This window comes from Zingiber officinale, chromosome 6A, assembly GCF_018446385.1.
Source record: "Zingiber officinale cultivar Zhangliang chromosome 6A, Zo_v1.1, whole genome shotgun sequence".
NCBI lineage: Eukaryota > Viridiplantae > Streptophyta > Magnoliopsida > Zingiberales > Zingiberaceae > Zingiber > Zingiber officinale.
The window spans coordinates 76,840,998-76,913,086 of record NC_055997.1 but is presented as its reverse complement, the minus strand read 5'-3'; the positions used below and the strand labels follow the sequence as shown (position 1 = coordinate 76,913,086).

At 36.1% G+C, this 72,089-nt stretch overlaps 4 protein-coding genes across 4 annotated transcripts; 3 read left to right on the top strand and 1 right to left on the bottom strand.

Moving 5' to 3' along the window:
* Positions 1 to 30,396: 30,396 nt before the first annotated feature.
* On the top strand, positions 30,397 to 39,640 carry LOC121996642 (betaine aldehyde dehydrogenase 1, chloroplastic-like). The gene is made up of 15 exons (XM_042550669.1): positions 30,397 to 30,595; positions 30,674 to 30,816; positions 31,614 to 31,694; positions 31,773 to 31,921; positions 33,409 to 33,501; positions 33,577 to 33,700; positions 33,823 to 33,888; positions 34,145 to 34,211; positions 34,438 to 34,514; positions 36,507 to 36,620; positions 38,134 to 38,211; positions 38,291 to 38,442; positions 38,541 to 38,601; positions 39,182 to 39,288; positions 39,381 to 39,640. Exons 1-15 carry the CDS (start codon positions 30,484 to 30,486, stop codon positions 39,469 to 39,471), a joined length of 1,515 nt encoding a protein of 504 aa, XP_042406603.1. The 5' UTR covers positions 30,397 to 30,483; the 3' UTR covers positions 39,472 to 39,640.
* A 1,266-nt stretch (positions 39,641 to 40,906) lies between these two features.
* Positions 40,907 to 54,648, top strand: LOC121996641 (bifunctional purine biosynthesis protein PurH-like). The gene is made up of 12 exons (XM_042550668.1): positions 40,907 to 41,179; positions 41,278 to 41,389; positions 42,511 to 42,589; positions 47,660 to 47,756; positions 49,013 to 49,115; positions 49,266 to 49,399; positions 49,493 to 49,670; positions 49,761 to 49,918; positions 51,122 to 51,331; positions 51,470 to 51,817; positions 54,011 to 54,137; positions 54,282 to 54,648. The coding sequence occupies exons 1-12, from the start codon at positions 41,081 to 41,083 to the stop codon at positions 54,431 to 54,433; spliced, it is 1,797 nt and encodes a 598-aa protein (XP_042406602.1). The 5' UTR covers positions 40,907 to 41,080; the 3' UTR covers positions 54,434 to 54,648.
* A 1,607-nt stretch (positions 54,649 to 56,255) lies between these two features.
* LOC121994948 (paired amphipathic helix protein Sin3-like 1) lies at positions 56,256 to 66,330 on the bottom strand. The gene is made up of 19 exons (XM_042548822.1): positions 66,311 to 66,330; positions 66,045 to 66,188; positions 65,769 to 65,940; positions 65,594 to 65,692; positions 65,367 to 65,513; positions 65,117 to 65,282; positions 63,016 to 63,239; positions 62,778 to 62,932; positions 62,536 to 62,663; positions 62,183 to 62,437; positions 60,508 to 60,938; positions 57,825 to 58,308; positions 57,688 to 57,749; positions 57,503 to 57,603; positions 57,276 to 57,414; positions 57,053 to 57,196; positions 56,675 to 56,838; positions 56,520 to 56,601; positions 56,256 to 56,452 (listed from the first exon to the last, which is right to left on the bottom strand). Exons 1-19 carry the CDS (start codon positions 66,328 to 66,330, stop codon positions 56,327 to 56,329), a joined length of 3,243 nt encoding a protein of 1,080 aa, XP_042404756.1. The 3' UTR covers positions 56,256 to 56,326.
* A 1,539-nt stretch (positions 66,331 to 67,869) lies between these two features.
* LOC121994086 (probable calcium-binding protein CML14) lies at positions 67,870 to 68,658 on the top strand. Its single transcript, XM_042548250.1, has one exon. The coding sequence runs from the start codon at positions 68,007 to 68,009 to the stop codon at positions 68,496 to 68,498; it is 492 nt and encodes a 163-aa protein (XP_042404184.1). The 5' UTR covers positions 67,870 to 68,006; the 3' UTR covers positions 68,499 to 68,658.
* Positions 68,659 to 72,089: the final 3,431 nt, after the last annotated feature.

Sequence of the window (72,089 nt, the reverse complement as noted above, 5' to 3'; positions counted from 1 at the left end):
AATAAAATATTTTAATAATAAAATAAATTACCTTAATATATTCATCCCATATGGAATTCTCAACTGTAACAAGTTTTTTTCCTGAGTCCCAACCAAAACCGTTGCTACCAACTCCATACAACATGTCATACACAACATTGTAGAACTTCTGGAAAGTTCTTAACCTTGATTCAATGTGTAGTTTTGCCATAATTCCATGTCCAAGCAAGCAACCTCAAGCATTTGTTGTAGCTTTAGTCCATGTCCTGGCCTAAAACCTTTCTTATTCTTATTTATAAGATCTCCAGCATTATTTAGTTGCATGCTTCAATAAGTGTAGCATCTTCTATACTAGACCATTGATGTTTGTTTTTTCTTGGTCTTTTTGGGTTGTAAGATTCTTCTGAAGGATTAGAAGCCATGTTCACCTATAGCACAAAAAATAATAGCTCAAATAAAGAGAAATAGCAATCGGCCTTCTATTGAGAACAAATTACAAAAATAATTGATGATTTGCTTTCTACTAATGAATGGAAAATAGAAATAGTATTGGTACAACTTTTATATACATATGATCTCGTCCGGAAGCTGAGTCAGACGGACCGCCGGGAGAGGTGGATGGAATGTTGACGAAGTCGCGGCGTCCCGGAGGGGGTGTGCTGAGATGTCCTCAATGTTCACCGAGTCTTCGGAAGTTCTCTGGTCAACGCTACCTGCATCCAACGACCGGGTTGACCCGGCCCCTGGTACCCCGATACTCGAGGCAGATCCAACGAATATATGAGTACCTGACTAAGCCATAAAATAATGGAATACGTATAAAGAATATGAACAGAGAATGTACCCTGGCCCAGGGGGCAGGGGGCGCACTCGGATGGGACGCGACTCGAGTTGTCGCGACCTGGAAGAGTAGATGACTCCGATCAAGCTGAAGAGCTGGATCTGACGACGAGAAGCAGAACGCGGCACGGGCCCAGAAGACAAGCTGCAGGTCAGGAGATAACAGCGGCACGCAGGCCGGGGCACGAGATCGACACATACGTCGAGACCTGAAATCGGCACGCAGGCCAAGACAAGAGACCGACACGCAGACCGAGATAATCGACCGGTACGCAGACCGGGATAAGCGACCGGTACGTAGACCGGGATAAGCAACCGGTACGTAGACCGGGATAAGCGACCGGTATGCAGACCGGGATAAAGTATGGGCACGCAGGCAAGAATAGAACATAAACACACAAGTCGAAATACAACCACCGCCCGAAGGTCGGAATATACGATGGCTCGAAGGTCAGATCAGTGCCGAAAGCGCACAGCGGCGTGGATCGGATACCGAATTGACGTCAAAATGATACGGCGGCGTAAATCGAAGCATGGCCACAGCTGTGCAGTCAGCGGAATTCTTGGACCGGCTGACGGCGGCTACTGGTGTGCAATGGGGAATGGTAGAGGGCGGTGACCCGAGCCAACTACGAGTGCTCGGAACTGGCGGTCGCCATGTGAAGATTAAGGAGAAGGCCGCGGCTGCTGGCGTCGACAGTGTTCCTGATGGCGTCATCGCGGAGAAAGGGAAGAGGAGCTGTGGTTAGCGTCGCAAGGAGCAAGGAGGATGAGGAGGAACGGCGGCGAGTGAACCAGTGGTGGCGTCGCAAGGAGGAAAAGGGCAGTGGTCCGCCCACGACGGCGCAGCGAGGGAAAGGAGAAGGGCCATGTCCGGGCTGCCCGACGACGGCGGCGTGACGAGGAGAAGGGAGCGGCTGCCGGTGATGGGTGGAGAAATAGAAGGGCAGCGCTGCGAGGAGGCAGAAGAGGAGAATCGCAGTGGCGAATCTGTCCGACGGTGGCATAGCAAGGAGGAGGAAGGGGAGAAGCGCGGTGGTGCGGCTGCCGTTGCCCACTGTTACGAAGGAGGCACTTCGCTCACCGTAGCGACGAGGCAGACCCAGTGGTGGCGGCTGCGCAACAAAGGGGAGACGATTCCTCTTTGCTCCTGCTGTGTTCTAGGTACGAGTGAGAGATAGAGAGGAGGAGGGAGGAAGGCCAGCGGTCGACACCGGCTCCGGCGAGGAGCGTGAGGAAGAAGAAGGAGTTGGTGGCGTTCTTGAGGCGGCCCGGACTACTCCCACAAACTAGCTCCCCTTGGACTAGCCAAGCTCCCCCTCTCTTAAGCCCTAAACAGTGGTTTTCCCATCTTGCCCCTCTTTTTCCTCCTATTCTCTTCCCTGCCCCTAAACCCTCTCCGTATCACAAGCCTCCCCCTCAAGTCTCGTCAAAGGAGGCGCAAGTCTAACTGACTAGACCAATCCCAAAACAGAATTGTTACCGAACGCAGAATCAGATCACTGGCTCGTCTTATCACATCGAATGAGTAGCTGTGGCGATGCCGAGCAAGTGACTCAAATAATATCGAGCGAGCAACGAAAAATAGTGTCGAGTATATGTCAAGCACGCAATCGAGAAAACGAAGATCGAGCGACAGTAAATCATGACAGGAACATCGAATAATGCCGATCTAGATCAAAGTATGTTGACTTGTCACTCGAAAAATGTTGAGCGAGTCGCAAGACGATGGGCAAGCAGAGCCGTGACCGCGACCGAGAAAAGTACTGCCCGAGCCGTGAGCGCGATTGAGAAAAGTACTGACCGAGCGTCAATAGATCGTGGCCGAAGAAAATACTGACTGAGCGTCAATAAATCGCGACCGGGCAATAAAGAGACCAACGGACAAACAAAAGTCGTGCTTGTGATCGAGTGAGCGCCGAACAAGCGAGTGCCGACCGAGCGAGTGTCGACCGAGCGAGTGCCGACCGAGCGAGTGTCGACCGAGCGAGTGTCGACCGAGCGAGTGTCGACCGAGCTAGTGCCGACCGAGCGAGTGTCGACCGAGCTAGTGACGACCGAGCGACCGTAAATCACGATCTGGCCATAAAGAGAATGATGGACACGCCAAGTCGTGAGTGTGACCTAGCGAGTGCAGACCGAGCGGCAATAAGTCACGACCTAGAGAATAAATATCGACCGGGCGATAAAGTGACTGCCGAGCAGGTCGAAAGACGATGGGCGAGCAATGTAGAGTGCACAGCAGAGAAAGTCTTTAAGCGATAGGTCGATCAGCGTAAAGCGAGTATACGAGTGGTACCGATGAGTAGTCAAGTAAACGACCAAGCAACAGCGATGAGCGAAATACGAATGGCGAGCGTCGGGTAGGGCGATGAGCGGGGCGAGTATGTCAAGCAGAGCGACAAGTAAGCGATGAGTGCCAACCCAGCCACAGCGGTAAGCGAAGAGATAAGGAAGAGTGCCGAGCAGAGCGGCAAAGCGTGCACGATGAGTGCCGAGCAAAGCGACGAGTGAAGCGATGAATGCCGACCGAGCAACAGCAGTGAGCGGAACGTGGGAGCTGAGTGTCGGGCAAAGCGGCAAGTGAATCAAGTGTGATGCGGGTCAGGCGGAGCTGTAAGTGAGCGGTGAGCATGATGAGTACCGGGCATAGAGGCAAGTGAGTAGAGTGATGAGTGCCGACCGAAAGGTCGTTGGGCGTGAGAGCATGCTCACTTATAACTCGCACTGAGGCGAGAGTTTGGGATGACCGACCGGGAAGGTCGTTGGGCGTGAGAACCTTGCTCACTTATAACTCGCACTGGGGCGAGAGTCTGGGACAACCGACCGAGCAGCTCGATCGTTGGGCGTGAGAGCATTGCTCACTTATAACTCGCACTGGGGTGAGAGTCTGGGACAGCCGACCGAGCAGCTCGGTCGTTGGGCGTGAGAGCAGAGTTCACTTATAACTCACACTGGGCGAGAGTCTGGGACAGCCGACCGAGCAGCTCGGTCGTTGGGCGTGAGAGCAGAGCTCACTTATAACTCGCACTAGGGCGAGAGTCTGGGACAGCCGACCGAGCAGCTCGGTCGTTGGGCGTGAGAGCCTTGCTCACTTATAACTCACACTAGGGCGAGAGTCTGGGACAGCCGACCGAGCAGCTCGGTCGTTGGGCGTGAGAGCCTTGCTCACTTATAACTCGCACTGCGGCGAGAGTCTGGCATACTCTGGTCCGAGACCGGCGGCGATGGCGCTGGTCCGAGACCAGTAGTGATACTCCGGTCCGAGACCGGTGGCGATGGCGCTGGTCCGAGACCAGTAATGATACTCCGGTCCGAGACCGGTGGCGATGGCGCTGGTCCGAGACCAGTAATGATACTCCGGTCCGAGACCAATGGCGATGACTCGACCCCGAACGGGGGAGATAAGAAATCCAATAAGCTGGTCTGAGACCAGTGAAAACCGCTCAACCCCGAACGGGGGAGATATGAAATCCGATAAGTTGGTCCAAGACCAATGAAAATCGCTCAACCCCGAATGGGGGAGGATAAGAAATCCGATAAGCTGGTCCAAGACCAGTGAAAACCGCTCAACTCCGAACGGGGGAGGATAAGCCTTGAAGCCCATAGAAGCGAAGCCTGTAGCAATATAAGGGAATAAAGCATTTATCATACCTGATCATGGAGTGGTGTCACCTGACTGAGGATCTGTCTCGGTCCCTCAACTCCCGAATACCGGTGGAGTGAGGGCATAAGATAATATGTGCGTCGAGATCCTCCGGGATTGTGATAAAGGCAGAGAACCTCCCGACGTCGTCCATCTTCACGTTCCGGAACAGGTGCATGTGTTCCCACAGACGGTGCCAATTTGATCCCGTCCGGAAGCTGAGTCAGACGGACCGCCGGGTGAGGTGGATGGAATGTTGACGAAGTCGCGACGTCCCGGAGGGGGGTGTGCTAAGATGTCCTCTTTGTTGACCGAGTCTTCGGAAGTCCTCTGGTCAACGTTATCTGCATCCAACGACCGGGTTGACCCGGCCTCCGGTACCCCGATACTCGAGGCAGATCCAACGAATATATGAGTACCTGACTAAGCCATAAAATAATGGAATGCGTATAAAGAATATGAACGGAGAACGTCCCCTGGCCCAGGGGGGCACACTCGGATGGGACGCGGCTCGAGTTGTCGCGACCTGGAAGAGTAGATGACTCCGATCAAACTGAAGAGCAGGATCTGACGACGAGAAGCAGAACGCGGCACGGGCCCAGAAGACGAGCTACAGGTCGGGAGATAACAGCGGCACGCAGGCCGGGGCACGAGATCGACACATACGCCGAGACCTGAAATCGGCACGCATGCCAAGACAAGAGACCGGCACGTAGACCGAGATAATCGACCGGTACGTAGACCGGGATAAGCAATCGGTACGCAGACCGGGATAAGCGACCGGTATGCAGACCGGGATAAAGTATGGGCACGCAGGCAAGAATAGAACATAAACACACAAGTCGAAATACAACCACCGCCCGAAGGCCGGAATATACGATGGCTCGAAGGTCAGATCAGTGCCGAAAGCGCACAGCGGCGTGGATCGGATACCGAATTGATGTCGAAACGATACGGCAGCGTAAATCGAAGCATGGCCACAGCTGTGCAGTCAGCGGAAGTCTTGGACCGGCTGACGGCGGCTACTGGTGTGCAATGGGGAATGGTAGAGGGCGGTGACCCGAGCCAACTACGAGTGCTCGGAACTGGCGGTCGCCATGTGAAGATTAAGGAGAAGGCCGCGGCTGCGGGCGTCGACAGTGTTCCTGATGGCGTCATCGCGGAGAAAGGGAAGAGGAGCTGTGGTTAGCGTCGCAAGGAGCAAGGAGGAAGAGGAGGAGCGGCGGCGAGTGAACCAGTGGTGGCGTCGCAAGGAGGAAAAGGGCAGTGCTCCGCTCGGTGATGGCGCAGCGAGGGAAAGGAGAAGGGCCATGTCCGGGCTGCCCGACGACGGCAGCGTGACGAGGAGAAGGGAGCTGCTGCCGGTGATGGGTGGAGAAATAGAAGGGCAGCGCTGCGAGGAGGCAGAAGAGGAGAATCGCAGTGGCGAATCTGTCCGATGGTGGCGTAGCAAGGAGGAGGAAGGGGAGAAGCGCGGTGGTGCGGCTGCCGTTGCCGGCTGTTACGAAGGAGGCACTTCGCTCACCGCAGCGATGAGGTAGACCTAGTGGTGGCGGCTGTGCAACAAAGGGGATACGATTCCTCTTTGCTCCTGCTGTGGTCTGGGTACGAGTGAGAGATAGAGAGGAGGAGGGAGGAAGGCCGGCAGCGGGCACCGGCTCCGCGCGAGGAGCGTGAGGAAGATGGAGGAGTTGGTGGCGTTCCTGTGGTGGCCCGGACTACTCCCACGAACCAGCCCCCCTTGGACCAGCCAAGCTCCCCCTCTCTTAAGCCCTAAATAGTGGTTTTCCCATCTTGCCCCTCTTTTTCCTCCTATTCTCTTCCCTGCCCCTAAACCCTCTCCGTATCAACATACATATGAGAAAAGATTATAAAAGCAATGTATAGTTTGTCATTCGTCAAAGCTTTACATGATATGACCTTGCATGGATCATTTTAATTATTGAGGATCTTAAAAATAGATGACATAATAGTTCAGTGTTGATTCCTATTGTGTTTCTTAATGGGTTAGTCAGAAAATGTAAGCTTGAAATATTGTAATTCAACATACTCAAAATAAGCTAAACACAAAATTAAAAATCGTAAAACATGTCACATGTAAATTACAACGAAATAGAATAAGGATTATGGTCTTTGTCCATTTACAAAAAATCTAATAATTCATAAGAATTACACAAATGATCTCATCTAGATCTTTTCCATTTATTAAACATGTCATTGGCTAAATTATCTCGCCAATCGCTAAATTCACTCAAAATCTCAATGGTTAATACCATGTTTTCACAAATGTCATCAACTTCATCTGGTTGACTATCTAGCCTTCTCTCCAACCTTCTTTCTGTAAGATGCCTAGTCATTTCTCTCCTTATAAAATTGTGAAGAAGGCAACATGCCATAATAATTCGATTGTGAGTTTGTATCGGATAATAAACTGGACTTCTAAGTATTGCCCAACGTATTTTAAGTAGCTCAAAGCATTTCTCTATCACATTTCTAGCAGCCGAATGCTTCATATTGAAAAACTCTCGAAGGATTCTATGTACTCAACCTTCTTTCTACTCATTTAAATGATATATTTGGCCCCTATATGGTGCTAAAAAGCTTTCACAATTTGTGTAACCAACATCGACAAGGTAATAATATCCTATAACTTGAATAAATGTATTAAAATATATCACAAACTCAAAACACAATAAAGTATTTAGGATATTTTGAAAAATTAATTAGCAACACATGTGGGACTTTTAATCCATTTTTCCCTGTGATTGCACCTCATGGTACTCTACTATCTGCTGCTGAACCTTCCCATCCAGACAACACATATGTAAATTGCATATCTTGGGAACAAGCAGCAAACACATTAGTAGCAATTTCATCCTTTCTTGTCCGATATCTAGGTCTATCCTCTGCTGGTACTCTAACTTTAATATGTGTCCCATCTAAAGCTCCCAAACAATTTTAAAAGGAATAACAAGAAGAAAATGAGAAAAAAAATCATAAATCATTGCTTTAAAAACAAATATAATAATTACCTTAAATCATTTCCATCTCCAATCTATTGAGTCTACTGTGATTGGCTCCAGATTTTTGAAAAAAACACATTTTGTAGACAAATAACAACATTCAAAAATAGGAAAAAAAAATGCCTACTTATTATTTCACCAGATCCTTTAAATTGAAATTGTATAGTTCTATTCTTGACATGATGAGCTAGCAAATGTAATGACATTGCTACTTGCTCATCTACCTCCATATATCTTGTTCCTTTCAGGCCCCCTTCACTTTCGAGCATACAACATAACTTTGTAAAACTACTATTCATTCTTAACTGTGCTATGCAAGTAGTGTCACTTTCATATGTTAAATTATATAACATCCCTCTCCTAACAAAAACATCATTCACATATCGCTTTTTCAAGCAATATGATTTATTACGCCATTCCGCTAAAATACAACACATTTGAAAAAATCAATTCACTATATTCAAGATCTCCAACCAATGCATTAACACAACAACTAGTTTCCTTTTTCTCATTATATTCCTGGTCTTTAAAGTAAGATGAGTCATGGCTACAAAAGAAAAAGATAGGATATTTTAGAGGGAAAATAAAAGCATATTACTTTAAGAGGGAAAAATATATATGACTGGTTGATGCATAAAAGACCCACTCGATATAGATAATATACAAAACAGTAACCTAAAAACAGTGGGAGTAATGGTTGCAACTATTATTATATCTCTTGTACTAACAAAGTCCATTTCAGAGTATGGTATATACAGAAAATTATGAGAAAAGAATACAACATTCTATTTATACCTTGCAATGTTGTGTATAGATCATATATAGATGGCAGGATGTGGGATGATATAAGTTCAAACAGTACTCTAGAAGATGTTAGAAAATGTTCTCTTCATAGTCTGGTATATGAAATAAACTAGGTTTATGTTGTCTTTAAGCAAAATAGTGATCTATGAACTTACAGATGTAGATATTCCAATGCTGATGGAGGCAGCGGTGGATCAAAGCCTTGGCAAGACTTTAATGGGAAGCAGAGACAAGGGTGGTGTTGACACCAATGCTGGTGTTGGCGCCGATGCTGATGGAGGGGTTGGATAGAGGTGGTGTCGGCGCCGATGCTGATGGAGGCACTAAGATGAGTGCGTGAGGAGAGGGAGAGGTGGTGTCGACTGTTGGTTGCTACTTGGAAAACCTAGAGGTTCCACTGTACAAAAATTTTGTACAAAGGTCTGAACCTTTTCCTAGCTACCATGTGTTCTTTTAAATTAAATTTTGGATCGCCTGCGGAACTTAACACGTTTGATCCAAAACTTAATCTATTCGTTCTTTTAGGTTTTGACTTGGGTCTCCTGCGGAACTTAACACGTTCGACCCAAATCACCTTAAATTATTAATTCCATTAAATATTAATTTCCATAATTGGTTCCCAGTACTGACGTGGCGAGGCACATGACCTTCTTGGATATGGGAGCAACCACCACCGACTAGACAAAACCTTTTATGGAAAGCTAATATTTAATTTCCTAAAATAACTTTAGGTTAACCGAAAAGAACAATCAAATCACAAGGAAAAAAAAACAAAAGAACACAACATCGAAAAACATATTCGAAATACTAGAATCGCATGCCTCTTGTATTTGGTATTATTTTCAAAAATAACTAGTATGATGCGGAAAGAAAAATACTAGTTTACCTTTTAGAAAGACCTCTTAATCTTCTACCGTATTCCTCTTCTAACCTCAGACGTTGTGTGGACAACGATCTTCCGAGATGAGAACCACCAAGCACCTTCTTCTTCCTTGCAAGTTTCGACCATCAAAACTTCTTCTAGGATGAAGAGGTTCGGCCACCACCACCATGCTCCAAGGGATGCTAGAAAAGAGGCTTCTTTTCTCTCCTTCTTCTCCTTCTTAGATCCGGCCACCAAAGCTAACTCCACCATGAGAAAGTTTCGGCCACACAAAGGAGAGGAGAGAAAAGAAAGGGCCGGCCACACCCAAAGAAGAAAAGAGGGAGAAAAATAAAATAGAGACATTCACCTTGAAGCCTCCTCTACCCCCTCTTTTATAATCCTTGGTCTTGGCAAATAAGGAAAATTTAATAAAAACTTCCTTAATTCTTTTGCCATTAAAAAGAAAAATTTATTTAATTAAAAATAATTTTTCTTTTCTATTTGTAATGGCCGGCCACCTTAATCCCTTTAATCAAGGAAATTTTAATTCACACAAGAATTAAAACTTCCTAATTTGCTTTCGGAAATTTATAAAAATTTCTCAAATAATTTTTCCCTTCATGGTGGTTAATAAAAAGGAAATTTAATAAATTAAAATCTTTCTTTTGAACATGTGGATAAAAAGAAAGTTATCTCTAAAAATTAAAATCTCTTAATCTACAAATAAGGAAAGATATCAAATCTTTTCTTAATCTTTTGTAGAAACTAATAAAAGAGAATTATTAATTTTTAAACTTTCTTTTAAATCATGAACATGGTTAAAAAGGAAAGTTTTCTTAAAATTTAAAATCCCCCTTTAATCAACAAATAAGGAAAGATTTCAAATTTTAAACTCTCTTTTAAACATGTAGATGATTTACAAATAAGGAAAGTTTTTACCAAAAATTAAAACCATCCTTTTAAACTACAAATAAGGAAAGAGATTAATCTCTTCTCTTAATCTTTTGTAGAAAGCTATAAAAGGAAATTTTTAATTTTTAAACTCTCTTTTAAAACCATGATATCCACATAAGAAATAATTTTAATAAAAATCCTTTTTAATATTCTAGTGGCCGGCCACCTAAGCTTGGAACCCATGCTTTGGCCGGCCACCTACATGGCTCATCCACTTGGTCTTGGCCGGCCCTAGCTTGGGTTCCAAGCTAGCTTGGCCGGCCCCATTGGATGGGTAAGAAGGTGGGTATGTGGTGGGTATAAATCTCTATATACTAGAGGCTACGATAGGGACCGAGAGGAGGAATTGGTTTTGGTCTCCCGATGAAATTAAGCATCCCGTGTTCGCCCCGAACACACAACTTAATTTCATCAATAATAATTCATTCCACTAAAGAACTAATATTGAACTACCGTACCAATCCCAAATTACATTTTGGGCTCCTTCTTATTATGAGTGTGTTAGTCTCCCTGTGTTTAAGATAACAAATATCCACTAATTAAGTAAGTTACTGACAACTCGCTTAATTAATATCTAGTTCCAAGAGTAGTACCACTCAACTTCATCGTCATGTCGGACTAAGTCCACCTGCAGGGTTTAACATGACAATCCTTATGAGCTCCTCTTGGGGATATTCTCAACCTAGATTACTAGGACACAGTTTCCTTCTATAATCAACAACACACACTATAAGTGGTTTGTTCCTTTCCATCTTGGTCGTGAGCTACTGTTTATAATTTATAAGGAACCGATAACATGATCTTCTGTATGTGACACCACACACCATGTTATCTACAATATAAATTAATTGAGTAACTACATTTATCATAAATGTAGATATTTAACCAATGTGATTCTTATTTCTAGATAAATGTTTATACCAAAAGCTAGGTTTTTAGTATACACTCTAACAGTCGACATCGTTGCTGATGGAGGCGTTGGGATGAGTGCACGAGGCAAGGGATGCGCGAGGCGAGGGAGAGGTGGTGTCAGTGTCGTTGCTGATAAAGGCGCTAGGATGAGTGCGCGTGGCGAGGGATGCACGAGGCAAGGGAGAGGTTCTGTCGATGCCATTACTGATGGAGGCACTGGGATGAGTGTGCGAGGCGAGGGAGAGTTGTGTCGACAATTTTGTTGAGGAATTGGTTTGATGAGATGAGATTAGGGTTAGATTTGTTATTAAAAAATTTTGGGTTGTAATGTAATTAGATTACATGTTGTTAGGTTTGTAATCTGGATTACAAAAGGTTATTACCTTTTGTAATCCAGATTATATTACATTACAAGTTTAGAATTGTATCAAATAAAATAATCAACATTGTAATGTAATCCTGATTACATTACAAGGAAAATTACGCCCTACCAAATGTAGCCTATATGGTTGGTGGGTGTTAATTAACTGGAATAAGTGTTGAGAAAATATTAGGTCTAATGGGATAATTTAGATAGGATGAAGACGGTGAGCTAAAGGGCTTGAGCAACCAAATAGTTCTAGTTTTCTTGATAGTCTTGGAAAGCTAGATCACACGTTAAGACATAGGTTATTTTATAGGAATCTTTAGTAGAACAGTGATAAGTTTTTTGGATAATAAAAAAATGATAAACCCAGTTAGCCTCATTAACTAGCTCTAGAGTGATCGACCCGACCCCACAGAATTATTTCACCGACCATTAGGATAAATTAGAAAACACGCACGGCAGGCAACCCAGAAGTCCAACATCCTTTGGTTGTATGTTCCATTTGGAGGAAAAATTTCTACAAATATGTCATAGTTGGGAATCAAACTGCATGTGCCTAGGCGACAACTTAAATTTCCTACCGTGGCACCATAGCCCAAAGGACAAGATTTTTGGATAGTAGGGTCTACCAAAGGAAGAGTGAAGTCATCTTCAGAAAGAGAAAGGGCTTTCTTGTGTGGAATTAGAGGTTGGACAATAGAAGGATAGTCAGAGACTATGGGAGACACTTTAGATGTATAGAACAAAATAACATAGTCTTTTGTGAGCAGAAAAGCACATTCAAGGACTAAAAGAAAATTAATACCTAAAATTAAGTGAATATTAGAATGAAGTAATGGTTTAACCCATAGTTTGGATAGTGATAAAGGTGTAATATAGGTACCACAATTATCATAAAATCGTAAATGCATGTTTGTAACAAATTTGGTATAAGATGTTGAAACCCCAAGGTGTTTTGATGTGATCAAACAAGTTAAGTTAGGTCCTGTTTTGTCTAACCCTTGTGTCTAAGTGTGCAGGAGCTTAGGATCACAGGAAGTCGAGCGGAAGACGCGGCTAATGAGAAGGACGACATGGGGAGAGAGCCGACGGGCTCGGTGCGTCCAAGGGATGAGGAGACCGCGGAAGAGTATACCGGTGGACGAGAAGAACGTGCGCAACATTCGAGGGACGAGAAACCGGGAAGGAAGGCTGCTTGAGGAGAAGACCGAAACTTGGGTTCGGATGAGCTCTATTCCGGATGGCCGAGATCACCTAAGCTAGCGGAGTCGGAACAGAAGACCCAGACCGAGACGAGCTGAACCAGAGCAGTGGAACCAGACCATAAAAAGTCAACTGGGTTGACTTAAGTGGTCCGGGCGTCCGGAAGTGGATTTTGACCAGATCAAGTTTTAACTCGATCTGAACGTTTGGGGATAAAATTTTATCCCCCCAGGGCGCCTGGATCCTTCAGTGCGCCCCGACCAGTGCTATAAATATAACACTGATTAACACAGATCATTGAACTCACTTGTAATCAGTTTCTTAGTGCTTTACGTTTCTGTATGTGCTCTCAACGCTGTAAAGAGGCTACTCCGCCCGAAGGAGATCGTCAAATAGTGCACCGTATTCATCTTGGATTAGCAATCTTCTGATTGCAAACCAAGTAAATCTCTTGTGTCTGATTTCTTTAATTAGTCTCTGTTTCTTTTATTACAAGTGTCTGTTATTAGTTGAAAATCCGAGAAAGGTTAGATTTTTATTTCAGGGAAATTCACCCCTCCCCTCTTGTCGACCTCCAAAGGGACCAACATAAGAAAGGTGTTGGTCATCAATTGAGTACTAACTAATGGTTGAGAAGAGGTTTAATCAGAGATTGTGGAAGTATAGAAAGAATGGTAGCTGTTGGTGCGGGTAGCACTAACGGTCTAACCCAGGTTTTGATGAATGACAAATAGGTTAAGTTAGTTATGTTGTTGTCTGACACTTTGATCAAGTGTGCAGGAAAAGTCCAGACAGGTCGACGGGCTGACCGGATGTCTGGCACGAAGTCCAACTAGGTCGACGGGCTGACCGGATAGTTGGCGAGAAGTCCAAGCGGGTCGACGGGCTGACCGGACGCTTGGCGAGAAGTCCAGCTAGGTCGACGGGCTGACCGGATAGCTGGCGAAAAGTCCAAGCGGGTCGACGGGCTGACCGGACGCTTGGCGAGAAGTCCAGACGGGTCGACGGGCTGACCGGACGTCTGGCAGGTAAGCAAGGTAAGTCACTGGAAGGGAGTGACTGTGAGGACGCGTTCCCGGGAAGGGAACATTAGGCGTCGATCCGGCTTAGATCCATTTCGGATATCTAAGTCGAGATCGTGACTAGATTCCGGTCTCGGAAAGACGGAATCTAAGTCATACTCTTTTTAATTATCTATTGAACCTTAACTGTGCTGACAATCTGTTTTACAGGATATACATTTGCCTCGGACTAACTTTGTTTTGCAGGAAAAGGGAGTTTTCTGGAACAAGGCGCCCGGAAGGCGAATTCTATCCAGCCGAGTCGTCGCCACGTGGAGCATCATGGTTTGTGCAGCTACGTCACATTCCAGGCGCCCGGAAGGGATCCAGGCGCCTGGAACAGCATATAAAAGAAGCCCCAGACAGGAGCTTCAGGATCAATCAATTAAACTGAGAACTCTTCTACTGCTGGTCTTGCTGCTCAACGTTCAGTGCGACGTCAACAAAGCTCTGACACTACGCTCCGTTCTTTTCCCTTTTGTCGGTATTTGTTTTCAGTTTTCATTAGCATCTTTTTGTACTTAAATTGTAATTATCCGAATTGCTAGTGAATTACCCAACGAAAGTACTCAAGGAGTACGGGCCTTCGAGTAGGAGTCGTCACAGGCTCCGAACGAAGTAAAACCATTGTGTCTATTTTACTTTTTCCGCTGCACTTATACTCTGTATTTTCGAATCGATATTCACCCCCCCTCTATCGAATCTAACGGTCCTACAAGTGGTATTAGAGCAGGTACCGCTCTGATTTGGTGCAACCACCAATCAGGCAAAGGGGGGACTTTTTGAAAGAAAAATTAGATTAGTATTGACAAATACATCGCCTTTCAGGCAAAGGGGGGTACGCCTTTCGTTTTTTTCCCTCCAAAACTATTTTTGAAAAATACATCGCCATCTCTTCACCATTGCTTAGTATTGACAAGATATTACATTTTCAAAAATTTGAAATAATATTTTTTTATTAATATTTTAATAATATTTTATTATTTTTTTTCGAAAATAGTGAAATATTATTTTTTTTGGCACTGCTAATCCAAGACCAAGTCTTGGGATCTTTTGTTTGTTTCTCTGTGTGCAAGAAATTATGACTCTTCTAGAAGGACGGAACCCTTGCGAACCATCACCATACGATCATGAAGACTTCAACTACTGGAAGCGATTAATGGAATGCTTCTTAGGAAGCGTAGACATCGATTATATGCTAATTTTGAGGAAACCTTCTCAAAACTCGGAACTGAACAAAAAGGTAAGTAACATTATTTGTAATGTTTTACCTAACAATATTTTATGCAGATTAGAAAAGTACAAGAATGCATATGAGCTGTGGACCCAGTTGATCAAGCTTCACGAATGCCGATGGAGCTAGAAGATCAAGTTAAAGTCAAATTCGGACTCGAGTCAGATCCAACGGAGAAGCCTGCTGAATTAGGGGTTGCGCTCAAGGTTAGTAATATTTACCAAAACACCCTTGCTAGTAGTAGTTTAAAATATGCGCCTGTTAATTTGGATATGTCTGAAAGTATATGTGAAAATAGTGTACATGACAATACTTGCAAAAATACCTCTAGGATATTTTCTGATAAAACAAATATAATTACTTTAGAAAATATAGAAAATCTGAAAATAATTAATAAATCAAAAAATTTGAATTTAAACCTAAACAAATTTGAAAATTCAAACAAAAAAGATGACAAGGTCAATATTGATCTAGATAAAATTAATAAATTATTTAATCTAGACAATATTAATCTAGAAAATGCTATCCAAAACCAAGATAATTTAATTAATAAGAAATTAAACTTTAAAGATAAAACTAATCTAATAAATTCAATTAACCATATCAATTTAAAAGGCAAAGAAAATATAAGGATAAAATCAAACACTTTGATAAAATCAAAACGGAATTTAACAAACTTAAAATTAAATGTTAAAGATAACATATTAAACAAAAATAATCTAGAAATTTCAAAATTAACAATTAATAAAAAGCTAAAAGATAAACCGTTAAGAAAATATAATTCAAACAGTTTAGTTAATTCAAATTTAAAAATAAATAAAAACTTAAACTTTAAAAATAAGCTATTAAAGAAAGATAATTCAATTAACCCAATAAAATTGAAATTGAAAGAACATTCAAATATTAAATACACTCTCTTAAAGAAAGATAATTTGACCAATTTAATTAATTCAAAATTAAAAACTTAAATTTAAATTACAAATTAAACATTACAACTTAACTAAAACCAACTCTAATTATACAAAAATCTTAAATTAAAGACCAATGATTTAGGGGGAGGCTCCAGAATAGCTGGCACCTCCAAAACTAACTTACCCGACAGGGTAACCCAAACAAACTAACCCGGCAGGGTAATTAGGATTAGTTAAAAAGAGACCAAGTTTAACTTGAATCATGGTACTGGTGAAGTTTTTGGATGATAGTACGTTAGGAAAGCTTGGGCATCGCATGTCTAGAAAGATATGGCTTCGATCTGGTGCATTTGGCCAAGTGGAACTGACCGAAGCTACCCTTAAATGGATCCTAACTAGTTAGACCAAGGTTTAATACTAAGCTCCGTGGATAGGACTATTCGGAAAACCTCGAAAGGTTGGCTACTTCTAATGACGTCCAAGTAACTCACCAAGCTTAGAAGTTTATCCGAAGAATGCCTATTTGTTGAGACCAAAGCTAAACCTGAATCTAACAAAAGTTAAACCAAACTCTGTAATTAAATCTAATTCATCTCACAAAATTATAGGATTCCCTGATTGATAATCTAGATCGAGTGAGATGAATAAGGATCAAATTAATTTTCAAAATAAATTAAAATTAATTAAAATTAAATTTTGAATTTCAAATTAAATTAAAATTAATTAAAATTACATTTTGAATTTCAAATTAAAATTAAATTTTAAATTAATTAAAAATTAAATTTCGAATTAAAACTAAATAAATTTTTTTTTAAAAAAATTAATATTAAATTAACTTTAAAAATTATTTTAAAAATTAAATTAACTTTTAAAAATTATTTTAAAACAAAACTTAACTTTAAAAAAATATTTTTAAATTTAACTTAAAAAATTTTATATTTAACTTAAAAATTTTATTCTAAACTTAAAAATTATTTTAAAATTATTTCCAAATTTTTTAAAAATTATTTTAAAAAACTATTTTAAAAATCATTTTAAAAACTTTAAAAATTCTTTTAAAAATTATTTTAAAAACTCTTTTAAAAATCATTTTAAAAACATTAAAAAAAATTTTAAAAATTATTTTAAAAAACTCTTTTAAAAATCATTTTAAAAAACTTTTAAAAATTATTTTAAAAACTATTTTAAAAATCATTTTAAAAACATTAAAAAATTTCTTTTAAAAATTATTTTAAAAACTCTTTTAAAAATCATTTTAAAAACATTAAAAAATTCTTTTAAAAATTATTTTAAAAAACTCTTTTAAAAATCATTTTAAAAACTTTAAAAAATTCTTTTAAAAATTATTTTAAAAAACTCTTTTAAAAATCATTTTAAAAACTTTAAAAAATTCTTTTAAAAATTGTTTTAAAACATTTTAAAAATTATTTTAAAAACTATTTTAAAATCATTTTAAAAACTTTAAAAAATTATTTTAAAAATTTTTAAAAACTATTTTAAAAATGATTTTAAAAACTTTAAAAAATTCTTTTAAAAATTCTTTTAAAAATTCTTTTAAAACATTTTTAAAATTATTTTTAAAAACTCTTTTAAAAATCATTTTCAAAAACTTTAAAAATTCTTTTAAAACCTTTTAAAAATTATTGTTATTTTAAAAATTATTTTAACATAAAAATTATTTTAACTTAAAAATTATTTTAACTTAAAATTATTTTAATATAAAAATTATATTTTTAAATTATTTTAACTTAAAAATTATTTCAAAAATTATTTTAAAAACTTTTAAAAATCATTTAAAAACTATTTTAAAAATTTTGTCTCATTTTGAAAAATTCTTCTTATTTTTTCACTATAAGAAAATTCTTTTAACTTAAAAAAAAATAGTAATAATAATAAATTATTTCTATAGACTATTTTCACTTTAAAAATTATTATTTTGACTTTAAACTCATTTTTAATCTTAAATATCATTTTAACCTTAAAATTATTTTTTAATTTTACTTAACTGAAAATTAGATCTTAAATTAAAACTCATTAAAACTTAATTTAAACATTACTTTTCAACTTAATTTAACCTAACTGAAAATTAAAACTTAAAAATTTAACTTAAACTTAAAACTTAAAGCTAAATTAATCACTGATATTAATTTTAATCTAAAATCAAAACTGAATTGAACGTATATTAATTGTCATTAAATAATTATAAAAATCATTTTAAAATTCTGTTAGAAATCCCTTAAAAATAATTATTATTATAATTCTTTTAAATTCATTTAAAACTTAGACACCTAACTTAAAAACTTAAATTCCGTTAACTTTAACTTTAAACTTAATTATGTAATTAATAAGTAGAACTTAACTATTTAAGTTTAACTTTATTTGAGAACTAAGCTTGATTTGATCAGAACCTAGGTTTAACCTTAGTAAAAATATTAAAATTACTCTAAGTCATTTTTCTTAATCAACCTTTAAAATATTAATTATTTTTATTAAAACATAATTAAAGTTTGACTTAAATTGAACCTTACTTAACCTTGTTGAATAACGAGTTTAACTTCAAATTACCACCAACTTTAAACTAAGTCAATCCAACTTAAAAGGAAGTAAATGAAAAGTTAAATTATAACTAACACCTTCATCAATTAATACAAAATTTAGATTATAGCAAAATTTAATCAATAAATTATTAATATTGATCAATTATTGAATTAATAACAACTTATCTTACTTAACATTACACTAAAGGTTAATTTATTTCAACTTAATCTAACATTAATTACGGTTAGTCAAATTTAAATGAACAATTTTATAAAAATAATTATACAATCGTCTAAAATACTTAGGTACAAAAATATGTTACGGTTGTAAAATTTTATATTAAGGGGAAGTAATAAATTAAAGGAGTATCAAATTAAGGGGGAGGTTTATTTTTTAATTATCTCCTTAAGTGTTATTTTTTAATCTTCTCTTTAAAATCTCTCTAGAAAATTCTACCTCAATTTAAAAATATATATATATCTACTTTGAATATTTTTAGCAAATATTTTCAAATTTTAAGTGTCAAGTTCAGGGGGAGAAATTAATTAAAAAATTTTTTAATCTATTTTAAAACTAATTTATTCTTTGAACACTATTTTTCAAAAAAAGTTAAATTTATCTGAGTGTTTGCAAAATTGGAAGTTTAATCCCACCTAATTTTTAAACCTGATTTAAAAAGTTGACTATTGCAAATTTAAACTTATCCAGTTTTGTAACATATGCTTGAAAATTAAACTTAAACATTTATTTTGGCAAATTTAATCTTACTTGTTTAATTTTTGCTTTGTTTTGAAAAATTGAAGTTAAAAATTTACCTTTTTGAAAAGTAAATGTTACTTAAACTTGAAAAGAAAATTTGAAAAACCTGATTTAAAAATTTTACACGCTTGAAAAGTTAAACTTGATTAACTTTAAATTTATACTTTTCAAAATTCAACTTGTCTCCCCCAAGTCAACTTGATCTTTTTTTCCTTGGATTTAAAAATTGTACTTGAATTTTGAACCAAACTCAGATATTCTTTTCAAGATTAACTGTGATTATTTTTTACAATAACTCTACACTATGATTGTTTACCCTTGCTTATTTTTTTGATGAATGCCAAAGGGGGAGGGTTAGGTGGTTAAGTTAGATAAACCAAATTGAAAACATTAAAACTAACTTTAAAACCGATGTACCTATTTTTTTGCGTTCTTTCACTAACTTAACCAGGTTGTCATTCCATCAAAAAGGGGGAGATTGTTGGTGCGGGTAGCACTAACGGTCTAACCCAGGTTTTGATGAATGACAAATAGGTTAAGTTAGTTATGTTATTGTCTGACACTTTGATCAAGTGTGCAGGAAAAGTCCAGACAGGTCGACGGGCTGACCGGATGTCTGGCACGAAGTCCAGCTAGGTCGACGGGCTGACCGGATAGTTGGCGAGAAGTCCAAGCGGGTCGACGGGCTGACCGGACGCTTGGCGAGAAGTCCAGACGGGTCGACGGGCTGACCGGACGTCTGGCAGGTAAGCAAGGTAAGTCACTGGAAGGGAGTGACTGTGAGGACGCGTTCCCGGGAAGGGAACATTAGGCGTCGATCCGGCTTAGATCCATTTCGGATATCTAAGTCGAGATCGTGACTAGATTCCGGTCTCGGAAAGACGGAATCTAAGTCATACTCTTTTTAATTATCTATTGAACCTTAACTGTGCTGACAATCTGTTTTACAGGATATACATTTGCCTCGGACTAACTTTGTTTTGCAGGAAAAGAGAGTTTTCTGGAACAAGGTGGTCCGGGCGCCCGGAAGGCGAATTCTATCCAGTCGAGTCGTCGCCACGTGGAGCATCATGGTTTGTGCAGCTACGTCACATTCCAGGCGCCCGGAAGGGATCCAGGCGCCTGGAACAGCATATAAAAGAAGCCCCAGACAGGAGCTTCAGGATCAATCAATTAAACTGAGAACTCTTCTATTGCTGGTCTTGCTGCTCAACGTTCAGTGCGACGTCAACAAAGCTCCGACACTACGCTCCGTTCTTTTCCCTTTTGTCGGTATTTGTTTTCAGTTTTCATTAGCATCTTTTTGTACTTAAATTGTAATTATCCGAATTGCTAGTGAATTACCCAACGAAAGTACTCAAGGAGTACGGGCCTTCGAGTAGGAGTCGTCACAGGCTCCGAACGAAGTAAAACCATTGTGTCTATTTTACTTTTTCCGCTGCACTTATACTCTGTATTTTCGAATCGATATTCACCCCCCCCCTCTATCGAATCTAACAGTCCTACAGTAGCTTCATCGATAATAGAGTTTGTTGCTCCACTATCAAGAAAATCATGTAACATAAACTCATGAACGAAAATGTTAACAAGGCATTTAACTCAAATGTCTAAAGTTTTTCCAGTGGTGCAAATACTAGAAGTTTTGATAAAGACTAAGTCAGTATCAAATGGAAAATTTGTCATTTCGATATTTTTTCCCTTGTCTAGAGGTTTTAAAGGAGAAAGGAGAGTTGTAATTTTATTTTCCAGTAAATTGAGCTGAGTTTCTAACACAAATACCCTAGTTTCAAGTAGAAGATTATGAGAGTTTCCTTTGGCTGAGGGAATTATCAGAATGGTAATAGAGAATAATTATTAGAGGCAAAGATTACAAATCTACTTTTGACAGAGTTTGGGAGTGCCTCGTTTATCTATGGTTGGATAATAACTACATGTAAAAGAAGGAATGTTATCGTTTTCAATTTTTAAGAGCCATTCATGAGGACAATCTGGTCTTCCATTGAGAATTGGTTGTTGTGTAACTTGTGTTAACATGAGATCTGTATGTTGGACCCCGTGGTAGTTTTGATGTGATCAACCAAGTTAGTTAGGTCCTGCTGTGTTTGATCCCTGTGTCTGAGTGTGCAGGAGCTTAGGAACACAGGAAGTCGAGCGGAAGACGCAGCTAGCGAGAAGGACGGCACGGGAAGGGAGCCGACGGGCTCGGTGCGTCCGAAGGACGAGAGAGCTGCGAAAGAGTACTCCGGTGGGCGTGAAGAGCGTGCGCGACGTTCGAGGGACGTTAAGTCGGGACGGAAGGTTGCTCGAGGAAGGCCGGAAATTGGGTTCGGGTGAGCCCTATTTCGGTTGGCCACAATCACCCAAAAGATCGGAGCGTCGGAAGTCAAAGTGGAGCAAAGAAACAAGCTGGAATGTTGAGCTGCCAGCTTGGAGGCGCCTCCATCAGGCTTGGAGGTGCCTCCAGCTTGAAGGCGCCTCCAGCCTTGCTGAAGGCGCCTCCAAGGGCGCCTTCAGGCTTGATGAAGGCGCCTTCAACAGTCTGTTTTGACCGTTTGCGCTGCGGATAAAGTTTTATCCGCTGACCGAGCTGGAGGCGCCTTGAATCCTGTTGGAGGCGCCTTGGACTCTCGGGATAAGATTTCCAGGGCCTATATAAAGGCCCCTGGAGCTAGAAATTCAATAACAACTCAAGCAATCAATCTGTAAGCAATTCCTAGCAGTAGTTCTGAGCAATTAGAGTGTAAAAGGCTTCTCCGCCTTCAGAGAAGGAGAATTTTCTTAGTGCGCTTTTCACTGCCATGGATTAACAACCCTCTTGGTTGTAACCAGGTTAAATTTCTGTTTCTATTTTTACTTTCTGTCTTTATTATTTTACTACTGCATTTATTCTGAGTTGATATCCGAGGAGGGTATAGTTTATTTTGTGTTTACAGCAATTCACCCCCCCTCTTGCCGGTCTCCGCTGCACCAACACTGTATACTGGGAAAACCTAAGTCGTCCCATTAAAAAGTTTCATCCAAATCTTGTGGAGAATAGTCTTCAAAGTTAGGGTCTCTATCAGGAACATTTAAGAAGGAATTGATTAAGGTATAATCTGAAGGAAGAATTTCTTCCAGATCATCAACAAAGATGATGGAATAAATGGAGGAAGTATCAGAGATATCAAATTGTATTTTGACTAAGTCAAGATTGGTACAGATAACTAATTTTGTTTCCCTTGTATATAAATTTTTTTATTAGGCCAAGCTGAAGATAAGTGTCCAGGCTTATTACAGGCAAAACATGTAATAACATTCTCATAGGTTTTCTTTGGTTTATATCATCTAACATGTCTGTCTTTATTGAGATACGACTTCTTTTCTCAACTTTTTTTTGACATAATAAATCTTTCTTGGTTTATGTAGGATCGAAAAGAATTTAGATATCTCTACAATAACATGATATTGTCCACTTTGGGCCTAAGCCCTCATGATTTTGCTCTTGGGCTCTCCCCAAAAGGCCTCATGCCAATGGAGATATCTTTTCTCTTATAAACCCATGATCTTTCTCATGTGTTTCCAATATGGGACTATGTTTGCAACCTTGCAACCCCAACAATCCCCCCCTCAAACAAAGGACTATAGGCTTCCCACGTCCGATCCTCGACCCACCAGGTCTTCCTGCCCCTCGGTCCACCCGACCTACTAGGACTTCCTTGCCTAGTCGCAACTAGGACTTCCTGCCTGGTGTCTGGTCCTCTTGATCCGAACATAGGAGCCCCCACTTTCTTTGTTCGAGGTCAATATTGTACTCACATGGTTCAATCAGACCATAGCTCTTGTGCACAGTCGGTGGTTAAACCTTCTGACAGTCCGGGCTATGATACCAATTGTAGGATCGAAAAGAATTTAGATATCTTCACAATAACATGATATTGTCCACTTTGGGCCTAAGCCCTCATGGTTTTGCTCTTGGGCTCTCCCCAAAAGGCCTCATGCCAATGGAGATATCTTTTCTCTTATAAACCCATGATCTTTCTCATGTGTTTCCAATATGGGACTATGTTTGCAACCTTGCAACCCCAACAGTTTATGCATTTTTGGTGAAGATCTTCTTGGTGATCTTGTTTGTTGGTCTGGTCTAGGTTTGTGGTGATATTTTGTTTGAGCGAGACCATATTGTTGTGGTGTATAAATTTGATTACAGAACTCATACTGTTTATTTTTAAGTTATTTTTGTATGTGAATGTAGATGCATTTTTCCTTAAGTATAAAAATAATATGTTGGATATGTACTCCTATATTGTTATATTATAGTGCTACTTTCAAATCTATTCAAGTCTTATGTATTTCTTTTCCCAAGTCTCCTGATAGTTTACTGAACAATCTTTCTCCTAATTTAAGGTTGCAATAATTGCTAGAGACAGTAGTCAGGGCTAAAAAGTCATTACAAAAATACTTAATCAAATTTTAGCTAAATAATTGAAATTGTTCTAAGTCGCTCATGACTTCTCATTATCTTATATCTAAGCATGTGTTTGCATCTCTGGCTATAAGAGCCTATGTATAATATAACAAAAATTAAGAATGTTATTTCCTTGGGAGGCTATTCAAGCTATTTCCTTAGGGTAATTGGTTTTATAGGCTTCCTATGTTGCACAAGCAACATCTCTTAAGTAATTTTTGCTTACTCGTATCATGGTTTTACCAAATTTTATGTCAAGTTCATATCTAGTTTGGTAATCTCTTTCAACAGAGACAATCCATTATTCAAGGTAAGTGTCTACATTTAGGAATCATCACATTCACTAATATTTAATAAGACAGAATTTTACCAAAGTATGTGATTTTAGGTGGTCGGTGTTTGCCTAGGTGTCTTCATTTGGAAAACATCACATTCACTAATATTTAATAAGATAGAATTTTATAAAAGTATGTGATTTCCGGTGGTCGATGTTTGCTTGGTAATCTCTTTCAACAGAGGTAATCCGTTATTCGAGGTAGGCATCTACATTTGGGAATCATCACATTCACTAATATTTAATAAGAGAATTTTACCAAAGTATGTGATTTCAGGAGATCGATGTTTGCCTAGGGTTAGTAGTAAAAGATTAGTGTTAGTATATGATGTAATCCTTGGGGGGTGACCCTCACCATAATTCGTAGTTTGTATGGAACTTTCGAGATATCTTGCAATGGTTGTGGTCTCGAAGTACTAGTGCCACTAGATTCAGTAGGATTTATAAGATTGACATTAGCGTATGATTCATGCTTTGGAGCAATGATATCATCAAAATATAATGTCTTTTGGGCAATGATATTGTGATCCTCATCAAAATATAATGTCCAATTTAGTTCTAGCTTATGATAGGCTTTGTCAAAGACTTCTAATTCTATTAGATCTATAGGGGTTAAGTACCTAGCTATTTCAACTGATATGTATAAAAATTCATCCAGGTCATAAAAAATGTGTGTGTGTGGTTTTCTTGTGAAGGATGTAGGGTAGAAATATATTCAATATTCATTAAATTCACATCATCGTCGTCTTCATTATCTTCTCTTTGTGATGTAGAGGGCCTATAATTGTAGAATTGGACTATGGAGCTACCATGTCTATCATTATACATGATAGATTCAGTAGGTTGCAAAGTCTGCAGTTTAGCATTAAGGTCTAGATTAAGGGTCCAATCGAGTCTTGCTAAGACGTCAAAAGAAAAATCTTTAGGTTTGAGGAAGTAAATACCTTGTGTAGTGAGGACCTCAATAATACTGTGAATTTGTACATTAAAACTATTATTAATATTAATTATTATTTTTCCTAGGAAGATTATATCGATTTGTATATTATGCTTTGGAAATCTCCATATCCTTTTATTTGGATAGAGATTTTAATATGTTTAATAAAATCCATAACAGTTATATTGAAATTTGGACAGAAATAAGTAAATCCTAGATTGCTATTCATATCTACCTCAATTAATCCTATGACTATCACATAGGACTTAAAAAAAACTTTAGCTCCTATGCTTCATCTAGTAAGTCCTCTAAAGCCAAACACAATTAATTCTCGATGAATATAATTATGTTTTTTATATAAGAGTATTCTTGTAGACTCTTCGATCATAAGTGTTAATCATTCTTCACCTCCAACAGGTAGGTGAAGAGGTTGTGATAACAGTTGTTGAAAGAGATAAAAGTCCTTGGTTGTATAAATGTCTTGGATTTAGGGAATTCAATTGTTTATTTAAAAAGGTAACTAAATTTTGTTATATATCTATTAGTTCTTCTAACTGGTATGTTAAATATGTTGAAGTGTTATTTCTTCTTCTGGGTTTAATGTTTGTATGCCCTCGTAAAGTCCAAGAAGGTCCTCTAGAAGATTCAGTTTGAGTTCTTGTGTGACTCATTGGGTTCATTGGATTTTCCTTCAATATAGGTAAGAAACTTGAATCTGCATATCATCAACTAAGAATTCTTATACATTTGTATTGCATTGTAATTCCTCTTTAATTCGGTTATAATGTCCTTCCTCCTCACTCCAATTAGGCTCAAAATAATCACCAAGTGTTGTACAAGGATTCAGAACCTCATATTCTAGAATATTTGTTTCTTCATTTAGATCAAATGTCAAATTGTTGCTTATATTTCTATTTGTGATATGCACACGAATATACTCAAAAGATGATGGAATATTTGTTCTCGATAATTCTCCTACATTAGCCCTATGTGTTATGCAAGAATTTGTATCAAGTGTATTCCATATCTCAGAGAGAATTTCTGAGGTAATATGATCGTCTCTGATAAAAAAATTACAAACTAATTTACCAAAGTTATAACTACATAATCAAGTATTGTTGTACATACTAATTTAGCAAAGACCAAGTAATTACGATATATGTGTACATATTAGATTTTCATAATTTATCAGTAGTTGTGACACAATTCAATTGATATGGACCTAACGTTTGTAATTTTCCATAATTTCAAACACTAGAAAGGGTTGAGCAAGGAAATGATTTATATGGTGTAAAAGTAAGTTTTAAGCAAAAATCATGCAAGATCTGATATGATCTCACATCAGGCCCATGTTGAGCCTAATATGGGATAATATCAGGCTCATGTTAGACCTGATATGGGATAATATCAAGTCCAATATGGACCTAATATCATCCCATATCAAACCCTCATTAAAACATAAATTCTGGTAACGTTGAACCACCACTCAGAGCCCTGAATAAGTAATGGATAGCACAATTTACCTCCTTACAACACCAGGAAGTAACAACACATTCATTGGGTGTAATCAAACAAGTTTAGATCCTTAAGTGGGTTTTGGTCTAAATATATTTATGGACTTAGGGTAATTGGATTTATGCAAACTCCAATCACTATGAAGGGTTAAACGAGGAGAAGGTACATATAGTATCAAACCAAATTTTTGATCAATGAATATAATGGACCTGATATGATTGCATATTAGGCTCAATGTCCTGATACCTACCATATCAACCTAACATGCATTAGCAAGATCTAACTAAAATCTAGCATCACAGTGGAGCACCTTGTAGGTGTTGTTGAATATTTATTTCCCAGACATCGAATGAAACCATAAACACGATTTTTTTCATCACCTTTTGCTACCAAACTGTAATGTTTTTTTAACATGACAATCTTACAGTAGTAAATCTGTACATACATCACTAAATCTTTAACTGTCTTATTCTACTAATTTTCCTCTTGCTACAAATTTATTTTTCAACATTGCAATTCTTAACCGTTGTTGTCTTATAAACTCTTCTCTTGAAACTCTTGTTTTGCAATGCCGCCGAACATCACGAGAAGATATAACAAGCAGAGGAGGTTCATGATCGCTTCGTGTTTATAGGACTAGTAACCCTCTGTTTGGATGGGGTGAGGCAAGGTTCATTAATGGAAGGGGAAGGGAGGGGAAGGAAGGGAACGTAATATATTTATCTTACCCTTGTTTGGAAGGGAGGGAAAATTCATTTGAGAGGAAAGGGATGGAAATGAAGGTTAAATATACAAATTTACAAAAATATCCTCTTATTTTTTTAATAAATCTGCATGTGAAAAATAAATAAGGATAAAATTGGAATAATTTCTCATTCCTCTTCCTTACATCCCAAATTGGAGTGTAAGAAATTTCGTTGATTCCCGAGCATGCAAGGGGAAGCTTTACCCTTCTCTCCCCTTCCCCTTCATAACTCACTCTCTCCCAAACAAATGTAAAAATTCTTTTTATCCATGTTTACCCTTCCCTCCCCTTTACTCACCTCCTCCCAAACAGAGGGTAAGAGGGATAGAGGAGAGAGTGTCAGAGGACGTGCATCCAAACCATAAAATAATTTTATGTTAAAAATATAATTTGAATGTTTGGAAAATAATGATTGACAAGAGGAGTAAAAAGGGAATTTCACTTTTTGTTATGCGTCATTTGATATAAATAAAATTATAATACATCTTTTAATAAATATATAATTCCACCTACATCTTTTGATTAAATTAACGATATAAGTAACACTCTTGCCCACGATTTCCTAAATATCACTTTTAATGGACTTATTAGTTGATTTATAGTTTAAACAGTAATTTGATGAAATAAATTAAATAAAAATATTTTTGAAATAATCAGTAAAAGTACTCTCGCGTGGGTACAACAGTTTTAGAGCATCTCCAATAGGGATATTTGGAGAACATATTTCTCCAAATACCCCCCTTTCAAATATCCCTTATTGTGGGGGATATTTGAGGGATGATTGAAAATCACTGGATACAAATTTGTGTCCGATGATTTTCTCTTATGGGACCTATTAATATGGTGGGTTGTCACTGTTTTGAGTTTTTATTTTTTTTATTTAATTAAATATGGCGGGTCCCACAAAAAATGGTGGGCTGGAATTACTTTTAGATTTTTTTTTTATTTTTTTTAATTTAATTAAATTCAGAAAATTAAAAATAAATCAAACGTTAACGTTTGAAAAATCAACGTTCAGAAAATTAAACATTCGAAAACTTAAACGTTAGGTAATATTCAATTTCTCCCTATATATACATCATTTTTTTCATCTATTTTCATCATTTCCATATCCTTTGCCTATCAAAAAATTAGAGAAAAATAGATACAACTTTTGATCATTATTTTAGGTATTTGTTCAACTCTCCAAATATCGATGAAAATTCTAGTGAAGAAAGTTCTAAATTCGTCATAATATTCCTGAAGACACAATGAGCCCTGTAATATTAGATCCCGGTGAGGCGTTATTCATGATGGTAGTGTGCAATCAATTTAGAGTGGCTGAATTCGTGCAAGATTATCATAGGAGTACACAAAGAAGAAGAACAATTAACAGAGACCGTGTAGCTGAACACACTCAACTTGTCAATGATTATTTCTGTGTTGAGCCGGTGTATACCGATGATATGTTTCAAAGACGATTCTGAATGAGAAAAGAGTTATTTTTGCGCATAGTCACTGATTTGAAAAATCATCCTAGTGGATTTTTTAAATCGAGGGAAGATGCAGCAAGGAGAAAAGGTCTGTCGCTGCTTCAAAAATGCACGGCGGTTATCCGTCAATTGGCTTATGGAGGTTCCGCCGACCAATTTGATGAGTACTTGCGAATGGGTGAAACAACTGCCCTCGAATGCTTGTCCAACTTTTGCCAATGCGTGATACAAATATACGGAGGTGAGTACTTAAGAAAATCCAATGCAACTGACATCACTCGTTTGTTTGAAATGCATGAACAAAAGCATGGTTTCCCTGGGATGTTAGGAAGTCTTGATTGCATGCATTGAGCCTGGAAAAATTGTCCGGTTGCATGGAGGGCACAATACACACGAGGCGATCATGGCTATCCAGTAATTGTGCTTAAGGCAGCCGCATCTGTCGATTTGTGGATATGACATGTATTTTTTGGAGTTGCTGGATCTCGCAATGACATCAATATGCTTAATGAACCACCTATTTTCAATGACGTCTTGAAAGGAAATGCACCGGAAGTTAATTTTATTGTGAACGGTATACAATATACAAAAGGGTACTACCTAACAGATGGTATATATCCGAAATAGGTGACTTTCGTCAAGAGTTTTTCTTACCCTAAGGATCCGAAAAGAATGAAATTTAAGAAAAGACAAGAGGTTGCAAGAAAAGATGTCGAGCGGGCATTTGAGGTACTCCAAGCTCGTTGGGGAATTATAAGAGGTCCAGAGCGACATTGATTTATGGACAAATGCAAAGAAATCATGTATACGTGTATTATTTTACACAACATGATTGTGGAGGACGAAGACCATGCAATATCGATTTGGGATCGCGAAGAACAAGATACAATCACAGCGAATCATGACTCAACCAGTGAATTTGCTGAATACATTCAAAGACATTCCGAGTTACGTGATACTCAGGTGCATCATCAGCTTCGTCATGATTTGGTTGAACATATCTGGGAAACATGCCATCGTGATGAGTAAATAACTAATTTTTTATATATGAAATATTTAGTTATTCAATTCTGATTTTGTGAAATATTTGAACTATGTTGTCGTTTTTTTTAAAATGTATACGCCGGATGTTATATTATTTTCATTTTTTTAAAATGTATACGTCGGATGTTGTATTATTTTCATTTAAATAAAATATTAATATTAAAATATTTATATTGAATAATTGTCTAAAAAATATTTATGAATAAATGATAGACGAAATATATTAAAAATATATATTAATTTTATTTAAATATAAAATTATATGTAAGCTAATAAAATGGTCATGAGACCCATAAATATTTGATTGATGAGATATTTGATTGTGAAATTGAGGAGGACAGATCCTATGGACCGCTTTTTGTGGTTAGAGGATGATCCCTAAATATGTATTGGTGGAATAGTAAAAAGTGATCCAGAAGATCCGGGCTCGAAATTGAGGGTATTTGAGAATGAGATATTTGATTGATGAGATCTATAAATATTTTTATTTGATTGGTGAGATATTTTATTATGAAAATTGAGATATTTGAATGACAAAATATTTGAAAGATGATATACAAATGGAGAATAATAAATACTTGGGAGAAATATCCTATGCTAGTATTGATACTCTTATACCTCATGCCGGTGTCACACAAAATTTTATCTTTTGGTTACTGCCTGTCGTGTCACCAACAAATCACTTGCGTTACTCCTCTGTCCGCTACCACAGACGCACCCGCCTTCTGACACGATCAAAAAGCGGGACCCCTGAGACTCTAACTCGAAACGGTAGCTCATACGAGTTCATAGGGCTACTTAAAAGTTATTTTTTTTTTCTTCGGATCTGCATTCTACGGCTTTTTGGATCGGAGTAGCACGGTGATAGCGGTGGAGGAGTGTCATCGTCAGGAGAGATGGCGGCGGCGGCGATCTCCAACCGGCAGCTCTTTATCGACGGCGAATGGAGGAAGCCGATCTTAGGCAAGCGCATCCCCGTGATCAACCCCGCGACCGAGGAATCCATCGGTACGGCTGCCTCTTTTTCCCTTTACCATTTGGTGGTTTGATGCTGTTGACGCGGACCGGGATTGGCTTTGTGAACAGGAGACATTCCTGCAGCTACTGCGGAGGACGTGGAACTGGCGGTGGAGGCCGCCCGGCGAGCGCTCACCCGGAACAAGGGTAAGGACTGGAGCCGAGCTCCAGGCGCCGTACGTGCCAAGTACCTCCGCGCCATAGGTGCCAAGGTGTCCTTTTCTTCTTCGCGCTAATTGGATCTGCATGTATTTTTTTTTTTCTGCTTCCTTCCCTACTGGTTTTCAAGTTAAGGAATTCGATGAGGGCACTACTATTGAGTTTGGGTAATTAGTAGTTTTTTGTGCTAGCTTTTTTAGGATAAATTTGTTTGCTTTGTCCCTTGGTCTTCTCAATGATATCCTTCTCACAATCTATCAGTGAATTTTTGTTCTATGTAAACCTCATTGGAGAATAACATTCTTTTCCCAGTACGTGTATTCGATGTCCATGAGAATGGTGAATTGCACGTCATACAAACTTTGATGTGTCTAATTACATTTTTCTTTTCATATTGTTTTGTTGGACAACTTAAAGCTAACCTGAAAACCGTAGCAGGGAATGGTTCAAACTACAGATACAATGAATGTTTTGTTTAAAAGGGATTCAGAACCACTAAAACAGATCGCTTAAGAATTAAATAATGTTAATATTTGTTACTATATGTCCACTTCGATCTATCTAATTTTCTACTTTCCTTTTCCGTTCCTTCCTCATGACTTGATTTTTCTACATCCATAAGTATGCTGAAGCCACCTTAACGTCATCCAGTGGTATATTAGAATAGTTAGTAAAGCCTAGGGCATACATTTTTGCCTGTTACTACATAAGTTTGACAGACTCTTTTTTACTTTTTCGTCACAGGATTGCTTCATTGAATATTTTCAATAGCAGATTTAATTATAGTAAATTGGTCCTTTTTTCATCTTGTTGACTCACTTTTGAGCTCTTATGATCTAATGCAATTCAGATAACTGAGAAGAAATCTGATTTGGCTAAACTGGAGTCTCTTGATTGTGGAAAACCTTTGGATGAAGCAGCATGGGACATGGTATAATATTATTTGCTAAGATTAAAACATTGTTTTAGCTTCAATGAGTCTGACATACATTTCGTTTTCCTTCTCCAGGATGATGTTGCCGGTTGTTTTGAGTATTATGCAGATCTTGCTGAAGCCTTGGATGGAAAACAAAGATCTCAAGTTTCTCTGCCGATGGAAACTTTCAAGTGCCATATTCTGAGAGAACCTATAGGTGTTGTTGGACTGATTACTCCTTGGTATCTTTCTGAACTCCTGGATACCTTTTCCTTATTCTTTGACTCTCATGCATGGTTGATGACGTTGGGCATTGCAACGACTGTTGGAAATTTTTGTATGCTGATGTCGTTCTGGTTTACTGTTTGTTTTCTTATAAATTGAAGTTTGACACTGAAGTATTTATATGGACTTCATTTGTTTAAACCATGTGCATAGGTTTTGTGTGATAGAATTCTTCAGTCTTATTCCGAATTTAAATATATTATGATTCTGGATTGATCTTGTTTTCTTGCAAAGGAACGTAGACATGCTGGTTCTTTTACTTGACAGCTTATTTCCTTCACCAATTGAAACATAACACAAAAGGAATCCCTAGTCATTTCTCATGTATTATGTTATATTACTTGCATTTGAAACATACCACAAAAGGAATCCCTAGTCATTTCTAATGTATTAAGTTATTTTACTTGCATGGCTATTTATATTATGCACATATGTAACTTTCTCAGCCACCAAAAATAACTAAAATATTCATACGATCTTACAAAAATGCATAAGAAAGCATAATCTTAAAACTTTCTTGGTTTAACTCAAACTGAGTAGACTTATTTTTGGGTTTGGGTATTACTCTTGTCTGTTGTTGTGCTACTAAAAACTTTTGACTACGATAATAATTTTGATATAAGTATAATTTCACTGCACAGTATAGTGCACCTCTGCTAATGTGATGGACTTTTATTGGAAGTACTAGGTGGCTCTGACTTCATGCATCGACTCTGTTTGCTGTTATAGCTGCAGACTATTTTTTGTCCAGTTGCCTGTTACAGTTAGTTTAACTGGTACTATGAGATGACTAAAGTGGTAAGTTAGCTTGGTAATTGCCTAATAGTCAATACATTCTTTGGTTTCCAACTTCTATCTAAATTCAGGTATCCACAATTCTTCCCATTTTTAATGGGGTGTTGACCTCTTTTAGGTGGTTTTCATATGTTTTTTAGATTTAGTTTGGTCGGGTGATCATTCACATTGGATGTTATGAAAAGACCATATTGACTTTATTCTTCTTTGATGCCTTCAATATCATACTAACATGGACAATCAACCTAGCCAAGACATATACTTTCTCAACTTTAATTGAAATATATATTTTTCATCTATTGTTACTTACATAATTCTAATCTAACATCTCATTCCCCTGTACCATGCTAAGTTTGATTGGAAGATTACTTGCCCCAAAACTAGTTTTGGTAAAACATAAAAGACTCAGTCTCAAATTTTCTATTTCTTGATACTTAGTGTATTAGGAAGCTGATGTATTTTGTATCCATCTCTTTAAATTGCTTCTGCATTCTTTGATGGAATCATGGACATTTAGTCATAAACTTGGTGTTGCATGTGCTAATTGGTATGCCTATGGTTCACCCTTCACAGTAGCAGCTCGCTAAACATCATTAATAATTGTTAGCCTTAATCTACAAACTTTTTCATACTTGTCATTTCATTTCAGGAACTATCCTCTGTTAATGGCTGCATGGAAGGTTGCTCCTGCTCTAGCTGCTGGTTGCACTGCGATTCTCAAGCCTTCTGAGCTATCTTCCATGTAAGAAGTTGGCTATGGATATTTTATGAGTAAAATATAAATAGTTATTCTAGAATGCTTTTCTTTTATCATCAGGACCTGTCTGGAGCTTGCTGCAGTTTGCGAAGAAGTAGGAATTCCTGCTGGTGTTCTGAATGTTTTGACTGGCTTAGGTCCTGAAGCTGGTGCTCCGTTAGCATCTCATCCTCATGTTGATAAGGTCTAACTAGCTAGTTGCTAATTGAAGCTTTTAGAAAATATTTCACATCAATATTTCTCATGTGCCCAATAAAACTGATGTGTAATCATTTATCAATTTATCCTCCCTATTTTGTGTTGCAGATTGCATTTACTGGAAGCACTGACACTGGTAGAAAAATTATGACAGCTGCTGCCCAGGTGGTCAAGGTCTGTTAGGTTCCTTTCATTAGGTTTCTTTTCTAGTTATTTATATCCTTTCTGATAAATACATGTTTTTTCATTGCCGTACCTGATCTTGTGCTCCAGTGAAATGAGATTCAAGTAATTTACCTCTTATGATAAGATCCAAGTAGCTTTTCCCAAATAGTCAAGACATGACTTGTTACTTCTGTTAGTGTATATATGGTATTGTGCTTTACATAATATTTCATAAACTAATTTATTTGTTTGTTGGCTTCATCAGCCTGTAACACTGGAGCTTGGGGGTAAAAGCCCTATTATTGTCTTTGACGACGTTGAAATTGATAAAGGTGTGTATCATTTTTTATTTAACTTAATCATAAAAACATTATTCCCCTAATATTATACTCCTATTGGAAGAGCATCTCATAGAAATTGGATACTCATATCCTGTCATTGCTCTCTGCATGTTTGATACTCCATAGTCTATCTCAAAGCATTAACTTTAGTTTTATAAGAGCATTTGCCAATATTTTCTGGCTTAATGGTGATTGTTGGATTATCTCGGACAAAAAGCTGTTGAATGGACACTTTTTGGGTGCTTTTGGACAAATGGTCAGATCTGCAGTGCAACATCTCGCCTTTTGGTGCATGTAAGTTTGTGGTACAAATTTTTATCCTTGAAATTACTATACTATGGTTATATTAGATTATTAATAGTACTTTTTTCATAAAGGTTCTCAGTTCTCATAGTTTACTTGTATGCAACTCTGATTTTGAAAACATTTGTGTTGGTAACCTTTTGCATCTAATTCTGTTTCTCTTCCCATTCATCAAATCGTCAGCTCAAACACCTCGTCCCATTCTAGAATTAGCTCCTTACTTAGGTATAACATCATTGCAGTATTGATGCATGTTGCCTGAAACTTTACATGCCAAGACCTTTCCAAGACCCAATAAAGGATTCAGATTCTACAGAGGTTAGGGAGGCCCCTTTCTTTGTAAAACTTTAAAACTTAAAATAACAAATCATTTGCTAAATGATCCTTCCTTAGGTATAACATCATTGCAGTATTGATGCATGTTACCTGAAACTTTACATGCTAAGACCTTTCCAAGACCCAATAAAGGATTCAGATTCTAGAGAAGGTTAGGGAAGCCCCTTTCTTTGTAAAACTTTAGAACTTAAAATAACAAATCATTTGCTAAATGATCATGGTACCCACCAAATAAAGTAAAAGAATCTCCTCGAGATTTTCGTAACAACAAAAAGATATTTTAGTTCAATGTATTTGATCAATAATAGATTAGATGCAGTAATGTAGAATGCTGTCTGATTATCATGAATTAACAAGCAATTTCCATAGGGTTCAAGCGATTTAATGTTGCACTCGCACTTCAACTACTCTGCTACACGTACCCTGTCAATGCCCTGACCATTGCTCTGCCTGTGCACTAGAACATTATATCAGATTCAATATGTATCCTGTCAATGCTCTAATCATTGCTCTGCCTGTGCACTAGAACATTATATCTGATTCATGCTTAAGAATGGGCGATAGCTACAATTAAACTTGCAAATAAGCATCATGACATTTGCAACTTTTCTGTTACATTTATGCCCCTCAATAAGCAACATTTAGAAAATTAGGTGTGTCTTCAATATATTTAATTGATCTAATGTCAATAAAGAGCAGAATGTAGAAAACAAATGCTTATACTTGCTAGAATAGACATGCATGATTCTCATGGTAAGATGATTTAATTTTCCTGTAAATTTTCTGTCTTTCTCTCATTTTCCCAGTGGAAGAAGCTTTCTTTCATTCATTATATTTTCCTAGGTGTGCCATATTAAATTATCATATATATTATAGTTTCCAAGCTTCTTATGACAATTATATGAAATTCATGATTTCTCATATAAATAATCATATTGATATAATAAATTATCTCAAGTTATTAAGGAATTTCTTTACTGATTTATTGCTTTATTTTTTTAATTTTTGATTAAATGAATATTTAATTGGTATAACTATATTTATCATTGAAGGGGAGCTTTGGCGCAACGGTAAAGTTGTTGCCATGTGACCAAAAGGTCACGGGTATGAATCCTGGAAACAGCCTCTTGCAAAAAGCAGGGTAAGGCTGCGTACAATGGATCCTCCCCGGGACCCCGCATGGCATAAGCTTCGTGCACCGGGCTGCCCTTTTTTTTTTTTTTAACTATATTTATCATTAGTACAAAACACTCCAGCAGAGTTGTTCATCTATTAATCTTAATCTATTGCATGTGAGCTTTAAGTCTGCGCATCATATATTTGGTCAAAGGTGTTCAAACTAACTGTACCAGACAAGTCATTAAATCAACACGAAATCCGGCTTGGATGGTTTGCGACCGTCTGATGGTTAATCCTAGTTGGAGATGATGTCCTAAATTTGTAACAAATATTCCCTACAAAGTTTAATTTACTTTTGAATTCTTGGATTGTATCTCAACGTTTTTAGATAATCCTCCCAATCTACCAGCTATTCACCTAATTTTTCTGCGTGTAATATGATATATTTCATAGAACTCATTGAATATCTAGTTGTTCCTATTATATTGAGATTTAATCTTATGTCTGCGTATTTGTGCCAATGAATAGGAAAATATCTCAGGAGAATTTCTGAGAAAGCTTGTAATATGGGCTCAAAACATCAAGGTCTCAGATCCATTTGAAGAAGGATGCAGACTTGGTCCTGTTGTCAGTGAAGGACAGGTATGAAAGTTCCAATTTGTAGTATGATGTTTATTCTTTATTGAGTTTATAGTTTCCTCTAAAATTGAACTTCTACGACTGCACGCATGAAGCATACTGTATGATTTTTTCCATCTTTAGAATGCAGAAGAAATACTTTTGTCAATTTTCAGGAATGTCATACTAATATGCACATTCTAATAGAAAATTCGTTCTTGTTGCTAAACTGCATTGTATGGTAAACTGGTACACTAGGGAACTAATAGGAGAAATTTGTTGGTCTGTATTCATTTTTTGAGGGAGGTGGCTGAGTCTGCCTCAACATTGCAATGCTAAGGAGTTATACATATATCTAGAATAAAATTATAGACGTACATGATCAATGAGGTGACTTAGTGGTCTGAGAGGTGGATGTCATGGAAAAAGACATGTATGAAATATCAAATGAAGTATAACAGTTCTTCCTTCAAGTTTAACTATTAATATTTCCATCGATTTAAGTGTATTAATAGGATACATTTTATTTACCTGATTCATAGTAGTTGAAGTGTCATTCTTTGTAGCTTTCTTCTATCGTATTGCATTCTTTATCTGTTGTAAACTTTTACACCGTATCAAATGCTTGACACTCAAATACTGACAACTCGAGTTGCATTCTGATATTGCAATTAATCACATGTTTTTTTTTCTGGAAACAACCATATCAGTCACCTAGATCCATGTGTTTGACATGGTATCCATGTCTAACATGGGCATATGGTACTTAGAAGGCACATGTTCTTTGTACTATCATATATTTCTCTATTAGTGCAAAGTTAACTTTGAATAGACTTGAATGGTTTTGCAATTCTTGTGCATTTTTAAGTTTGCTTATCTTGAATGGACAGACTCATGGCCAACACAAAGCTAGCCCAAGCCTTTTTTAGGTAGTAGCATGTCATCCTGAGTGCTGTGCTCTGCATGACCAGCACTCAGGTCATGCTCAGCATGACATGTGCCTGGGCTGGATTGGAAACAACCCTATCGGGTTTGTCCAGCCTGTGTGCTGGAAATGAACCAAGTTGGATCTGATGCCTTCCCCCCTAATTTCCCAGTATAGCCTCTAGACTTGCCATTTTTCTAATTGAGTTCAAAGGAATCACCCTTCTCACTTGATTTTTTTCTTTTAAATATTTTATGTAGATTAAGCTATAGATGAATTGCATGTATTTTACTTCTATCGATATTAAGTTGGGTGGGACTGCCTGATTGTATACTTGAACAGAATGCATTTGCAGTGGTGAATTAGAGCATGGTAGAATGATTTAGCTGTAAAAACTGAAAATAAGTATAAGTTCTAAGTTGACATTGGAATATAGCTATAATCTTCCCTTCCATATCTAGCAAATTAACTGCTGGATCTCTTTCCTTCAAACATATACGTCTTGGTTTCTTAGGATTACACTATTTGATTTTTTAGATTGCTGTTTGATTGCTGCTTAAATATCTCAAGGGATGATATAACATCCATTTAATAATATTCTTGTTATTTCAGTATGAAAAAATAAAAAAGATCATTTCAACAGCAAAAAGCCAAGGAGCTACTATCCTATATGGTGGTGGACGGCCACAGGTAGATAGTCTCCTTATTTATCTGCTCTTTTTGAAAAAGAGAAGTGGCTAATTAACTGATATTTATCATCTAATGCCAGCATCTAGGAAAAGGATACTTTGTTGAGCCAACAATTATAACAGATGTTGAAACATCCATGCAAATTTGGAGAGAGGAAGTTTTTGGGCCTGTTCTTTGTGTCAAGACATTTAAGACTGAGGAAGAAGCAATTGAACTTGCAAATGATACTCAGTAAGCCACTCAGACTTTTTGAACTGCAGCATAGTTGAGAATATCCTTTAGTGAAATAAGTAGCATGGTCTCTGATATTACTTTCTACTCTGCATCAGTTATGGCTTGGGTGGTGCTGTGATATCTAAAGATCCCGAGCGCTGCAACCGGATATCGGAGGTAGAGCCCTACCCCGATTTTACTCACAATTTTATATTTTGTTTGTAATAGGTTATTATGCATCTCATTAAGTTATGAACCTACGACTTAACTGACTGCAATAGTCTCTACTTCCCAATATATGCATATTTTACCAATTTATTGGAGTGTAGAATCTGGATTCATTTCACAGCCAACAAAGCTTTAGACATCAATTGATCCCTTTCTTTGGAACTATCTGGACCATTATAACTACAAATTTATGACTTGAACCTGAGCCAGCTGCAGCAGCTCAAGGATTAAGGTTGACATGGCTTTTTAACAAGTGGAGTTTCTTTAGTTTTAGGTCTAATATCTAAATTAAGTCGTGCTCATATATTGAAGGTCAACTCATTTTAGCACTGTGAACAAAATTTTATTCCTTTCATGAATAAACTCATGGATAGCCTCATCTATAATAATTACGTGTACTCATAATTTTGTATTGGCTAATGAACTGCCTCATCTATAACCAAGCAAACGATCTTTCATTCAATATAAAGATCAAATTAAGGGAAGCCAGTTACGTTTTAGTGAGTCTAATTTGGCTCGTCTTTTGCAGGAGATTCAAGCCGGAATTGTATGGATAAACTGCTCACAACCATGCTTCTGTCAAGCTCCCTGGGGAGGAAACAAGCGCAGCGGTTTTGGTCGTGAACTTGGCGAATGGTTGAGTATTCATTAAAATTCTCTGTTCATAGCGAGCGATCTCCCATTTCTCACAGTCGTTTTTGCTCTTTCTTATTCGTTTTTCCTTGCAGGGGGCTGGACAACTACTTGAGCATCAAGCAAGTTACTGAATACGTATCAGATGATGCATGGGGATGGTATCAATCTCCATCCAAACTGTAGGCCGCGATCTTTTTTGATCCGCGAAAATATTTAAATGAATTATAATAAATGCAATAAAAACCCAACTAAGTATGTGAACTGTTTTGATGATTCGAATTCAAAGACTTGCGCATCTTTTCTGAACGACTCCAAATTTGGGACTCCTTGAATGAAAACTTATTCTGCTTTAGAAGGAATGAACTTGTTTTATTAAATAATGTGTAGTTTTTATTCTTTCATGTTGTTATCCTATGCTTTTCTTTAAACACTAGATGATTTGGAAGGAGATTTGAGGAGGAAGAGGAACAGACTTAGTAGGGAAAAAAATAAGAAAAAAAACTAAGAAAAAAGATTGCTTGAAGATTTGTGATGAACACGTGTTGGTTCATGGAGTGCTCTTTATGGCTTTGTTGGGTGAGGAATATTGATTATTTTGTTATTTATAATTTTAAAGTCATAATATAATGCAATTTGGATTATCAAATAATTTAGATTATAAAAGATAATAAAATTTTATAATCCAGATTATAAGGTCAATAACATGTAATTTAATTATATTTTAAGTTTAATGTTTAATTAAAATTTAAATGTTAAATATATTTTTAATCCATTTTCTATACCAATGTCATAAATTACATTTTAAGTTTAATGTTTAATTACAATTTAAATGTTAAGTATATTTTTAATTCATTTTTTATATCAATCGGTCATCAATGTCGCTATCGCGCTATTGATTATTTTCATCGGTCACCATTAGTTGTTATTGACATCGTTGTTGTTGTTAGTCGACTCGATGTTGTCGGCAAAGATTACATGATATTTTTTATCATTTTATAATAAGATGAATTACATTCTTTATAATAAAGTAATATATATTAAATAAAAAAAATATAAAACACCTTTTAATTAAAGTTGACAAAAGATGACTGTGTTCATATTCAGTGTCCTCGCTAATCCATCCCATGACTAACACGGAAGAGTTAAATCACAAATGATTATTAACCTTTAGAATAATGACTAGTATATAAAGAAATAATTAAAAAAAAAACACAGCCTAATATTTATTACATTAGAGGGAGTAATCAAATGTTACATGCATAATATAGAACTCTTTCAATAAATTTTATTACGTTACAAACTTAATTATATTATCTTTAACTAAACACAATAATTTCATTTTGATTTTTTATAAATTTTATTTAGTTTAATTTCAGTATTATGGGATATTATTAATACATTCTATTAATAAGGAGCATTTTTGGAAATTAAAATTTGTAAGTATTTTAAATAATAAGATATTAATGCGTATAAGTAAAAAAACAAAAAATTGATATAAAAGATAGCAATTAGGAAAAAAATCATTTCCTAACATGTTGCATCAAATTTACGGTTGAAAAAAAAAGCACAGGAAAAAATTTTAATTTTATTTTAAATTATTTAAAATTGGTTATCGTATGATCGTATCTTTCCTCAGTGTTCTTCCGGGTTCTTTGTTAGGGTTTTACATTTCTCGACTCCCCGCGTCCCCGCAACAATCGTCGCCATCTCCTTCTCTTCCACTCCACCAAGACGTTATTCCCTTTCCTGTTGCCAGCCGCTGCAGCCACAGGCGGAGCAATAGAGTTGAAGTATGCAACTCTCTCTCTCCCACTCTCCTGCTACTGTCACCGCCGTATCTGCTCGCTGCTTTATTTACGCTCACCGTCGGCGGTTCGATCGTGCACTACAAGTGAGATTTTTTTTCTTCGTTTGTTTTTCATTTGTTTTCGCACTGGCTGCCAGGGTAAAAATGACACCTTTTTATTTTTGTTTGTTTCCCGGCAACAGAATCGCCTAATCCCTTCTTTTATTGTGCGTCGATTGTCTTCTGCACCGCACGGTATCATCAAGGCAATGGCGCAACTGGAAACGGATGCCCCTTCTTCTTCTTTATCCCCTGGTACTGATCACTTTCTGTTTTCTTTTCATTCTCCATAGCAAAGTCAAGTTTTGAACTGTGCAGACCGTAGTGCCAGGCCTATTTTTTTCTAGATGAACATATTAGTCATTTAGACAAGCCTCTAGATTGCATGCTATTTATAGATGATAAAGCTAAGCTTCTAACTAATGGATGCCTGAATAAACTGAAATTTATCCTTGAATAAAAACTTATATTATTCAATAAAAAGAAATTTGATGAAGATATACATAGTGATATAAAGAGTGAGTTTTCAGAAATTTCAAGTAGTTTCTGGAGTTTATATTTATTGTTTGTGCCCTTAGGATGAGTAATTTTGTTATTGCAAAATTGTGGCCTGTCCAATCATGATTTGAGTCAGTGTTATGAAGTCAAACAGCATGCACAAAAAGTAAGTGGTAGAAATGAGAGGTCTAAAGAAAATGAGTTGAGATACCAAAAACGAGAATAAAAATACTACTATGATACTATCTTAGATCAATTAGGTGTGATTCCAGTGATAAATTGAGAGAAAGATATTAAAATGATATGAGAGATGTTCAAAGATGAATGTTGAATTCTTTAGCTGTACAAGTTGAATCTAGTAGAGTTAAGGACGAGAGGTAGATTAAAGTGGCTCTACTTAACATAATTAAAGCGACATAAATGATCCAATGCTAGTGGTATAGTCTTACGTCAAGTTCATTAATACAACAAGATCCATATAGCCAGCTCCAAATAATTTGTCCTCGTGGCTTCTTGTTGTTGCACCTGTGTGCTTGTGCTGTGGTTGGCCACTAGTTATGGAGTATTTTCTTGCTTGATTCAGTGTTTCTTTTACACTGGCATAATATATGACACCTTACAGGACAAAATTTTGGTGGCATGGATTACTGGGCTGGTTCTTTTTTGATTTCCTTTTCACTAGGCCTTCCTGGTGATGACATTTAAATTTGCTAGTATGTAATCTGATCTCATGTTCAAACTTCATCCCAACTTGTGCACTGTTATAGGGAAATTACATAATTCTAGTTTTATTTATGGTGTAGTACCAGTGCATTGACTTAAATGTATTATTGATTGAACTACTTCTTGCAATGAGCTAATGTTTCTTTGCTTTTTAGGAGGACAAAAGCGAGCATTGATATCATTGTCAAATAAGCGAGATTTAGCTTTTCTTGGACATGGACTTCAAGGTTTAGGGTGAGTTGAACATTTTATTGAAATTTCATGTTTGTCTTGGATATCAGAGTTTCATTACCATGTGTTCTTCCATGTAACAATATAGTTATTTAGATCTTAGAAGAGCATAGTAAATATTTCCATCCCTTTACATTAAGAAAAATATAAAAATTGATGGATACAAATTGCCTTACTTTTTTTCCCCCTAGAATGTCCATGAGACTTTGATGATTTTTTTCTTCGTTTAGAAATTGTTATTCTCAATGGTCTGTTTGATTACTCAATTAATACATGGTAGCAAACACCATGATAAGCTGATTATGTGCTAGTTAGCTAGTAATGGAAAAGAACCAAAATCTATTATAAATTAGGATGTCGTTGTTTACCTTTAAACCTGGATAGTGCTTGTTAAGCATCTTGTTGAGACCCTTGGCTATGGATCGTGTAATGGGACAATTTATCGACTAATTGGCAGGATCAAACTTCGTCTTCTTGGTTTTACAACCTTGACGGCCTATGGTGGTAGGGGGATTTGAGGCTCGAGGAAATTAGAGAACCTCTCGATCTATGGATTTGATTTGTAAACTCAACGATAATCTTTATTGCATTATTCCAGCCATTTAAATACAACTAGGACGTTCCTTCTCTATGAAGGAAGAAAACAACCCCTGAATAAGAAAGGTTTTTTCTTACCAAAAAATTAAAAAGATACATGACTCAATTCTACTTAAAATAAAAGATACTTAACTCAAATAAAATCAATTACCATAAATTACTATAACTGAATCAATTCTCGTGATATGCACCTGCTCTCTAAATCTGCCGTGCGTGTATCTCTTGTATTTGATAGGCTCCGAATTTTCTTTTGTTGCATGGGCTTGGTCCATAACATTACTCCTTCCCTGAGAAACGGGTTTGTCCGCAAACACGAATGATGGGTAGTGTTCCATGATAGCCACTGCATCTTCCCATGAAGCCTCGACAGGGGATAAGCCCCCCAATGAACCAGAATTTGGAAGAGTTCATAGTGTGAGAGATAGTCAAGAACTGCTAGATGAGAAGAAATGTAATCTTCCTGATGTATGAGTGGAAGAGTTGGGAAGTTAGGGATGCTGCTGTGATATTTCTTTAAAGAGGACACATGAAAAATTGGGTGGAACTTGGCGTGGTCGGGTAATTGGAGTTTGTAAGCGACATGACCCACACAATCAATGATTTTAAAAGGCCCATAAAAGTGAGGAGACAGTTTTGAATGGTTCTTGGATGCCAAACTTACTTGGCAATAAGGCTGAAGCTTTAACAACACCATATCTCCTATCTCAAATTGTACCTCCTGATGGGATGAATCATATTGAAGGTTCATGCGATTTTGGGCCACAAGAAGGTTTTCTCGTAGATTCTTTAGAAGTTGTTCTCGAGTTTGTAGCTCTTGATCTACTGATTCAATATGAGAAGTATCGGCCAAATATGATAATAGGTGTGGAGGTGATCGCCCATACACGACCTCGAATGGGGTAAGCTTTGAGGGACGTGTGATAACCAATATTGTAATAAAATTCTTCTCAAGAGATCCAATATACCCATTTCTTTGGAAATTCTCCCATAAAGCAACGCAAATACATCTCAATTACCCTGTTCACGGCTTCGGTCTGGCCATCTGATTGCGGATGGTAAGCGGGCGAGAAACAAAGTTGTGTCCCACTAAGGCGAAATAGTTCCTTCTAGAAAGAACTAGTGAAGGTTGCATCATGGTGACTGTCGATGGTTTTTGGAAGACCGTGAAGCTTAAAAATGTTATCAAAGAAAACTCGAGTCACCTTCACAGTATGTGTGTGATAAAAGGATGAAATGGGCATACTTAGAGAAGCGATCTACAACAACAAACAATACAATTTTACCCTGAGATAGAGGCAATCCGTCAATAAAATCTATGGAAATGTCCGACCACACTTGGTGAGGAACATGCAAGGGTTGTAGTAATCCCGCAGGCTTCAAATGCTCCACTTTATTGTGTTGCAGATTGGACAACATTCACGCACAAACGTGTGAACCTACTGTTTTATCTCGGGTCAATAGAAATCTTGAGCAATTCGATATAATATCTTTTGATATCCTTTGTGAAACTCATCATGTATCATGGTTATTATTTTAGAAGTGAGGAGATGCAGCAGGGAGATAAATTTTGGCTTTGAAAAATAAAAGCCCTTCCTTGTATTACATGCGACCTTCGCCTCGCTGTGACCCCTGAATAAGGTGCTGAATTTTTGGGGAAGTAGAGTATTTAGATTGGATGTCCTCTGTTAAATTCAATTTAGGCATGGAGATAGCGGCGAACGGTCCATTATTGTTGTCACAACGTGAAAGTGCATATGCTACCACATTGTTTCGGCCTGCTCGATATTCGATAAGAAAATCAAAACCCCTTACTAATCCAGTGTTGTTGAGGCGAGGTAGTAATCGGCTGTTCCGATAAAAATTTTAGATTGTAATGGTCAGTTCAAATGGCTTAGAGAAATCGGGCAAGGCCAGTATTGGTATGGAAGTAAGAGTGATCTTTAGCTTTTGGAATACCAATTCCGCCGCCTCATTCCATTCAAAAGAGTTCCTTCGCAAGAAGCTAGTTAGAGGGACGCCAACACTCCATATCCTTGGATAAATTTACGATAGTACCTCGTGAGCCTCAAAAATCACGAAGCACCATGTGTCGTCTGCTTACCAATAAAACTGCCGAAGAGAAAGGAGATGTGCTTTGTCTAATCAGGCCCTTGGCAGTCATGTCATTATGCTCGATTTCATCTTTCTGCGTATGTGGGTATCTTTAAGGATGCACCACGATAGGGTTGGTACCTTGTTCAAGTAAAATTCTGTGGCAGCACTTGCGAAAAGGTGGAAGGCCGCTGGGTTCTTTAAAAATTACAGCATACTTTTCCAAAATCTGTTGTAGTTGTTTTTCATGAACTTTTGGAAGGGTAGCTGTTGCGAGAGAGGCCACTTCTGCCGTTAGAGTAGCACCCGATCCTAGTAAATAGATGGCGCGGCCGGTATATTGAAAGCTCATGCGCATTTGGGAGAAATCCCAAGGATGGGACCAAGGGTGCGAAGCCAGTTGACTCCCAACACTGTTCCAATGTCCCCCAATGGTAGAATGAAGAATTCTACATTAAATTTGTGATCACTCAAATGGATAAAGACATTGCAGCAGACCCCAAGGCATTGTAGTCGTCGCCCATTAGCTACGACCACCTAGAGTGTAAGACGTTTGTCAACATAAGCCCAAGATGGATGCAAGTGCTGAATTTAAAAAGCAATGAGTGCTTCCCGAGTCGATGAGATGCAAGGGGGTGTTATTAATTTGTCCTTGAATCTGCATGGTTTGAGGAGCATTGGTGTTAGTGATCGCATTGATGGAAATTTCAACATCCTCGATGTGGTTCTGTTCATCATAATCTTCTAATCCCTCAAGCCAAAAAAAGACGTTTGCAACGGTGATCGGGAGTGTAAAGTTTGTCGTAATTAAAACAAAGGCCCTTGACATGCCATTCTTCCATTTTTGTCCGATTTAATCATTTGATAAATGGTTACTTCGGTGGCAGGACGTGGGCGCGCCACTGTGTGATGGTCGAGTCAAATCGTTTAGAGTGGTGTTCATAAAAACGGGCAAAATTCATAGTCGAAGTGAGATCTTCTTGGTGGTAAAGCTCGACTTCCACAACAATATGATCTTGGAGGCCATTAATGAATATTTGCACTTCTTGTTGTGAGGTTGAGGAACTCTCTCGTGCCGCCAATTGTTTGAACTTTCGCTGGTAGTCTTTCACGGATCCTGATTGTTGAATTTTATAAGCTCATCCAATTTGTTGTTGCGAATAGGTGGCCCAAACCTCATATTACACTGATCTTTGAATTCCTCCCATTGAATATGAGGTCGATCACGCTCGAGTTTGATGAATCATAGTTGGCCATCTCCCTCAAGATGGAATGAGGTTAGGCCCACCTTTGCTTCCTTCGAAGTGCGTTGATGGCGAAAAAAATGGTCGCATCGATTGAGTCATCCCAAAGGATCAAACTGACCATCATAACGTGGGAAATCTAATTTCGAATATCGTGGTATATATGAGGATCCCTCCTCATGGCCATGATACCCTTTCTAGCGGTGCCCTTGTGGATTGGGATGGTTGTTACTCTCTTCACCTCGCTGGTTGTTGTGCGAGTGTAGATTAGAAAAGCTTTTCGACAATTCCTCTAGTTGAGCATGAATGAGCTACTGTCGTTTTTCATTGGTAGCTTTGTCCTCCTGGTAGATTTTGAGAAACACATCAAAACGTTGTTGAAGTACTTGTGAGTCATCCATTACGATGGGCTCTGATACCAATTTGTTGAAACCCTTGGCTATGGATCGTGTAATGGGATGATTATTGGCTGGTCGGCAGGATCAATCTTCGTCTTCTTGGTTTTACGACCTTGATGACTTATGGCGGTGGGGGATTTGAAGCTCGAGGAAATTAGAGAACCTCTTGATCTATGGATTTGATTTCTTTTTGTAAATTCAATGATAATGTTTATTACATTATTCCGGCCATTTAAATATAACTAGGATGTTCCTTCTCGACGAAGGAAGAAAACAACCCCTGAATAAGAAAGGTTTATTCTTACCAAAAATAAAAAGATACTAAGACTCAATTATACTTAAAATAAAAGATACTTGACTCAAATAAAATCAATTACTATAACTATAGCTGAATCAATTCTCTTGATATGCACCCTTCTTTCTAAATTTGCCGTGCGTGTTTGTCTTGTATTTGATGGGCTTTAGATTCTCTTTTGTTGCATCAGCTCAGTCCATAACACAGCCATATATAAATCAATTTCTTGCCCATTGATTTTCCAAGAAAGGTTACGTTAATATTTCATATAAGGCGATAGCTGCTTAAGCATCTAATGGTAAATTCCCTTTGGATGAATAAGCCCTAATTTTATCATGCAAACTGTCCTAAAACTGCTTAAAGCTTGGACATAGCTAAATATCCATCAACATTTTGCATATTTTATAGTTTCCTAGATTTTTTTAAAAAATAATTACTTGTAATGTAGATACACTATTGTCTCAACTGGTGGAACAGCATCTGCTTTAGAAGAAGCTGGTATCCCTGTGACTAAAGTTGAAGAGATAACCCATTTCCCAGAAATGGTATTTTTCGTTAGTTATCTTAAGCTTCTTCCTAAACTTGGCTAATATAATTTTGCAGGCTTGCAACTTTCAGTTATTATTTTTAAATGTAACTTGATTCTTTGACTTTACCAGTGTTTATTTCTAAAAGGTGCTTACTGACCTAGTTACAGTTTTTGTTTGAAGTGGATGAGCATGCTTAGATTGTTTCTTAACTAGAATATAATAATCTCCAATTACTAACAATGTGCTTTTTGAGGGCGGGGAAGTAAGCAACTATGGTTAAGTAATCACTAGATATCTATGCAGAAAGTTATTATTTTCATAGAATTCAAACTTGACTTATTGTCAAATGATTAAATGAGAGTCAGCTACTAAATATTAGACAGTCATGAATTTCATGTACTTCAAACTTGAACAGGACACCAGTTCATTTCTATTCACTTCTCAAAGTGGAGATTCAAAATTCCATGTTGCGTAGGCTGCTCTATTCAGTTAAACCAGATTGCAAGCTTTGTCAATGATAACCATATTGACCCATCAATTCTTCCTTCAATTTAGTGTCATATGTTTCCTTTTTTTTATGATGAGTAGTATGATTGTACAATAAACTATAGACATGTGGTTTGACTAGTAGACTGGACTGGTACATAATCATGCTTAACCATGTCATGACTTGCTTAGTCAGATAATAGGTGACTTAGTTCTCAACTGTCTATTTTATTACATTCTTATACAATCAAAATGTGTTTTAAATTAATAAGCTTTTCACTATGTTACTGGTAACCATGTACAAGTATTTGATGTGTGTATATTTAAGTGTCCAACATGATCAATAGTGATGTCAGTGTTTGTGAGTGGTTGGTGTCCAACACGGGTATTGAGGGGATAGCTGAAGAATCCAAGTATCAGAGCCTTTTAGTATATTCTGTAGTTTTCACCCTTAAATTCATTATATAATCTACACCCATTTGCCAGCCACTTTGGTGAGCAGTCCTACTACTAATTACGAACATTCAGTTTTGTTTGTGTTAGAGATTATTTTGTCTTGGCACATTATAGTCAATCCTAAGAATCTTAAGATATAAGATCTACTGAAGGAAGTAACCTCTATATTATAGATAGTGTGTATGAGAAAACTATAGGATGTGGTATGGTCATTTTCTCAGAAGACTTTCTCTTAATTTCTATCTCCTCTTGGAGTACTCAATGTCCTATGATCACGTTTCTTTGTATAGCTCCATAATGTCTCACTTAAAGCAATTTAATTTCTGCAGCTTGATGGCCGTGTGAAAACTTTACACCCTAGTATACATGGTGGTATTCTTGCTCGTAGAGATTATAGTCACCACATGGATGCTTTAAGTAACCATGACATTGGTATGCTATACTTAACGTTCTAGACATTTTTTCATATATGTTCTTTCAGACAGTTATTTTATTCAATTTATTTTAGTGTTTGGATGGAATTATTTTTTATGACTTATACTAATAAATTCGTAATATAAATCTTTGATGATATTTTCACAGGTACATTTGATGTTGTGGTGGTGAACTTGTACCCTTTCTATGAAAAAGTTACCGGTACTATTTCAATTGCTTTTGAAGATGGAGTTGAGAATATTGACATTGGTGGGCCTACATTGATACGCGCTGCTGCTAAGGTTCCAAAATGAACTGAACATTTGGGCATTTAAATTGCTTTGTTGATAAGTATTTATTTTTGTAGAATCACGAGGATGACTTTGTTTTGGCAGAATCACAAGGATGTATTGGTTGTTGTTGACCATGATGACTATCCTACTGTCTTAGACTTTCTGAAAGGAAAACAAGACAATCAGGAATTTCGTAAGAAATTGGCATGGAAAGCTTTTCAACATGTCGCATCTTATGATTCAGCAGTGTCAGAGTGGTTATGGAAACAAATAGAGGATGGTAAGCATGGCTTATCATTTTCTATGAATTATTCGCTTTATACATGTTTATAATATGATTTTTTTCCCTTTCTCTGCAATTTTCTTTTAGGAGAAAAGTTTCCTCCCAGTTTAACAGTGCCCCTTTCACTAAAATCTACACTTAGATATGGGGAAAATCCCCATCAGAAAGCTGCGTTTTATGCCGACAAGAGTATATCTCTTGTTCATGCAGGTGGCATTGCCACTGCTATACAACATCATGGAAAGGTAAAAGAACTTGTTTGATTCAGAGATTCAACTTTCTTATATTCTACTGGGGTAAAAGATGGTAAAACCTATCTGTTTGCTTGCCAATGTAATTTATTGTCACTATTTACAACTGCGTTGGATTAATTAATGAACTTCCTTGATATTGCAACCTATCAGATAATTGCTATAGTGGTTTGGACAATGGTCTTGTTGGCAATTTTGGTTGATTATCCTCTTGGGCATAGTTGTTATAATGGTGTACAATCGAGGACTTGTGCCTTATTACTTCTCATTTGTATGAATCAAAGAAAAAGAATCATGATTTATTATTTTGATTTACTATTAATCTTATTATATGCCGACCCTATCTAGTATGATAAGGCTTGGTTGTTGAATGTTGGATTAATCTTATTATATATGATTCTGAAAGCAGAAAGAACCCCCATCTCAAATTAAATAACCCATTAAAACTAGTTAGCCTAATCATTAATTAAACCCAACATATAAGAAATTAAATTTGTTTAGCCAATATAAAAGAATCTGTTACATGATGGTAGTACCATTAGAAAAATTCTGTTACGCAATGGAATAAAAAACCTAGTAACTTAATTTTGCATGAATATACTTGTGTAATAACCCAATTCAGTTTGAATTTGGCTCTGACTCGATTTAACTGGAGTTTACACAGTCTAATCTTAAATTAAAACGATTAGAGATCTGACTAGATCTTAACTGAGGCTAATTAGGCTTAAATTTGATTGTAAATCCATTCTAGTTTTGGAATTCAGTGGCTTTAAGTTGTCTACATATATTTATTACATAGAAGCTTTACGTCAACAAAGTAGCTAATGGTGATTTTATGTCATGGTTGCAAACTTGCAATGTATTTCAATTTTGATTGCTATCCATTTGGTATAGAGGAAGTCCTTGTAGACTTGTAAGGCTGACTGTACATCCAAAGCAGTTAAAATTCATGTGTTTTTTCTTGTTTTTAGGTGAAAGCACAATTTTATAACACATATAAGTGCTATATTTCTTTTTCATGAAATCATTGATCTGGGTGATCTTATTGTTGGGTATTTATTTCATAGCTGATAGCAAACAAAACTTATCTTTGGTTCTTCACAATGTGTAAGTTCATATTTTAAACCCTTTAGTTTTTTAGGCCTTGTTCTTTATCTTTTGTTTTGTTAACCTCATTTGTTGACTCCTTTGGTACAGGAAATGTCTTACAACAATTTCTTGGATGCGGATGCTGCTTGGAATTGTGTATCAGAATTCAAGAGCCCTACTTGTGTGATTGTCAAGCACACAAATCCATGTGGGGTAGCATCACGGCAAGACATACTTGAGGCATATAGATTAGCTGTAAAGGCTGATCCTGTCAGTGCTTTTGGTGGCATTGTTGCTTTCAACACAACGATAGATGAGGTAAGCATCATAGACATGAAGATTATGGTTGCTCAATATTTTATTGGTTTGCAGTAGAAAAATAAAAATAGAACTGTAATTCAATCACTGACTTTCCTATTATTCTTATCAATTCATCTTGTAACTTTACATTTCTAGGACCTGGCGAAGGAGCTTAGGGAATTTAGAAGCCCTATAGATGGTACTACTCGAATGTTTTATGAGATTGTAGTTGCACCTCAATACACTGAAAAAGGACTTGAGATCCTTCGAGGGAAGTCAAAGGCTTTGAGGATTCTCGAGGCAAAGAAGACTGGGCAGGGACTATTGTCACTTCGACAAGTTGGTGGTGGATGGTTGGCCCAGGAGTCTGATGACTTAACCCCTGAAAATATCAAATTCTCAATCATGTCTGAAAGAGTTCCGGAGGATGCCGAGCTTCATGATGCAGAGTTTGCATGGCTCTGTGTCAAACATGTAAAGAGTAATGCCATAGTAATAGCTAAGGTATTTTCACCCACCCTTTAATTGTATCTACTTCCTATCAGTAAGTCACTCCTAATTAAGTTGTAGATTATTAAATTATGTAGCATTTTAGTTATTTATTACTTATTAGTTTTATCTATCATGCCAAGCGATTTGGATTTGAACTTCTTTTGACTTCTAAGCAAGCTACAACATCTAGCATCGTTACCATTCTGCTAAATTTAGTAATGAAATTGCATGCTATGTTCCTTGATCAGGCCACAATTGATGGTTAAGGGAGCTTATAGAAGAGAATAAGAGAGCCCATGATCTTCTGTAAAAATGATAAAAAGGAAGAGACTGCTTTCAAATCGAACTCATTGTCATGCTTTAAGTATATAGGCTGCATGTTCTAGTTCCTCTCTCTACATGAATTGTTAAACGCCACTTCTCATATGGTTCACACAGCATACACTAGCACATATATCAAACTCTAACAAATTCCTTTACCGCCAATTACTATTGACACCACACATCACATAAATTCTACTCCTAATAAATTCTTGATTTGTACCTAGCTTGAGCCATAACTGCTTGTGCATATGCTAGGCAAGATTTGACTGCCTCATGTAAAATGTATGTTTCAGCTTAAAATCTCCCCATGTTCTATTTTTTAATTCGGCTTTTTACCAAAAGGAGCGGCCACGCTTCTTTATTTATCCAAAAGAGCCTCCTAGTTTTAAAATTACCAACAAGAGCACCAAAAATAGTGTTATTCCCTTCCTATCCCTCCTGCCAACCTCCTAAATACCCTCTCTCTCGCGCCGTTTTCCAATGCATCCCTTCTCTCTGGGATTAAAAAGGGCCTAATATGTTCCTATATCGGGCCCACCGTTGGGCCTGATATGATCCCATATCAGGCCCACGGTGGGCCTGATATTTTCCATATTAGGCCTGGGCTTGATATTTTCCCATATCATGCATGTTGGGCCTGATATGGAAAATATCAAGCCTAGCGTAGGCTTGATATTCTCCCATATCAGGCCCATGCATTGAAAAACAACGTGGGATTTAGGCGGTTGGCGGGAGGGGTAGGAAGGGAATGACATTGTTTTTGGTGCTCTTTTTGGTAGTTTTGAAACTAGGGTGTTTCTTTTACTAAATAAGGAAACGTGACCGCTCCTTTTGGTAAAAAGCCATTTTTAATCTGACTACTAGAATACATTCATAGTTATTGTAAGAATATTTCCATCAAAATTGTTTATATCGTTACCAACAATGATTATGAGCTTTAGTTCCTGATATATAGTTGACAAGAAGAAATAATAGTAAATTATATTGATTTTGTTGATACTCTCTTTGTGGCATATCATTATGGGTCATAGGTGTTGGCAGGTCAAAAGGTGCCTGGATATTTTTTACACTTTTGGCATGAGTTGGCATTGTGAAAGATGCTGCTATGCTAGCATCATTATGCCAATTTGTTATGAAGTGTGCAACGGTTCTAGTCCGGATAAGAACAAAAAGGAATCCTCTATCATGTTTACATAATGGTAATCTTGGGGAAGTAGCTTGTCTATGAGTTGGCAAAAACCTCATTGAAGTGTTATTGCAATTGGCTTTATATGCAAGTTGTTGAATTCTCACCAAGCATTTTAGACCATAGGTAGCGTGCTCCCTAAGTTGGCTTGTAGGAATGATCCATGAGTTTCATAGATAGCTTAATTTATAGTCATTTTGGGTCGGTGGAACTTCAGCAATGTCAGTTTTCATTTGTCAATTATAAACTTGTTCGTGCAATTACGCTTTTGTATTTCAACCACCATTCTTTTAGTGTTGAAGCAATTTGATAATATTTCATTTTCATTGGATTGTTCAAAATCAATTTGCTTTAAAATCTGGTATATTTATAATAACTGATTCTTGAGTGGGTAGTACAATTTCAGTAATAGCTGGTGTAAACCTTAAATAATAGTGGCCATCTTTCTCTTTTTTTTCTGGAACATCTTTTTGCTTGACCAAATAATTAATAGTCAATCTACTAATTCTTATTTGAAGCAAAATAGTAAAGGAGACTGACAATTGACCAAAGTATCATTTCTGAGAATTTGCAACTGTTTGTTCTTACATATAAACTTCATACTTCATAGTATGGTAATATTGTCAAATCTTATGGTTTGTTGCCTTGCCGTCCATGATCATTCAGATGAAGTGCCAAGTGATCTCTTTTTGCAGGATAATTGCATGTTGGGAATGGGTAGTGGGCAGCCGAATCGACTGGAAAGCCTAAGGATTGCTTTTAGAAAAGCCGGAGAAGCGGCAAAAGGAGCTGCATTGGCCAGTGATGCCTTCTTCCCATTTGGTAAGAATACTTGGACTCAGATGCTGCTTCCGGTTTCTTAACAGATAACTTCTGCGAGCTTCAACTGTTTAGTTTCCGTTGCCTATATTTGGATAACCTTTCTCTCTGAGGTTTATTATTAACGTGGAGTTACCGCATCGGCAGCTTGGAACGACGCCGTCGAAGAGGCATGCAAGAATGGCATCGGAGTCATTGCACAACCTGGAGGGAGCATAAAAGATGGAGATGCTGTAGACTGTTGTAACAAATATGGAGTTTCACTTCTCTTCACGAACGTTCGACACTTCAGGCACTGAGGGAAACTCCAAGTAGGAGAGCAAAAAAAATCTAATAAGGCAATGAACAGCGGCGAATAAACTTTATTTTCTTTCGGAATTTGGACACTTTGCTCATTGGAAGCCAAGCTGAGGTTGTTAAGGATTCTATTTTTCCCATGAACTAGAAATTTTCTTCTAGTTACGTGGATTTGGGGTTTTCTTATCGAAGAAAAATTCACATTTACCTGCTCTTATACTTTTGCTTCCCAAGCGTACGAGTCCTTGTCCACCCACCACCTTTTTAGACCTGCTTTTATTCATTATTTGTCTTAAGAATATTTGATAAATTTAAAGAAATCAGGTTCGGCGATTAAAATTTAATAAATCAACTAAGGTTACGTATGCAACGCTTTTATGAAAAGAACAACCAGCTTTACGATTAGAGATGCCTAAAACTAAATTCTAATTAAATTTGAATCACTGAAATATTATTAATTCAATTTTCTACAATTTTGGATGCAATAAGTGTGGTGGTAGGAGCCTTCACAATAATACTAAATTTTTTTCTTAAATATTTGTGATCCCTATGTTCACATCATCAATCAAGTATATGATGCGTTTGGTTGAGAATTATCCTTAATAACTTTGGTTATCCATTCAAGGTTATCAACGAAAATCCTATTTAGTTTAGGTAATCGATGATTCTCGAGTAATGTTCCATGCTCGATATGTCAGCAAAAGGGGTATGGAACTCGGAACCGGAAAATCTCATAAAATTAAGATTTTTCTTGATTCCAGGGTTAACGAAATTTTTTTTACCCAAAATACATTCAAATAAGATAAAAATGTGATAAAAAAAGAAAAATAGAAAAAATAATAGAAAAAAGTAAAATAAAAAATAAAAAAACGTAAAAAAATTAATAAAAAACGTACAAAATTTTAAAAATATATAAAAAATAGAAAAATTTAAAAATAAAAAACATAAAAAATTAAAAACATAAAAATAAAAATAAAAAAAAATAAAAATAAAAAAATAAAAAATAAAAAAACAAAAAAACGTAAAAATATTTTAAAAACTTTAATTTTTTTTTTAAATAAAAAGAAAATAAAATAAACATAAAAAAACGTGAAAAAGAAAAAATAAAAACAAAACGTAGAGTTTAAATAATAATAGTAATATATGATTGGTTTTGTAACTAAGGGTAATATAGTAAAATATTAAACTAGGTTATTTATTAAAACCTTCAAACAAAAATTTTTGTTGTATTACTTAGGTTAAACCAAATAATATTTGGTTATGTTTTATCCACCGTAACTTTAGTTATGTGATAACTTGGTAATCACATAACTAAGGTTATACATGATAACTTGGACCAAACTCATTCTAGATCTCACAATCAAATATCTCCTCAACCAAATATTTATAGATTCCACCTATCAAATATCTTACTTTCAAATATCTCAAATTATATAATAAAATATCTCAATAAAGTAATGATTGTCTCTTATGGGATCCATTTGCATGCCACCTAAAATAAAATATGTTCAGTGATTTTTATTCATCTCTCAAATATCTCCCATAATAGGGGGCATTTGAGAGGAGGGATATTTAGAGAAATATCTCCTTCAAATATCTCTCATTGGAGATACCCCAAGAGACAGTGTATTTCCTAAGTAATCAAGATAGGATATACATACAACGATTGAACTACATGTGAAATCAATAAGATTCTATGCCCATATAATTTTATCAAAATGCTACAATTAGTAAGGAATCCTGTGCTTCTGATAATCTGCCTACTATGTTACATTTTGCTCTTACTAGTAGTAGTATTGGGCACCTGCTCATGTCATAGCTAAAGCAGCCAAAGACAAAGAAACTTGAACTATCGTATGACTGGGGACTAATTCAAATGCTTTAAGAGAAACCTCCTAAGACGTTTTTACACGTGAAGAACTCGATGTCGCACGATTGAAAGATGAAGAATCATTGGAGGAGGATGGTTTCTTCTTCTTTCGCTTGATGTGGCAGTCCTCTGTTCCCATCTCATAATAAATCTGTATATATCGCTCCAAATAAGTATGTGATAAAAGTAGGTGTTGGTTGGAAATTTAAGCTACGTACCTTGGGAGAAGAATTGAACGTCTTGAGTGAAAGACCGTTGACCATCTGATTTTTACAACTGGATTTGGATTTGGGTATATTTCTGAAGTCCAACGAAATCCGTAAAATACTAGTCAATTTAGAAAAACTCACAAATTGTTATTAGAAAAGGTTACCTATTAAGGAAATGTTTTCTCATTTCCTTTCTCTCAGGATCGCTCTTAAGAATGTGATTATGAACGTAAGTTTCAAAATTAGTTTCTTTAGAAACTGTAGTTGTTTCAGATTCCTTAGATGGGTGTTCCGCCAACTGTATTGTTAACTTGGTAGGATTCATAGACTGCAAAAAAGAGAAAAGCAATGAGAAGCTATTTTGCATTCAATAAATTCCTACATTATGTTAATAATCGTGTAAATTAAACAAAATATAGTAATTTGAGGAGATATGAGACTAATCGATTGAAAAAAAAAAACTTAGAGCAATGTAGTTGATTAAATAAAAAATTGATCATGATGTCCAACTTGAGAGTCAAAAGATGGTCATGAGAACGTACACATGTAAATCTGAATATGTCCCCGTGATGAATGGCGCAAGCATTTCGGAGATAAATTAGCTCACTGGATTGTCTTCTGGAGTTTTCGTATGCATAAAGCTGAAGGAACTTGTTTTCCTTCTTATTGGATGCGACTTCTTGTAGCTGAAAGAAGGATGCAAAAGCCAAGCCATTGAGAAGAAAACAAATTGATTTGCAAATCCTAGAATTTCGCATATTCGACCTGTTTCGCGAGTTTAGATAACAAAACATCCAATGTGGACAGCAAATACGATTGAGGTCCAACAAATGCAAAACAATCGTCTTCAAACTCTGATTTGTTTGTGGAACCATTAAGATAACTGTAAAGTGCCTTCTTAAATCTGCACTCACGTTATGAAACAATGTAAATACATTAAATTGGCTTTTGAACCAACATATATAGTATAGCAATTGTTCATGATCAGTTACTTGGAGTAATGAGTAGGAGGATTTGCTTTCTTCAGAGTTCTCAATTGAGTTTCAGTTGATGAAGCATTTATCTTCGATGACAGTATTCTATCATACAAAATCTGCCAAAGAACAAATTGGAAAATGATAAGAAAATATATGCTCAAGCAAAAAACTAAGAAGAATTGGAAAAACATGCCCCTTACCTGGTGAAGCCTAAAAAGCAAATAGAAGGAAGAATTTCCATAGAAGATCCTTGATCCTCTACCTTCATGCAATTGTTTAGGCAAATGTTCAGCAAAAGGTTTAGAAATTTCAGTAAAAAATGTTGAAAGTGGCTCACTTGTTCCCTCTGCCTTGTACATGTCCGCATCAGCCATTTCTACAACCCAGTTTCTATCACTTTTAAAACCTTGATTGGCACATTTCTTTTTCCCGCTATGTTCATAAGAGGATTCCTCAGCATTGTTGCCACCATCATCTTCACTAACTGATGCATCTACAGCTGGCTCATAAACCTTTGAGATGTTACTTCGATATCTTTCTGCACTTCCATTGTTATTGTTAGCATTGAGATTGTCCTGTCCAGACCGTTCTTTTGCCTCAGCCTGATAGATCAGCTCTGAGCTATTTTTGAATCCAACAATCTTCTCCATCTCAGAATCTTCAAAATTCAAGAAATTACCTTCTCCATGATGGATTTCAGGAGATATCTCCCCCTCTTCTCTCTCACTTTCATAGTCAGTAGGAATTTCAATGGATGGATGGGCATTCTTATGAAAATGGATTGCATCACTACAGCTATTGTTCCTAACAGACGCCCATTTCTGGTGTTCCAAGAGGCAGAAACAGAAGACACTGACATATTAGACAATGACCACTAATAGTACTTGTGCTTCAAATGTTATATTCTCACATTAATGGAAACTGATTTATAATTTTCAAAAAAAAAAAAAAATCAAAACATGAACATTGTTTACAAGATAAATTCACTTGTAACTTACAATTGAATTAATACAAAATGGATTAACATATAAAAGAATATTCTGTAGTTGCAATTAGTTGAAGAGATAAACAGAGAAGAAATTCATCTTGAACTCTTCTTGTCTATTCATTTAGACAAAATCAAGTAGGTTGAGATAATGCAGTACAAGTAATTTCACTTTGTTAATGTTAGTTCTAAATCTCATTGTCTAATTTATCCATTTTAGTATATAGACGGTCTTTTCCTTGGAAGTTTTAGAGCCTAAAGAGGTAGCAATCTTTTTGTGAGCTCCTATGTTAAAAACTACTAGAAAGAATGGAAGTTGATTAATAATTTTTTAAATTGCTATATCAAGTTGAAAATACACAAATTCTTTGAATTCTTGGTATATGTTTTTACTCTTCTTATGAAAAAAAAATCCTTGAAAACATTTCAGTCAGTCAGCAATAGTAGAAGCATATTTAATAAGAAACAGAAAATAAAAAAATTGTGTATTTTTCAACTCGATATAAGAATTAATGAAAATGATTAACTTTCATTCTTGCTAGTAGCTTGTAGCATCATAGCTTAGAAAGAGTTTGTTATCTGTTTGGAGCTTTAAACCAAAGGTAAAGTCTATATACTGCATCAATAAATGTAGAACATACAAGACTTAAAACTAATATTAAATAAAGTATAGATTATTAGCTCGAAACTCTTAACATTTTCTTTGCTGATTAGAGAAAGGAAAATATATGGGCTTGAAGTATTAGAATAGTTGAGACGTCTTTCAAAGCCTTAGCTCTAGGAGAAACATTGATTTACACTGAAGCTAACAACACGTTACTTCTAGAAGCATGCTCCTTTTCTTTGGAACTTTCAGCGTCCTGGAGTCATGTTAAAATTCCAAAATTTGGCTGAAAAAATCTTGTCCATAGGTGAAATCTGCATGGTTTTCTCTGTCTGCATGTTCACATACTATAGTAGAACTAATATGTTCATTTCCAATAACACTCTTGAATAGCATATTGCCCCCATTCTCTCAATGTCTATATTCATCTATCAAAGTTGAGGAAGAAAAGTAAAGAAAAGAAACAGATAAGAGAACCACTTACTTTGGTCCCAGTCCAGTGGCAAGTTTTTAATCTCATCTTAGGACATTTTAAGGATTATATACTTGAGCATTTTGAAAAACCAGTTTGATATTACTAGCGATATTGACTTGCATTGAATTTAATGGAGAATAAGATTCATGTAGTCAATCTCAAATAGTTAGGATAAACACAACTTGATGATGCTAATGGTTGTGGTGAAATTTGGTGTGCTTGGTTTTGTGATAGTTTATTTGATGATATGTATATTTCCTACAAATAGTTGATTGAAGTGTGCTATTAACTTATTGTCTCAGTTGTGTTATTCTATTATACTACCCAGCAATATAGGTCAAAGGATCTTGCTTCACTGCTAAATTTATATTTTTCTTTGGACTATGAAAATTTCAAGCCTGTTCTGTTTGTTCTACAGTTTTGTTCTCCACACATACAAAGGAATACGTATTTCATACTAACAAATCCTACAAGCTCTTAAAAAATGTCAGTTTGGTTTAAAGAAATAATCACACTCTAACAAGTTGACATATTTTATCCCCCTCTAGTCTTTTACATCAGTGTTATTTTCATTTTTTTAAAGGTGATTGTTCGCTCCTTTATTGCTTTAATTCCCTCTTTAATCTTCCTCTTTTCAAATGAACATGATTTTGGCCCCAGCTACTTTTAGATTAAAAAAAAAAAATCCTTGAAAAACAGTTTAGTTGGTAAACGAGAGTAAAATCATATAAAATTAAGAATTCAAAGAATATATCTACTTTGCTAATTGATCTAAGATTAAGAATTAAATAAAATGATTAATTAACTTCCATTCTTGCTAGTAGCTTTTAGCATAGGAGCATAGAGAAACATGCAATCTCTTTGGGGTTCTAAAATTTCTAAGGCAAAGTCTATATACTAACATGGATAATGTAGATTATATGATTTAAAATTGATAATGAAGGGAAAATTCTTACCTCAAAATTGTGGACATTTTTTTTGCCAATTGGAGTGAGAAAATTAGATGCATTTGAGGTATGAGAATAGTTGAGATGTGTTACGAAGCCTTTAGCACCAAGAGAAACATCAATATGTGCTGAGGTTGACACACTACTTCTAGAATTATATTTTTTTTCTTTGGAACTTTCAGTGTCCTTGAGCCATGTTAAAACTCCAAATATTGGCTCCAAAAAGGTTGTCCATATCCTCATGACATTGTCCATTTCCTCTTTTGAGTTGTAATAGTTACCACAGTAAAATTCCATAATTTTGTGAAGTACGTCATGGATTTCTCTGTCTGCATATTCAAATACCATAGTAGGACTACTGTGCCCATTCCCAGTAACACTCTCTAGCAGCAAATTGTCCTCCATTCTCTCATTTATTTGTCTATATTCATCTAACAAAACTGCACAGGAAAAGAAAAGGAAATGAGCATATAAGAACAAAGCAACAATTCAGAAGTGTCAAGAATCCTTGATTGGTAAAATGAGAAAAACAAACAAAAATAATCACAGTAGTATTTCACTTAAGAAAGAAGTATATGAACAGCACATTTACTTTTCCTACTTAAAATTGTCGTGTGTCAAGATTGATAGAGTGGCAGCTACACATGTATGCTTATCATTCCAAAAAATGCAACAGAAACAGCACGAGGAAGGGCCCAACAAAATACTACTTATGATACTCCAAGAAAAATCCAAGAAAAAATATAAATTACATAAATAAATAAAAATCCAAGAAAAAATATGTCACTGAATTAGCAATAAAGAAATCCAAGAAAATCTAAATTACATAAATAAATAAATAAAAACAATCATTTAATCTTATTAATCTAGGGATAATTAGTTACCAAATAGCTCTTCTATCTAAAGTAGCTTTGGTGGAAGTATCACAAAAATTAATGGAACTATGGCAGCATGGTCCACTTATTTTTACATCATATTGGTGGTACAGTTTGTATCAGACATATCGTTTGGTTCAGGTGGTATCCTGATCCATACCAAGCAGTACATTCCCAACAACAAGAATTTCAATTGTTGGGCACGAAGTAAGCAAAATTATGAATCCACAAGCTATTTCATTAATCTAGGCGTGTGACTATCTATTGTCTTACATTTTAAATGAAAAGGAAGCTTGCTGGTAAATTAGCCATAAATATGTGGGCTAACGACGAGTGTATAAGCATATTGATTATACAGCACATTGTGACGTTATATAGCAGTAAAATACCAATCCAACCAAAGACTGTTATGGATATTGTAATCTATGTATTGGAGCAACTTAAAATTTTATCTCAGCCTGTGATCCATGAAAAGAACTAATGAGAATTTCCAATCAGTCCATGGTTCCTCGACGAACACTGGAGTGGACATATGCATTCATTTATATAGGTTAAAAGAACTAAGAATATGATTTCACAAAGCTGCATAACGTAAGTCAACCTAATGTTCTTTATCTGAACAGATACATAGTATTGGCTACTTAAAGATTCAAGCTCTCTATTGAGCAGCATTGAAGAAAGAAATACGTACACCTTTCCGAGGTGCTGCATATGCAAGAAGCACCTTCTGATGTTCGATAGCATGAATGATGCGATAAGGTTGTAAAGAGTGTTAAGATGTTAGATAAGTTTTGGGAGTTAAAACACACCTGATGATGCCAAATTTCTTCTATCTTGCTGTTTGAATTGAAAACTGCGGTGATCAAGTGATCTTGGATAGCACTTCGCACAAGCTTCACTCCAGACTTTATTAAACTCTGCATGCTTTCTTGATGCTTCCTCTTGTTTCTGCTTCAAACGAGCTGATATCACAGGAAGCACAGTGCTTGCATTTGCACATAGAAAACCAACAACTTCCGGCCCATTGTCACCGTATAATTGTCCAATACATCTGAAGTCTTGATCTGAAGCATTGAAAATGAAAACAGAATATTAATATCCATCCATTTCCTTTTTTATGAATTCCACATGATTTTGCAATGACATTTATGCAGATACAAACCATTAAGATAGTTTTTAATCTGAAATGGAGTTCCCGGTTCATTTTTGTTGTGGTGGACCTTCTCTAGCAAATCCTCTACCTTCTGAGAAGTTGAAGCCATCCTACATAGAATCATATCCATCTCAAACCTGGAGAGAACTTAATATAAGAGTCTAGTTAAATTGTTAGCACTATTTTGCAAGTTATAGTGCTATCAAATAATCTGCAAGAGGAATTCATGATTCTAAGAATGTGTATCATACCTCTCATCGTCACATCTAAATAAACATTTTTCATATTTATTCCTGTGCATGAACTTAGAAGTGCAATTCTCACTTTTAGAGGGCACAGACACCAATCTATCATTCAAGACAGAGGCATCAAGCTCAGTCATATAGCTTGCTCGAGGAACTGGATACTGTTCAAAAACAAAAATGACAATTCAGAAAAAATACAAAATGGCAAATTAAAAGAAAGAAACAAAAAATACCTGAAGCATACATTGTTTGGCAGAAAACAATAACTAGTATCATAGCGTTGACAGTTTGAGAAGTTCTCTCTTATGGGTTGACATTTTTCTTCGTCAAAGCTAGTATTATCTACATAAACATCAGCACCTTTGGAAAGAGGGTCAACACCAAGGTACTTCCCTTTTATACTCACACTCCCAGATAATTTTCCACCCATGTCCATCAGTGTGTCCTTTTCCATGATAGGTATATGGGCTTCACAAGAAGAAACACAGCTTTAGAAGGATAAAATTTAAAAAGTATAGCTCAAATTTTGTTGCACAATTGGACACTAATTATCCATAAGAACATGAATGTGAGCAATCATCAGCACATGGATCACGAAATTACTACACAGTGTTGTGGCACAGGCCACACCACACATGTAGAACATAATGCATGATTTATCATCTATTAAAAATATTTTTTAAAAAAAAGGTCAGAGAGGGAGTTTTCCACCAATATCTCTTTTCTATATTATATTGGCTTTCATATGTATATTGCTTATGTTACATATATTGTTTAAATTAAAGGTAAAGAAATGCTAAAGAGGCAGAACAACAGTTAAATGAGGAAGGAAGCAATACTAGGGTGCTTTCAAGCTTAGCAATGTAGCAACCATCCAATTGAAAACTGTGTCAGCATTTAGCCAAAGATGTGGTTATTCCATTAGTTGGAATTCAGCTCATTAAGATATTGTTTATATTCATTCGGTAAGACAAGTTTATGGTAAACAAACTTAACCAATTTCTTAAACTTGATAAGATCCATGAACAAACTTGGACACTTCTGAGCTCAACTTGTTAACATTCATAAATAAAACCTGTAAAAAAATTCATGAATAAATACATTAACAATCTAATTTAGAACTCATTTATGGTCTTATTTATTTAGCTTTTAATGCAAGTATCTAAAAAAGTAAAATGCATATATGTATATGAATATAGGCTCCCAATGCAATATATTGACACTACTTTGTGTACACTTTTTTGATATTCCGCACAATCTAAAATTCTAGATTATCAAACAACATATTAAAAAAAAGTAATATTAATTCAATTATTAAAATGAGTTTCAGCTAACTTTATAAGCACAACATTATGTTTAATTGAGCTTGAAATTTGCTCAAGCTTAATAAGCCTTTTAGCAAACAAGTTTGACATGATTATTGAGTCACTATTTCAAATGTCCTGGTGACTACTTAAAATTACCATACAATGCACTAAAGCAACTATAGTTTATAAAATTTAAAGTATATGTATATATTTAGCAAATGTAAATGTTCAGACAAACTCTGCTAAAATCTAAAATTTCAGAACATATAGAAGCCTTTTTTTTAAGAAAAATGGTTTTATGATAGTGTAAACTCAATAATAACACTTCAAAAATTATTTCATAAGTAAACTGATATAATGAATACGCAGTTACTCATCTAAATAATAAAGACATAAACATCCTATTATATATGGATGGTTTGTCAATTGCCAAGTTAATTTTGATAAATTGCAAAGTACAAAACCTCATAATGGCATTTTGTACATTATCAAGTAACCTTGTAGAAAATAAAGATTCATGTAGAATTATGAAAAAAAACAAATAGTTATGTTGACCAAAAACACATACATACAAAAATGCTATAAAGTTGCTGACATTCTTACATTGACACGTTATCTATAACTAAAAATTACCAGGAACGATGAATCAATTATCCTATGAAATAATACCTAACACAGTAGTTTGTTATAACACCTAATGAACACAGCTAGCGCATAAAAATTTAAAATGGCAACGAAATAAAAGCATCAAAGTAAATTGATTCATTGAGATAGAATAATTATTTTTTATGTCAATAGTTGGAGTAAATTGACTCAAAATAGATTTTTATTGAATATGCAAATTTTGTCACAAAGCGTCATTGTAAGATTACCAAGAGGGAATGGCATATATTACCAACCCTTATAAAAATATCCAAATCTCATCAGAAAAGGCAAAATGTGGGAAAGATTAGCATTTGCAAAGTTACTAGTAATCCAGCAAGATTACCTTTTACCAAACACATGCTAAATGATATAGAACTGTAAAATCTTAACTACCTTCTTCATCACTGTGCAACATTGAACTGTTCAAATTTGTTTCATGTTGTATGCACGTGTTACTGAATGGATATCCTTTGGAGATCTCATCACTTCTCTGAATTTGTTTCGTTCTTTCAATGTGTTCTAGATCTTGCAAATGAGTATAGCTTTTTATTTGAAACATCTACAAGGGGAAAATATGTTAAAACTTCAAATTCATGGTTTCTTTATCAACTAGTCCAACTCAAACCTTTTTCAAAATGTATACCTTTTTACCTCCAGAATCATCTGTACTTGTTTGCCCGATAAGACCTTGAGATGACTCATGGCTAAAAGATACCCCTTTTGAACAATTGAACAAGAAATAATTGAACTCTTCAACCAAATCATCATGGTCTTGAAAAAGTATCATTACCTGTATGAAAATATTGTTTTAAGAGAGTTATAGAAATAAGCAATCTTCTCTAGAAAATGGTGGAAGTAAAACTGAAGGACCTCTTGATATACTTCATTGATGGACATGCGACGAGTATGATACATGTTCAGGAGCTCCAAAAAACAACTGTAGTTGTGATCATTATCAGAGAAGCGATTCTGCACTACCAAAACCAGTAAACAAATAGGCAATTAAGTCCAATGTGCGCCAATTATAGTACAAACCAAGGATTACCTTTATTTTACGAATAAAATTTAAGGCATCCCAGCAGTCTGGCATTTTATCACAGGTGCGACGATCTTTTGCATCAAGACTCTTTGGCAAGAAGTCTTGGAAGCCCAGAAACAAGTCAGGTTTCCCTTGAAGCAACGTTTTCACCTTTTTGACACACTCAACCTGATTGTTCCTGCAATAAGCATCAAGATGTATATTTTCTTTTCTTTTCCTTTGAGAAACAAAGATCAACAATAAATTGACGAATACATGATGAAACAGAAATCAGGAATAAACCTTTTATCTCGGAAATCCAACATAATCTTGAGGAATTTCTGATACTCCTCGACTTCGAGACTGTGTGCCAGAACCATCAAATACTTTTTGGCATATCTGGAATCTGGTTTCTCATTAATGCTATTGCGGCATCGCTTGGGTTCTCTTCAAGAAAAACACCCACATTTTTTTCCCTTTTTAGAAACAAAACCTCACGCACCGATAAAAGAAAAAAAAACGAAAGAAAGAAAGAAACACAAGCAAAAACCCAATCTAACGTAGCTCACCGATCGTGTGCAGCATCCATATCATCTTTAAACCCTCTCATTTTACCCAACAAGGAGCGAGAACCACAAAATCAAGAAAGAGTTCGGGGTTTTTGCTTGCTCGTGATCGGCGACAACTTCCCAGCAAAAGGAGATTCGCGACCAAATCGATTCGCCTCGATAATTCAATCCTTCGACCGCGGACGAGGGCTGGTGATACTTGAGCAGGGGGTTTGAGCCTCCGGGTTCCAATTCGAGAGAGAAGCCAACGCCATGGATTTAAGGATGCCGCGCGGGCGGAACATCAAGATTCGTGCTTTGTGCCGCCATGATGCGCGCAAGGTGCTGATGTGCGGTTCAGATTCTCCCGAACCCAGATGTCGGTTAGCATTCGAATTATAAGAGGAACTCAGCCGAAAGCCCTGGATTAAGAAAAAAATAATAATAATAAAATCAAGATCTTGCGGGCTCCATCACATCTTACGCTACTAGTTTTAATTTATTCCTTTTTAGTTGTCGGTGTTTTTGACTTTTTTTTTATGTATTATTTTTTTTTATGTGTCATCGTCCTTTTGAAAGAGTCGTAGAATATTTAATTACGTAGGTTCAAAAATTAAATTTGTGCAACAGGAACAATTTATCAAGCATTTAAGAATTAAATTTCACATCTAGATAAATTTTTTTTTTCATAATAAGAATTGTGAGGTATTCAGAGTATTATATTAATTTTTTATAATATTTTTAAAATTTAAAGTAAATAATTTATTTTATTTAAGTTAGATAATTATTTTTTACTATACATTATATATCTATTTTTTATTACCTAATATATTCCTTTTATTTTTTTCCTTTCTAAACTAAATAATATTTTAATATTTAAGGAATAAATTTTATTTCTTAAATTTAGAGAAATCTTATTTATTAAATCTAAATTTTAAAAATAAATAAGGTATCTAATGTAAATATTTTTTTAAAATAAATTTTATTTTTAAGAAAGCTGATATGAATTATAAATGAACCGAACCGGTTCGCTAGTTTTTAACCCGTCACGATAAATATTTAATTCATATTCGAACTTATCGAATTTAAGTCGAATTCAAAAAAATCTGAATTTTTTTTTTCAAATCGAATTTAAACCTAAATTATTTAATTCATAAGTTGCTCGTGAATCTTAATATTTATTAATATAATATAATTATATATTAAATAAATAAATTTTAAATTTTTTAAGTATTTATTGTTGAGTAAAAATTTGAATAGCTTTCAAACCGAATTTAAACCCAAGCTCTGATTCAAATCAAATCTGAGCTAAAAATTTTAATTTTTAAACTTCGAATCAAACACAAACTCGAATATAATTAATTCGAGCTAAATTCAAACCTTATATTTTTCTTCGTAGCTTCATTTGATACGTTTACCACTATGAATATTATTAGGATGAGTATAATCAGTTTTTTTAATTTAGGACTCACCTTCAAAATTAATGACTATAAGTTAAATATCCGTGTCAATTAAAAAAATAAAAAATGAAATTTGCCCTTAAAGCCGGGTCAGTCCCGATCCAAGTCCAAGACGCGTTCTCCGTTTTGACCTAAAAATCAATAAAGGACTGCCACCCGTCGTGCCCTTTTTCCCCTTTCCCGAACCTCTCTCAGCCTCTCTGTCGAACACCTTGACCGCTTCCTAGTTCCTACGCGTCCACCGTCGCCGCCGATCGATGGCCCTCCCGATGCAAGGCGAGCAGATGAAGCAGCTGCGCGACATCTTCGACCGCTTCGACATGGACGGCGACGGCAGCCTCAAGCAGCTGGAGCTCGCCGCCCTCCTCCGCTCGCTCGGCCTCAAGCCCAGCGGCGACCAGATCCACTCCCTCCTCGCCAACATGGACGCCAACGGCAACGGATCCGTCGAGTTCGACGAGCTCGCCGCTGCGCTCGCCCCCGCCATGACAGATCAGGTCCTTCTCGACCAGGAGCAGCTCCTCGAGGTCTTCCGCTCCTTCGACCGCGATGGCAACGGCTTCATTTCCGCGGCTGAGCTCGCCCGCTCCATGGCCCGCATGGGCCAGCCCCTCACCTTCTTCGAGCTCACCGATATGATGCGCCAGGCCGACACCGACGGAGACGGCGTCATCAGCTTCCAGGAGTTCGCCGCCGTCATGGCCAAGTCCGCTGCCGAGTTCCTCGGCGTCACCCTCGTCGCCAATTGATCGAACACCTCGTAGGCGTGCGGGTGCGATCTCTTTCTCCCTTTTCTAATTGTTAGTAGCTAATCTTGATTAATGCCTTTGCGACTGAACCAATGTACAGAAGAAGCTAATGCAGTTAGACTGATAAGATCGATCGACGGATTCAATTGGTTTGGTTTCATTTTTTGTTTTCTTCATGTTAGTATTCTCTTTATTTTTCTTTCCCCTTCTTTTTCACTTAATTTGTTTTTTTCTCATCGTTGGTTGTGACTATCTGAAAGGCTTGGAAACTTACGCCAATTCCTTTTTGATATATACAAGGTTACCTGCAATCATATAATTCTTCTACTAGAGAAGATAAATTTAATAGGAAAAAAAAAAAAAAAAAAAAAAAGGCTGTCCTGTTTATAGGAATACTTTCCACATGACATCTTGTTTAAATCTGCTAACATCAATACAAATAAATTATATTGTAATAGCTATAGTTCATAACTATATAATATGAACATTTTAATTATAATTAATATTAATAATATTGTAGTAATTATAGTTCATAACTATTGTAATATAGATATTGTATCTTTGGTCAATATTTGTCAATACAAGTTAACATGGTTGCATTAATACGGTCCCAATTGCATAGTTGTATTAGTTTAGGAATCTTATCTAATAGTAGTTGCAATAATAACATATAAAATACGGATAATCAGGATGAGGTACTTTTGATAATAAATTCAAATTAAAAAAAATATCATTTTGATTTTTTCTCAAATTTAATCGCCCATGTTATGTGAGTTGGCTATGATGAATCTTTACCCTCTTGGAGAATCCGAATTGCAACACTAGGGTAAATTCAAAAAGCTTATTTCGAACATGACGAAGGTTCGATACAGGATCGGTCTTGAGGCATGTCATCGGGGATGATGGTCAAGAGCTCTCGATTTTTAGGAGCCCCAAATTTGTTATGCATATATACTATATAGTATATATATTTAGATTGTTTTAATAAAAATCTAAAAAATATATTTAATTGGATTATTTTAATAAAGGTTCAAAAATACCTATTGTTGAATTGTTTTAATAATGGTCTAAAAAATATATTTTTTATTAAAAATTATGAAAAAAATCTAAAAAAGAAAAGAAAGATAAAAACAAGGAAGGTAAATGATTATTTTTTCTCTGTCTAAGATTTTATTTCTTCTATAATTCTTTCATTAATTTGTTTATAGAAGTTATAAGACTATAAAGAGTAAGGTATGAATCCTAAAAGTTAATTTCCTTATTCTTCTCCTTTGAATCTCTTCTAATTAAATTTGAAAAGTTTATTAATTTTAATTTCATTAACATCATCTTTCATCAATATAAAAACTTAAAACATAAGATTTGAAAGAGTTTAAATAAATCATTCTAATTTTAATCATCATAAAATAGATTATATTGATTGCTTCAAGTACAAACCAGACTTTATTGTTCTTTGACTATTATTGTCACTGCTTGTATTTGTTTCATTGTTAGCTTTGTTGCTGGTTTTGTGTGTTTTATTTTTACACTTGAAATTTGTAGTACAAACATGTTTCCAAAAAAAATATCAATCTTGGAGTTAGAAAAGCAACAAAAGAAAAAGAATAGAACATATTATTAAAACTCATAAAGGTGTTCTTCATAAGTTTTTTAAAGTTAACTCTTCAATTGAAGATTCAGTTGATGAATTACAAGAAGAAAGTCAAAAAGAACTAAATGATCACGCAACAAATGAACAACAATCGAGTAATCAAGAAGAATTAAATGATTATGCAATCATTGAGAAGGAATAATTGAGAGAAAATGATGATCATAATCATGAAATGAATGAGTAAGAAGAATTGAGAGAAAAATAATGATAATGATTTGAATGTAAATGATTTGATAATTTAATATATCCAAAATGAGTTGTTAGAAAAACTTGATTTTGAAAATCTTATTGATAATTTTACTTCTCAAAATGTTAGAAGATATAGATTTTTTCAATGATTATTTTATACTTATTTTTTTTTTATATTTGTAAGTATTACACTTTTTGAAGAAACTTATGAAATAAATTTTTTTTTTATGAAGTTTATCATATTTTAAATGGAATATATTGATATTTAAAATTTTCTATTAAACTATATTCAAATTGTACTTAGTAATTTTTTTTTTTCTATAGAGGTCATTTTTCTCTTTCCGCCCAAGAACCCTCAAAAATTAGGACGGGCCGTGATTCAATACCACGAGTTCATCTTGATCTTGACGGAAGGTTTAATATCACGAGTGATAATGATTCCTTATCAGTCTCATCATGAATTCAAATCACGTTTGTACTCATTTGGTTTGCCTGTCCATATCAAATCTCTTGCAAGTTAGAAGTTAACCCAGTTTATGTTATGCAACTCAAATTGTGCTGCTCGTTTGGCATCTTTAGTTGAACTTGTCTCTTGTTCTTTTCTTTATTTAATTTGTATATAACCTTTTTTTTTTATGATTTGATCCAATGGATCTGTTTTTTGAAACTAATACAGATCCAATGGATCTGTACCACTTGTCTCTTGCCACTTAATTAATGAGATCTGGGCTCCATTGGATCTGTCGCCCCCAATCATAGAGCAGCGCATCGGGAACTGGATCCGCAACAAGTGGTTCGTCGACTCAATCGCATGTGAATCCAGTCATCTCACTCCACGTGTGGATTCGGACTGTAGCAGACGCACGAGGAAGAGCATTCGGGCATGCACTGTGAAATAGGGACGCACGGGATCACAGGAGATGGCCCCCGGCGTGCACCGTGAAATAGGGAAGCACGGGATCACAAGAGATGCCCCCCCCGCATCCTGCCGTCCAATAAGCAAAAGGATTCCAAGGGCCCCTGTCCTCACCTAATCCGTCGACTAGGGCAGGGCCACAATGCGCATACAACGCATACATTTCATTATGCGCTACTTCAATGGTTTCAGGGCTTTCAGCCTTCAGCGTCCATATTTCATTTTTTCCCCCGTCAATCCTCATATTATTCCTTTTAACCTCGAAAACAATTTTTAAAAATTTATTAAACTATCATAAACGTTTTAAAAATATCTACAATGCTCAATTTTATATATATATATTTTTTTTTTCAAAAATGTAGTTATTTTGTTAAATTCTACTGTTATTATTATACTTTGAATCTCTAACTCAAAGTTTAATCTATATGACATAGTCATGTTCGATCACGTTACATTTGGTCTAGAAGATCTCTATTTGTGTTAATCTTTGAGACTACTCCTCTAAGTGAAGGTTTAGTCCTTTCTTTATTATTATCTTAACTGAAATTTAAAAATATTTTTGTTTTATAAATTTAAATTAAATTTGGGAAATCAATAAAAAAAAAATTTTATGCATTCTCGGACTGGATGTGTCCTCGCGAATAAAATTGATTTTTTTAAAATTATTTTGGATGTTGAAAGATGAGGTAACTAAGGTAAATTAGTGAATCACACGGAATTGATTTGAAAAATATTAGACAAAAATTAAAATAAATCTTATTTATAAAAAAAGATGGTTGATTGAATATTGATTAAGGAGTGCTCCCCTAATGGGCAGTTGACCAAATACAAAATA

Excerpts from the sequence above, each read along its gene's own strand:
- LOC121994086 (XM_042548250.1), top strand. The coding sequence starts at position 68,007 with ATGGCCCTCCCGATGCAAGGCGAGCAGATGAAGCAGCTGCGCGACATC.
- LOC121996642 (XM_042550669.1), top strand. The coding sequence starts at position 30,484 with ATGGCGGCGGCGGCGATCTCCAACCGGCAGCTCTTTATCGACGGCGAA. Across the intron at positions 31,922-33,408 it reads GTTGGACTGATTACTCCTTG|GAACTATCCTCTGTTAATGG; the intron begins GTATCTTTCTGA and ends ATTTCATTTCAG. Across the intron at positions 33,889-34,144 it reads CTGCTGCCCAGGTGGTCAAG|CCTGTAACACTGGAGCTTGG; the intron begins GTCTGTTAGGTT and ends TGGCTTCATCAG.
- LOC121996641 (XM_042550668.1), top strand. The coding sequence starts at position 41,081 with ATGCAACTCTCTCTCTCCCACTCTCCTGCTACTGTCACCGCCGTATCT. Across the intron at positions 49,116-49,265 it reads TTTAAGTAACCATGACATTG|GTACATTTGATGTTGTGGTG; the intron begins GTATGCTATACT and ends ATATTTTCACAG. Across the intron at positions 54,138-54,281 it reads TGATGCCTTCTTCCCATTTG|CTTGGAACGACGCCGTCGAA; the intron begins GTAAGAATACTT and ends CCGCATCGGCAG.
- LOC121994948 (XM_042548822.1), bottom strand. The coding sequence starts at position 66,330 with ATGGATGCTGCACACGATCG. Across the intron at positions 65,941-66,044 it reads TTGGATTTCCGAGATAAAAG|GAACAATCAGGTTGAGTGTG; the intron begins GTTTATTCCTGA and ends TGCTTATTGCAG. Across the intron at positions 63,240-65,116 it reads GTTGCACAGTGATGAAGAAG|CCCATATACCTATCATGGAA; the intron begins GTAGTTAAGATT and ends CTTCTTGTGAAG.